At 39.3% G+C, this 72,089-nt stretch overlaps 1 pseudogene; it reads left to right on the top strand.

Moving 5' to 3' along the window:
• Window positions 1-24,525: 24,525 nt before the first annotated feature.
• LOC147631667 (uncharacterized) lies at window positions 24,526-49,454 on the top strand (annotated as a pseudogene).
• Window positions 49,455-72,089: the final 22,635 nt, after the last annotated feature.

Below are 72,089 nucleotides of genomic sequence, written 5' to 3'. Positions count from 1 at the left end.
GATGATGAAGACTTTGTAGATCCCTTTCATATTGAAGTAAGGATCCCTACTCAAAGAGCAATCTTTGCAGCGTCTGCACTTATAGATTCGGGAGCCAACTGCAATGTTTTGTCTTATGAAGCGTGGACATCATTAGGCCAACCTTTGCTCACCAATGCATCATTGAACTTCTAGAGTTTCTCTGGTGATGAAACCCCAGCCCTAGGCAAGTGCTGTATTAATATGTCCATTCAAGATCAATCTATGCACGTGACCTTTTATGTTGCTAACAAAAGCCAAGCAGTGGTGGATGTTGTTTTAGGTAGATCATGGATTAGGACCACCAGATGCGGTATGGACTGGAACTCACGACAATAAACCTTGTTGGTAAATTCTACTCACCTTACAGGATCAAGTGCTTCGGCACTCCCATCTTTTCAAAAGGTGGAGACCATCACTACTGTGATAGAGATAACCTCAAAAGATCCAATGATTTGGGTGAATAATGACAATGACAATACTCAAGGATGGCATGTGCCAACATCTCTCTTATATGCACAAGGCTACGGAAGGGGGGAAGCACTTAGAATTCAAATCTGGTTACCTAAAGTAGCTCGCAAGCCAAGATCCAATGCTGCCAAGGAACATCCAAGGAATACAAAGCTAAAGAGGAGGTTCACCAGAGCCAACAGTTTCACCTCCAACAAGACCACTCAACAACGGTGGATCCCAAAGAAGGTTCTGCAAGCACAAGGCTACTACGAGGGTGCTACTACCTTGTGGCTACCAAAGAAGAATGCAGGGACTACTACAGCAAAACATAATTATGTTCCTGAATCTACTTAAGAACAAAAGCAGTCAATACCACCTCACTTATTACAAAAACCAAATCAACACTGGAAACCACGCCTTACCAAGCTTGAAAGAGTCCAGGTGGAAACACAAGCTGATGCGCCAATCGGACATCATCAGAAGGTCTCGAATAGGAAGGGATAATCCCAATTGACATGGGAAGAAAAAGGCAAGTGGGTACCTTTACTCACTTCTATCTCAGAGGCAACACATCAGAAGGAGGATATTGCAACCGAATCAAGTTCAGAGTCTATTCCTCAAAACACAAGCAATGTCAAAGTTTGTCTTACAAAGCCGACAACTTTCAATCAGGCTCCTACATAAGTAGACTCCCTGACTATCAAGGAAAGAGCGTTCTTCCTACAACTCCAACTATTTGGAATGTCATCGGTATTCTACTCTTTCCCTAATCAAATTACATTACCAGCCATAAGTCTACAAGCATAGGTGTTAGAGTCGGGCACTCTGAATCCCCAAGTAAATTTTGAAAGCCCAATGGGATGGCAAGAACACAGCTACCATATGGTTGCCAAAGCTCAGAAGTGTTCAAACATCTCCATTCACACCTCCTCCTATTTGTCCCAATGCATTTCCTATGCCTATCGCTAAAATCTCACCACCGACTAAACTTCAATCTCTTGCATGTACTCTGAAATGGGTGCCAAAAAGAGTCCAACAAAAAGAAACCTGTGCCATACCTCAACACCCCACAAACAATTTGCATAATGTTACATCTAAAAGCAAACTCATTCTTGAAAGAGCTATCATGCTACAAAAGCTACTTTTTGGCAATTCATCTATCGAATCTATTAGCTCTATTTCCGTCATGCCTGTACATACTAGCATTCTTCGTTCAACTTGCATTAAATAAAAAATCTGAACACTTCCTTATGTGTTGTGTAGAATAACCAAATGGAGACTTGGCTGGACACATGCAGTCCATCTTTGGACTTAGATAGCACTCACCCTGACCATCAAGGGGGCTACAGCATTGCACCTTTTCAGACGCACTCTCGATATTTTTATGCCCCAGTGGGTGAGGATTGCTGTGGAAGACAATTTGTGGAGTTATACTACCAGCAACATCCTGCCGCGACTGTGCTCGTATGGTATTGGGGAATGCTTCCCATATATGTTGGCACTGTCGCACATATTTCCGTCGCTATGGCACTAGTATGATGCAGCAGATCATGGGGGTCACACCCCAACGACATAATCTCTGGGCAATTATGATGCCGCAACGTGGACCCAACCAACAAAGACTCCCGGAAGAGGAAAGAGCTCAAATATGGCGCGAGGACACCCTTCGTTTTCTAACCCCTCCCATTTTGCAGGTTCTTCTTCCCCATGAATCTACATGTTAGTTTTGGCTCAATGTGAGTGAGTCTTTAGAACGGTTTCAAAACCATAGGTGCCTCTTTAGCCTTCCTACTGTGCCCATACCATATGTTAATGAAGATGCACTTCTTCCCTTGCCATCTTCTCCATGGGTAGGATTACGTTCTGGGTTATCTTTACATCCTGAAGCTATTGATGTCCACCCACCTGAGAATGCAGACATACATCCACCCCCAGTGCAAGACTAGCACTTGTACTCTCTTAATAAGAACTAGAAGCCAGGGCACTTTTTCCCATTGGGTTTTTCCCCTCGGCCAAATCCGGTGTTTAGCACCAATGTTTCTTATTTTTTATCTTTTTAATTTTCTTTCTCTTTAGTTTGTTTTTTCGGAATAAAACAGATACAAGCACCAAACTACATCTTCCGCTTCAGTACCGCAACCTGACAGTCATACAATCAAGTGCAAACAATTCTTCACCAAGCGCTTTAACAGAAACGCTTTAACAGAAACAGGTGAACTCATGCCAATCTCTAATGTTTTCTATATTTTTCTTGTTGCTTGATTGTTTATAAATTTCACTTTACTAAGCATGGCAATATGCATCTCCTTTGGTCTAGAGTAGGGATAACATTTTAGTGTCTTTAGACTTGATAGTGTAAGTTTGACCGTAATTGTTTTTACCCGTTTAGCAATACAAAGTAATTAGTGTTTTGTGCTAAAGGTAGAGTTCCAGACCTAGGACAAAGAGACTAAATTAATCATAGGACCGTCAGTGGCTATATTGCCCTTACTAGGACATTGTTTAGGGACAATCTAATAAACCTTCCATAACAAAAATTGGCATGACAAAAATAAAAGAAAAGTGTATATGTTTGTGGCCTATTGCCTTGTTTTTCATGGTAGGCGAGGGAGGTCTATACCTTTCCTAGACCAATGCCTTGTGTAGTAAGGAATAGCCATTCTGCGGGTGCGCAAACATACTCTTGAAGAGAGCCCTGTCCAAAAAAAAAAAGGACAGAAAGGCACCAACAGAAATCCTTGTCTAATCCAGGATGGTCGCCGTTGTGCTTAAAATATTAAACCAAAACACTAAGCAATATCAAGAGTCTGCCACTACATAATTATGTTAGATTTATTAGTGTTGAACCGACATCTTTGACTTAGCATAGGCTCAGTATACTACTTGATAGTCCCTCTCGATTAACTGTTGTCTTTTGCCTTCTAGGAAAAGAACAATACATTTGGCATAAAACATTCTTTACTTTAGTTGGCTCTGCAGGTAGTAATTATTAAGGCTTGAACTAACCTATTCAATCTCTACACTACTTCAATGTTTCCTTCCTCTAGCTAATTGGACGTTTATTGCCATGTCTTATTCAGTAAAATTACTTGTTTTGTTATTGTCTGTCTCAGTACTTTTGCTTTCAAAAAAAAAAAAGAACACACAAACCACCTATCGTTTTGCTTGCAGGTACTCTTCCTTGGCATCTACGCGCTCAAGGACGTGTGCAAAATAGGAAGGGGGGAATGTTGCGTGACGAGTGGTGATCAATGCAAGGATGCAACACAAAGATGGAAGCAAGAAAACAAGAGACTTGACATTCTTATTTAGGGCTCTTGTAGAGAGTTCCAAGTTGTAGGTGAGTGTGGGAGTCGGCTTGAGAATAATCCCACATGGGCAGTTTTGGGAGTTTTAGGAGTTTAAGTATAAATAGTGGCTCATTTGAGAGCTCACATACACTTTGGGCTAAGTTCATGCAAGATCTCCTTTGAGAGAGCTACTCTCCCTCTTCTCCATAGAGGTGAAGACTCTTCTCTCACCCCATCTACATCTTTGTATGAGATAAATCTCTTCATAGAATCAATAGCAATGTCATGAGTCTTTCTCATCCTCTTCTCTAATCATTTTACTCTTATGCATGCTTTTAGTATTTCATTTTTATGTATGTGGGCTGATTTGAAGCTTTCATGGAAGCTTGATGCTTGAGTGTGTGCATGCTTGTAGGAAGATAGGAGTGGAGTGAGGTCTTTCTCTTTGCTTGTGTGCATAGTGATTGTGTTCCTCTTGCTTGTATTTGTGAATGAATGGGTGTGTAGGAATGAGGGCCAGTTGAGCTTGTGTGCGTGCTTAATCTAGTGTCATGTGATGGTAGCCATAGGCATCTCTCCTTTAGAGGATAAGCTTTCGTGCACCTAACCGGGTTGAGTCCCTAGCGCGAAAGGAGTGCTTGCATTCCATTGGAGCTAGGCATTACCTCTATTCGCCTGTATTGCATCGTAGGGAGATAAGGGTCTTTCCAATGAGAGTGAAATTGGATTTAGAAGATCTTGACACATATGATGGGGCAGTAAGGATGTCAATTGAGCAATGGATGAAGAGACTGAGGAAGCAGGAGTTGACAAGGAAGGAGAGAAAAGCCGGCAAGCTAGTAGTTCCTTTGGATGTGCATCTAGAAAGAGGAACCTATATGGATATGCCAAGGGTTGTGAATTCAAGTAAAGGGCAGAGGGGTTTACATCAAGAGGTATGGAGGTTGACTGAGCATGCTAAGGTTTTGAATGATGTTGTGTTGGAGATCCTAGAAGTTGATTAAGATTAAGAGCAACCCTCAAGTCAGTTTGATAATGTAAGTATGGCTAGAGCTATTATGGGAGTGGCAGAGTCTTCTATTGAACCAGATGAAGTAGACTTAGATCAGAGTTGGCTAGAGGCAGCAGTGGAAGATACATGCATTGGTGCACATGGAATATTTGGGGTAACTGTTGATGTTCTTTCAAATGAGGCAAATATAGGTTTGAAGGAAGTTGCGTGTGTGTTTTTAGAAAGGGAACTTAAGGAAGAGGATGCTATGGAGCAGGCTTCTAAATGTATTTTAGAAGAGGCTAAGGATTATGAGGCTAAAGTGAATGCTAAAGTGAATGCTAAGGATTATGAGGCTAAAGTGAATGCTAAATGCGAGCGAGCTGAGATGCAAGATTCTCATGTGTGTCTTGATACTTTTTTGAATGATATTAATGTGACCTATTTTGAAGTGGATGTTGGGGATATTGTTGCAGATGATGTTGGGCCTGTAGGTATAGGCTATGTGAATGACCAGCCAAGTGGTTGTGATGAGAGGGATGAGTGTGACTACATACAAGATGCAGAATGTTTGAAGAAGAGTCGAGGTTTGGGTGCAATGAAGAGTGCCGGATGATGGTATTAATGCAACTCCTATTTTATGGGAAAAATAATGTTGTAAGAAAGCTTGTGGCTTCATAGTTGGGAAAAATAATGTTGTAAGAAAGCTTGTGGCTTCATAGTTGGGAATGATCAATGTGTTTATATGAATGTTTTTATAGATGGATTGAATGGGTGGCCTTGTAGTGGCTAGAATGTGTTTGAAGAAGGAGATTGTAAGATTCCTCTCCAGCCTTCGAGGTATACAAGAGTAAGAATCTCCCTTTTTGATCTTATAATTATTCCCTCTCTAAAATAAAAGAAAGATTCTGTTTAAAAAAAGGAAGACCCTCTCCCTAGAATACTTCTCAGGAGTCACGCCTGTTTTAAGGATTCAGAACAATGAGTTCAGAAGTGAAAATCGATGTTTTAGATACCAAGGTTTTGGTTTTCATTCGAGTACGGCCCAAAAGAAGTTCTTTATCTCTTGGGGAGTATAAGAAGTTATCCCCCAGATATTGTGAGCCTTATATCTGAATTCAATGAAAGTAGGTGACTTAGCCTACAAGCTTCTTTTATCTCTTCATCTCAAAGTTCTTAAAGCCTTCTATAGAAAAATGTGCCAAACCCAAATCATGGAAAGACGGTAAAACTTCAGTGGCAAGATACCGTTGGCTTCTAGGTTACGCTAGCCTGTAGGTATAGGCTATGTGAATGACCAGCCAAGTGGTTGTGATGAGAGGGATGAGTGTGACTACATACAAGATGCAGAATGTTTGAAGAAGAGTCGAGGTTTGGGTGCAATGAAGAGTGCCGGATGATGGTATTAATGCAACTCCTATTTTATGGGAAAAATAATGTTGTAAGAAAGCTTGTGGCTTCATAGTTGGGAAAAATAATGTTGTAAGAAATCTTGTGGCTTCATATTTGGGAATGATCAATGTGTTTATATGAATGTTTTTATAGATGGATTGAATGGGTGGCCTTGTAGTGGCTAGAATGTGTTTGAAGAAGGAGATTATAAGATTCCTCTCCAGCCTTCGAGGTATACAAGAGTAAGAATCTCCCTTTTTGATCTTATAATTATTTCCTCTCTAAAATAAAAGAAAGATTCTGTTTAAAAAAAGGAAGACCCTCTCCCTAGAATACTTCTCAGGAGTCACGCCTGTTTTAAGGATTCAGAACAATGAGTTCAGAAGTGAAAATCAATGTTTTGGATACCAAGGTTTTGGTTTTCATTCGAGTACGGCCCAAAAGAAGTTCTTTATCTCTTGGGGAGTATAAGAAGTTATCCCCCACATATTGTGAGCCTTATATCTGAATTCAATGAAAGTAGGTGACTTAGCCTACAAGCTTCTTTTATCTCTTCATCTCAAAGTTCTTAAAGCCTTCTATAGAAAAATGTGCCAAACCCAAATCATGGAAAGACGGTAAAACTTCAGTGGCAAGATGGCAAGATACCGTTGGCTTTTAGGGTACGCTAGCTCCTTCCTTTACATAAGTCGTCGTAACTTTTACTTGTCGCTCACAGTAATCTTACTTCCATCGATCTCCTTTTTTTCTTAATCTCCTTCATGGCTTGGCAACAAGAATTAGTTTTATCCATGATGATCTCTCACCTTCAAGACGCAAGCGAGTCTGTGAAGAAGGATTTTATAGAACAGTATGGGCGCTCACTTTTTCCTCACCTAGGAACTTCTATAGCTCAGACCAAATGGCGGACCTATCAAGACATAACTAGGATAACACCCTGGGGTCAGTAGCACTTTCGTAACAATGTCTGCTTGGCTATGGTTATTGAAGCTTTGGGTTTGGGTCCCCGATACTACTGTGTCATGAGATCAAGACATCTTGGGTTTTCTGAGCGGGTCTTCTTACTGGCGTGTTTTCTTTCTCATCAGAAGATATGCCTTTACCCCGTTTTTGGCTTGCCTCTCAGAGGTCCTTTGTTAGATCACCTCATACCACTAAGATAGGTGCGGCAATAACCAACAGAATTATTCCCATAGATGAGTTACCTTATACGTGCGCAGCTTGTGAGTGCTGCTTTTGTGATCATATGATGGACGGACTTATGGAAGTGTAAAGAGTTCTTCTATCTTTACTGTATATGTTCCAAGAATGAATAAAGTTTAAATCTTGTTCTTGTCTTGACCCTTACTCTCTTTGAGACTTTTTTATTTGGTGGTTAATCTTAATTAAAATTTTTTCTAAGTCTCATGTTCGTGCATCTTGCGAAATTATCCCAAGTTTGCGAGATGAGGACATATCGCGTTTTTCAAGTGGGAGAGAATGTAAGATTCCTCCCCAGCCTCTCAAAATGTCCAGCATATTCCCCTGTAATCAATTCCCTCTTCAGAAATATAAGAGATCTTGTCTCTGCCTGTTTTGGCATAGAGAGAGAAAATATTCTAGAGAGAGAATATTCAGATTTTGAATATTTTTGGATAGAAAAATATCTCATCTTATTAAAATGAATTCCCCTGAAACAGAAATTCAGAAAGAATTTTCCAATGTGCAATTAGAATTAATTGGAAATGGGTATAAAGGACCTTAGCCTAAGGGTCTAGATTTTTAGAAATTTTTGGATTATGGTCCAATTAAGGTTCCTATGGGCCAATAGCATCAATCCATGTGTAGGGAGGAGATAAATCCAATTTTGTAAAAGAAGATACCCAAAAATGAGTAAATGCTCACATAAGATGAAGAGTTGACTATGTACAAGGTTTATTAGTAAGAAACTATGAGTAATATCAAAAATATGAGATATTTTGGGTATCCAAAAATGAGTAAATGCTCACATAAGATGAAGAGTTGAAAATGTACAAGGTTTATTAGTAAAAAACTATGAGAAATATTAAAATTATGAGATATTTTGGGTATCCAAAAATGAGTAAATGCTCACACAAGATGAAGAGTTGAAAATGTACAAGGTTTATTAGTAAAAAACTATGAGCAATATTAAAAATATGAGATATTTTGGGTATAATGATTCCATTTTGACACATATGTAAGAAAGGGGAGTTCTTTAAAGGAGGTGCATATTTCACATGCTTAAATGAGTTTTAAACTCAAAAATAATGTGATATTTTTATCTCTCCTCTCTCTTGAACCAAACCAAATCAAAATGGAACCAAACCGAATCAAAAAGAAACCAAACTAGGTCCAAATCTAGTCCAAATTCAACCAAACTGAATTTGGAAAATTCTAGAATTTAGTTAGCTTTGGTTAGAGCTTCCCTCTCCTATAAATAGAACATGAGTCCTTTGAAAAAAATAGAAGAATTTTACTATACTAGAGTTATGCTGAAATAATGCTAATTTCTACTATTCTCTAAAATTCTCTCCAAATTGAAGAAATTGGAGCTTCCCTCTTTCTTCAATCCCCATTGGTGGCTCCATCAACATACTTAACCAATTGATTGGTTGGGGGCCTCTACCGTGAACAAAGAATCAAGCAATTTGTAAGGTAATTAGTGAATTTTGATCATTTTCTATAATTTCTCAATGTTTATCTCTTCTCAACCCCTCTCAAGCTTGAGAAGCTTAATTGGAATGGTTTTTGAATGTTATTGAAGTTAATTGATGAATGGTAGTGAAGAGTTACATAATTTGATGAATGCTATTGAAGTTAATTGATTAATGATAGTTAAGAATTACATAAATTTTCATTGATGCTTAATTCTAATGGTTTTTATGTAATTTCTCTCTCTCACTCAAGAAATGGTCATACTCATGACCCATTCTCAATCCAAATAAAGCTTTTCATAAAGCTTTTCCTTAATCCAAGATTAATCTATGCTTGAGGTCAAATTAATGGCTTTTTTCTATGCTTTTAGTTTATGTATTTCATGAATATTAATGATTCAACCCATTATTGGGTTAATGATCCAATTAGGGATCATTCTAATCATTTCCTTAATGATAAGCTTTATCCTTCAAAATAAATTGAGATTTATCAGTCATAGTAGCGGAGCTATGGCAAAAATTTTATAAAAATTACACATAAAATAATTTTATTCAAAGCATGAAAAGAGAACTTCCTACCATATTCTAGGAATTATCATCCTAGATTAATTGAAAGAATTTTATTGTAATCATGGAGAAATTGATTTTCATGTTATGCATAATTGATGATTATTTTATTGTAAAAGTGTTACTTTTATCATATTTGCATTTCATGCATAGAGGTATGCATAAAAGAATTATTATTTTAATATAAAAAGATTTCTTTTATCATATTTAGATTTCATGCATAGAGGTATGCATAAAAGAATTATTATTTTAATATAAAAGTGTTTCTGTTATCATATTTGGATTTCATGCATAGAGGTATGCATAAAAGAATTATTATTTTAATATAAAAGTGTTTCTTTTATCATATTTGGATTTCATGCATAGAGGTATGCATAAAAGAATTATTATTTTAATATAAAAGTGTTTCTTTTATCATAATTGAATTTCATGCATAGAGATATGCATAAAAGTTGATTGTTTTATTATAAAAGTGTGACTTTTATCATATTTGGATTTCATGCATAGAGGTATGCATAAAAGTTGATTATCTTATTATAAAAGTGTGACTTTTATCATATTTGGATTTCATGCATAGAGGTATGCATAAAAGTTGATTATTTTATTATAAAAGTGTTACTTTTATCATATTTGGATTTCATGCATAGAGGTATGCATAAAATTTGATTATTTTATTATAAAAGTGTGACTTTTATCATATTTGGATTTCATGCATAGAGGTATGCATAAAAGTTGACTATTTTATTATAAAAGTGTGACTTTTATCATATTTGGATTTCATGCATAGAGGTATGCATAAAAATTGATTATTTTATTATAAAAGTGTGACTTTTATCATATTTGGATTTCATGCATAGAGGTATGCATAAAAGTTGACTATTTTATTATAAAAGTGTGACTTTTATCATATTTGGATTTCATGCATAGAGGTATGCATAAAAGTTGATTATTTTATTATAAAAGTGTTGCTTTTATCATATTTGAATTTCATGCATAGAGGTATGCATAAAAGAATTATTATTTTAATATAAAAGTGTTTCTTTTATCATATTTGGATTTCATGCATAGAGGTATGCATAAAAGAATTATTATTTTAATATAAAAGTGTTTCTTTTCTCATATTTGGATTTCATGCATAGAGGTATGCATAAAAGAATTATTATTTTAATATAAAAGTGTTTCTTTTATCATAATTAGATTTCATGCATAGAGGTATGCATAAAAGTTGATTATTTTATTATAAAAGTGTGACTTTTATCATATTTGGATTTCATGCATAGAGGTATGCATAAAAGTTGATTATCTTATTATAAAAGTGTGACTTTTATCATATTTGGATTTCATACATAGAGGTATGCATAAAAGTTGATTATCTTATTATAAAAGTGTTACTTTTATCATATTTGGATTTCATGCATAGAGGTATGCATAAAAATTGATTATTTTATTATAAAAGTGTGACTTTTATCATATTTGAATTTCATGCATAGAGGTATGCATAAAAATTGACTATTTTATTATAAAAGTGTGACTTTTATCATATTTGGATTTCATGCATAGAGGTATGCATAAAAGTTGACTATTTTATTATAAAAGTGTGACTTTTATTATATTTGGATTTCATGCATAGAGGTATGCATAAAAGTTGATTATTTTATTATAAAAGTGTTGCTTTTATCATATTTGGATTTCATGCATAGAGGTATGCATAAAAGTTGATTATTTTATTATAAAAGTGTTGCTTTTATCATATTTGGATTTCATGCATAGAGGTATGCATAAAAGTTGATTATTTTATTATAAAAGAGTTACTTTTATCATATTTGGATTTCATGCATAGAGGTATGCATAAAAGTTGATTATTTTATTGTAAAAGTGTTACTTTTATCATATTGAATTTCATGCATAGAGGTATGCATAAAAGATATTCTTTTTATATTAAAAGTGTGATTTTCATCATAAATGGATTTTATGCATAACTTAGATGCATAAGAGAAATTCTTTTATTCTAAAAGTGTAATTCCTACCAAATTGAATTTATGCATAGAAAGATGCATAAAAGAATGGAATTTCAATTCAAAAGTGTTATTCTCATCCAAATTGAATTTATGCATAGGAAGATGCATAAAAGATTGAATTTTAATTCAAAAGTGTCATTTTCATTTAAAATGAATTTATGCATAGGAAGATGCATAAAAGATTGATTTTTATTTCGAAAGTGTTAGTCTCCTTAAATGGAATTTATGCATAAATAAATGTGTAGAGAAATCTTATATAAGAATTCTCCTGTATTCTATATATAGATATGGGAAGTGATAAGATGTGATAAGAGGTGTATGAGATGTGATAAGATGTGATAAGATGTGTATGAAAAGTGATAGGATGTGATAAGAGGTGTATGAGATGTGATAGGATGTGATAAGATGTGTATGAGATGTGATAGGATGTGATAAGAGGTGTATGAGATGTGATAAGATGTGATAAGATGTGTATGGAAGTGATAGGATGTGATAAGAGGTGTATGAGATGTGATAGGATGTGATAAGATGTGTATGAGATGTGATAGGATGTGATAAGAGGTGTATGGGATGTGATAAGATGTGATAAGATGCATATGAGATGAGTTAGGAAGTGATAAGATGAGTCAAGATGTGATAAGATGTGTATGGGATGAGGTAAGAAGTGTATGTGATGGGATAAGATGTATATGGGTTGTGATAGGGCAAGAATGGATGTAGATACGGATGTGGATGTATGTAAGAATGAGGATGTGAAAATGGAATGCATGTAGATATGGATGTATGCATGTGAAAGTGGAAGTGGATGTGGATGTATGGGTGTAGATACGGATATGGATATATGTATGTGAAAATGGAATGCATGTAGATGTGGATGTATGCATGTGAAAGTGGAAGTGGATGTGGATGTATGGGTGTAGATACGGATATGGATATATGTATGTGGATGTGGACGTATGAATGAGGATGTGAAAAATGATATATGCATGTAGATGTGGATGTATGGATGTGAATGTGGATGTGGATGTGGATGTATGGATATGGATATGGATGTGTATGTATGAATGTGGATATGGGATGTGGATGTATAAATGAGGATGTGAAAATGGAGGTAAGCATGTAGATGTGGATGTATGTATGTGAATGTGGATGTGGATGTGGATGTGGATATGGATGTGTATGTATGAATGTGGATATGGGATATGGATGTAAAAATGAGGATGTAAAAATGGATGTATGCATGTAGATGTGGATGTATGGATGTGAATGTGAATGTGTATGTGAATTAATGTGTCGTCGATATAAAGAAATGGATGAGAATGAGTACACATTGAATGGAATGTGGAATAAGTAATGTGGACTAAGGAGGGATAATGTGGAAAGACGAGAGTTCGATTTAGAAACTGTATTTTGTGACTGTTTGTAAATGACTGTTTTATGTCAAGAATACTAGGGAAGCATTTTGACCGTCTTGTGGATTAAGGTCATGAAGACCTAACTATTAATAGTGACGGAGAGTCAATGGAGGACGTCTCACGTAGCAAGGTCGACCGAGGTCTTGACCAGCCTCGGTTCGATTTAAATGGTGAGCTTCCGGTACGGTGGATGAGGGACCAAGGAAGTGGCCTATGAGTGAAGCGCTAGGTCACCTGCGATCCTAGAGGGTGTTGACTATGATGCTCGGGCTCTGGGTCGCCGAAGATACCCACACGTGCGTCGTGGAAGATATTGGAACAAGGAATAAGAGTTGTTTTCTGAAATCGGGCATGGATCTGGTTGATTGACCTTGCTGGTCCTCAACGGATGAGTCCATGGCTCTTTTATATGGATCTGTGGGTTGATCTTGCTGATCTTCCACGGAGATTCCATTCTGTTATATGAATATATTGCCGGTTACTATGAGCTAGGAACTATGGAAAAGGCCCCTGAGTGAACAGGTGGTGAGCGTTCTGGTTGCTAATGATGCCATAAGTATACCGATGAATGAATGACTGGAAATAAGGATTCAACCAGAGACTATGAGGATTGTCATCAGTGACATAATGGTTTCATTAAAGGATTGTTTTAAAGTTAGCTGATGCTAAGAAAAAGGCAATTTCATATTGGGTGTGTAAGTGGTGTGACTAGTTTTATGTTTGCATGAACTTCCGGCTAGGGGGCCTTGGAACTCTTTTCCTTGGTACCCGGGACAAAACCTAACCAAATTCTTAATTGGATCCCATCACTACAGTGGTTGGGCGGTTGGCTAACCCATGGGACTGGATGGGGTTAGGCTGGACTAATGGATCCGTAAATCGAGACTCAATTTCTATTATTACGATAGATGAAGTAAGTCCCGGAGAGTAATTGTTCTATGGATAGGAATCAATGGCTGTGCCTCTTGATGGGGAAAAAAGCGTTGATCCCAATGATCCAAGTGCAAGTTTCTTCCCTGATCTGACCGAGTATCTTTATAGGTGCAGTCGGATCAGTTTGATCACTAATGGTCTTGACTACGTTAGAGTAAAAAGTTATCCTGGAGGAATTGCCCGTGCTTTCCGGATAAGGGAAGTTTTTTCAGGTTCGGTTTTGGAAAAACCGACGGATTAGTCTTTTGTCCGGATATCCGTGGACGAGGCCCCGAGTGTGGGACCCTGACTCGCGCTAGAAGTGCTACTTCCGCTGCTAGTACCCCGAATCCGTTGCGCGGTGGGAATGGGGATCTCACAGAGATAAATTGAAGAATAAAAGAAAATCCCCTAAAAATGAGTAAATGCTCACATAAGATGAAAAGTTGACCAAGCACAAGGTTTATTAGTTAAAAAAGAAGAGATATTTAGAAGAAATGATGCATTTTTGACACCTCAGTGTGGGGATCTCCCCTCATGAAGGAGGTGCCTATTTCACATGTGTGGAGGAGTTTTAAACTCAAAAATAATGAGATATTTTCATCTCTCCTCTCTCCTGTTTCAACTAGATCCAAAAAGTAAGCTAAACTGACCTTAAAATGGTCAAAAATTGACCAAACTGATCTGGAAATTCTAGAATCAATTTGCTTGGTTAGAGGCTCACTTTTTCCTTTAAATAGAAGCCTCCCCCTTTGTAAAAGGTTAATAGTGTTTATGCACTGTTACTCTACTCCTACCCAGAGCCAATTACATTGAATTTTCTTGATAATTCAATTGTTTTTGGCTTAATCCTCTCCAAAATAATTGGTGGCCACTCTTGATCCAAACAAGAGTAGAACCCTCAATCCCTCAAGCCAAAGGAAAGCTTACAAACTCCATGTAAGCTAAATTCTTCTTACTTTTAATTTTAAATCTATGGTTTTCTTGATTTTCTTGTTTGTTTTAGTTGATTAAAGTAAATTCTGATGCTATGCCTTGATGAAAAGGCCACCCCCTTCTCTTCCTTACAATTCAGCCCTTCTTTATCCTATAATGTTTAACAAAAAGATTAATTAAACTTTTCTTATTGTTTACTCTCTTGGGAATGGAAAATTGTGTAGATTAGAGTCCTTTACATCTAATTGGGGTTAATTTAAATAGAAAATAGAATGTTAAAAATGAGAAATGGTCAACCATTATGGCAAAATTTTCTAGAATTTTGTGGAAAAGAAAGTTCATTTTTATTATTTCAAAAGGGTAATTGCCATCGTTTGTGCATTCTAAAAGAAATATTCTAATTTACTCCATGTACATATTCACCTATGAATATGCATGGACATCACTGATATTAATTATATTAAAATTAATTTCTATGCACAGAAAGATGCATAATGGAAATTTTTATTATAAAAGTGTTGTTTTCATTGAATTTAATTTCTATGCATAGAAAGATGCATAATGGAAATTTTTATTATAAAAGTGTTGTTTTCATTGAATTTAATTTCTATGCATAGAAAGATGCATAATGGAAATTTTTATTATAAAAGTGTTGTTTTCATTGAATTTAATTTCTATGCATAGAAAGATGCATTATAGAAATTTTTATTATAAAAGTGTTGTTTTCATTGAATTTTATTTTATACATACAAAGATGCATAAAGGATTTATTTTTATTTCAAAAGTGTTATTCTCATTGGAAATGATTTTATGCAGATGCATAAAGGATTTATTTTTATTTCAAAAGTGTTATTCTCATTGAAATTGATTTTATGCATAGAAAGATGCATAAAGGATTTATTTTTATTTCAAAAGTGTTATTCTCATTGAAATTGATTTTATGCATAGAAAGATGCATAAAGGATTTATTTTTATTTCAAAAGTGTTATTCTCATTAAAATTGATTTTATGCATAGAAAGATGCATAAAAGGATTTTTATAAAAGTGTTATTCCCTGAAGTTGATTTTTATGCATAAATAGGTGCGTAAAGAATCTTTATATCAAAAATTAAAATTTTCTTAAATTCTATGTTTAAATTCTATGAGTAGATGTGATGTAAATCAGATAGATGTGAATGAATGGATGGGTTGATGTGATGTGAATAGAGGTGATGAGATGTGAGGTGAATAGATGTGATGAGATGTGAGGTGAATAGATGTGATGAGATGTGAATGGAAGTGATATGAATAGAGGTAATGAGATGTGAGGTGAATAGATGTGATGAGATGTGATATGAATAGAGGTAATGAGATGTGAGGTGAATAGATGTGATGAGATGTGATGAGAATCAGATAGATGTGATGAGATGTGATGAGAATCAGATAGATGCGAATGAATGGATGGGTGGATGTGATGTGAATAGGAGATGTGAGGTGAATAGATATGATGAGATGTGATGTGAATCAGATAGATGTGAATGAATGGATGGATGGATGTGATGTGAATAGAGGTGATGAGATGTGAGGTAAATAGATGTGATAAGATGTGATGAGAATCAGATAGATGTGAATGAATGGATGGATGGATGTGATGTGAATAGAGGTAATGAGATGTGAGGTGAATAGATGTGATGTGATGTGATGTGAATCAGATAGATGTGAATGAATGGATGGGATGTGATGTCATGTGAATTAGGATGTAAATGAATGATATGGGATATGAGTGGATGATATGTGATGAAAATGGATGTGAATGTATAAGTGAAGAATGGATGTGAATGTACAAGTGAAGAATGGATGTGGTTGTATGTGAAAGAATGGATGTGGATATGTATGTGAAAGAATGGATATAGATGTGTATGTGAAAGAATGTGATGTGATGTAAAGAGATGTGATGTGTCATGAATATATGTATGTGGTTGTATGTGAAAGAATGGATGTGGATATGTATGTGAAAGAATGGATATAGATGTGTATGTGAAAGAATGTGATGTGATGTAAAGAGATGCAATGTGTCATGAATATATGTGGATGTGAAGTGATAGATATGAATGTATGGATAAATGTGAGAAGTCGTACCTGTGAACGATTGGATGGATGTGGATGAATGAGATGAGATGTGTATGAATGAGATATGATGTGGAGAGAAGTGATGTGATATAATGTGGAGAGAATGTATGTGATGGGATGGTTATGAGAATGTATGTGGTACATATGAGAACGAATGAATGTGATGGTTATGAATGAATGTGATATGATGTAAATGGAGATAGATGTGATGTGTGATGTGAACGAATATAATGTGATGAGATGTGGATATGGGTAGATGCGAGTGGATGAGATCTGATGCGGATAAATGAGAAAAGATGTGATGAAATGGAAAATGATGTGATGAGAAATGGAATACATATAAAACAAATGAGAATTGATGTGGAACAACCTAGAAAGACGAGAGTTCGTTATAGAAACTGTATTTATGTCCTGTTTTTAAAATGACTGTTTTATGTCAAGAATGTTGGGGAAGCATTTTGACCGTCTTGTGAATGAGGTTGTGTGGAGACCTAATCTGTTAAGTTACAATAGCTAACAAAGAGTCAATGAAGGATATCTCGCACGTAGCAAGGTTGGCCGAGGTCTTGACCAGCCTCAGTTCGATTAAAATGGTGAGCTTCCGGTACAGTGGATGAGGGACCAAGGAAGTGGCCTATGAGTGAAGCGCTAGGTGACTTGCGAAGGATCCTAAAGGGTGCTGACCATACGATGCTCGGGCTCTGGGTCACCGAAGATACCCACACGTGCATCATGGAAGATATTGGAACAAGCCTAGTAAGAGTTGTTTTCTCAATTCGGGCATGGATCTGGTTGATTGACCTTGCTGGTGGTCCTCAACGGATGAGTCTATGGCTCTTTTATATGGATCTGTTGGTTGATCTTGTTGATCTTCAACGGAGATTCCATTTTGATATGTGAATATATTGCCAAGTACTATGAGCTAGGAACCATCGAAAAGGCCCCTGAGTGGACAGGTGGTGAGCGTTCTAGTTGCCAATGATGCCATAGGTACACCGATGAAGGAATCATTGGAAATAAGGATTAAATCCAAGATTTTGAGGATTATGATCAGTGACACTATGGTTTCATTAAATGATTGTTTAAAGACAGCTTATTCTATGAAAAAGGCAATTTCATATTGGGGTGTGTAAGTGGTGTGACTAGTTTTAAGTTTGCATGAATATCCGGCTAGGGGGCCTTTGAACTCTTTTCCCTGGTACCTGGGACAAAACCTAACCAAATTCTTAAATGGATCCCATCACTACAGTGGTTGGGCGGTTGGCTAACCCACAGGACTGGATGGGGTTATGCTGGATTGATGGATCCCTAAATTGAGACTCAATTCTATTATGGTACGATAGATGAAGTAAATCCCGGATAAAAATTGTTCTATGGAAAAGAATCAACGACTGTGCCTCTCAATGAGGAAAAAGGCGTTGGTCTCTATGATCCAAGTGCAATCTTTTCCTTGATATGACTATGGGACTTATGGGTTTGGTCAGATCAGTTCAGTTAGTTTAGGCTTTTGACTATGTTAGAGCAAAATTATCCTGGAGGAATCGCCCATGCTTTTTGGGCAAGGGAAGTTTTTCCGGGTTCGGTTTTGGAAGAACCGATGGATTAGTCTCTTGTCTGGATATCCGTGGTGGGCGAGGCCCCGAGTGAGGGACCTTGCCCCGTGCAAGAAGTGCTACTTCCGCTGCTAGCACCCGTGAATTCGTTGCGCGGTGGGGACAGGGATCTTTCAGGATGAATGCCTAATGGAGGCACAAAGGTTGGAAAGAGGATATGGGCTGTGTAATGGTACCAAGATGTCTGTGACTGGAGGAACCAAAGGAAGAGCTAACAAGAGGACTGCCTAGTTTGAGCCGTTTGGTATGGGCAAACTGTTGAGGAGTTTTGTAAACTTCCTCTACGAGTTCTTGATCTCGGTGGCTGTATAAAGTTATTGAATGGGTTTGGCGAAAGATGTTACATCCCTTTGATCTAGTGGGCCATTGAAATGCTAGATCATGGTTTTGTTGTGATGAATAGAGTCTTTTTGAGTGGTTTTTGGGTGAGAACAATTTGAGCAGAAAGAACACACTGAAACACATGAATGTGTTTCAACTAGGGGATGGGCTATATGTGAAGGGAACCCCGAGATCACCCTAAACATGGGATATAGGGAGAAAAAATGCACATGCGACAATGTGTGGTGAATCTATGGTGGTAGAATGAGACATGTGGTAGCCAGATGAAAAACACAGGTATGCAAATGGAAACAGCAAGTGTATGGTGACCACGAGGAGATGGGCCATGCAAGTTCGGGAAGAAAATCAGGACGGTAATGGCAGTATGAAGGCGAGGGGAGTTGGTTTTCAAAGGGAGAAAAAAGGGTGGCGGGCTTGAGAGATGACCAGAGAGGCAACAGCATAGAAATATGTCTTCTATAGTTTCTTTTTCATTGTTGAGGGTAGTAGGCTAGAGAACCTATTTGTTATGAAGATTACAGAGAAGTGGTGCAGCGCAGTGTAAGAGAAGTTGTTTGTGGATAAGAGCACAAGGTGCTGAAGAACAGAGAATTGGCCAAGGAGTGTTCTTGGGTTCTCTGTGTAACCCTTTTGTTAGAGACTTGATCCCATCTAATCATCTTTGACTGTATTTGCTGTAATGGGAAGCTCCGGAGCGCAGCCGTCAGGATCTACCTAAGGGGAATTCTTGAGTGTACTGTGATTTTTATTCTTTTCTTGGAGCCCAGGTGCTAGGATTATTGGGACATTGCTATTTAGTAAATATGAAAAAATCTAAGTTGGGGTGTTATCAAAGCTATTCGAACAGCTTCCTGCATGCTTCCTACATGACTGTGTCTAGATACAAAGTTTCTTTGCTTTGATGTTCTATTTGATGGTAGTGTGATGTCTGATTGAGGTGTAAATATGAAGAAATGTGAGTTGGGGTGGTATCAACTATATCTGGATACAAGTTGTCTTTGCTTTAATGTTCTATCTAATGGTAGTGTCATGTTTGATTGAGTCCTTAGTGATTGAGTCCTTAGTGAAAGATCACATGTGTGATTGAGTCCTTAGTGAAAGATCACATGTGTGATTGAGTCCTTAGTGAAAGATCACATGTGTGAGTCTGTTTGAAGACAAGGGAACTGATTTTGAGTCAGAATCAGCTGAGTAGGTACAGAAGCATCTTCCAGTCAAGTGAGATTCAGTATGGTCAGGTGACAGAAATGAGACCTTTACCTAGCTTTTCTGAGCTTGAGACAAGAGTATGTGAGTCCCAGCTAACAGTTAGAGAGGTCAACTCATAGTCCAAAAGCTTTCTAGTTTGGCAGCTTCTACAGTTAGATTTGAGTCAGTTGCGTGTCCACATGGTTAGGCCTTGGCTTGGATTGAGTGTCTCATGTGTATAGACCAAAAGGAGAGAAAGCCTGCATCAACTAGGTCAATTGAGCAAGCTTGAAAGAGGACTATCATTCAAAGGCAGTTGTGGGTCAGCTACAGTCATAGTGGAGGACCTATGGTGTGACATCCTTGCAAGTTTAGAAATACCTGAGGCCTGGAGGATGCCAACGAAGAAGTATGAGGAAGTTTCTTCTCTAGTTGAGTCTTCTGGGTCAGTTTACTCTATATTTTGACAGTTAGGTCTGTCTCAAATTGTACAGTCAAAAGGGAGATAGAGAAGCATCAGGAGCTAAGCAGTAGACTAGTGCACATCAGAGGGATCCTAAACCAAGAGTAGGAGGTGGGCTGACAGTGGAGGACATTTTGTGAGGCCTGGAGGATAGTTTTTAGCTTGGGAACTAGAGAAGGCTGTTTGGAGGGTGTTTTGCATCAACTCAAGATGGGTTTGGTTGGTTAGGAGAGGCTCTAAGGTTTAAGGTCAAGAGGGTCTTGAATTGTCAAGTAGATCAGCAGAGGGGTCCTCAACCAAGAGTAGGAGGTGTGGGCTGACAGTAAAGGACACTTTGTGAAGCCTGGAGAATAGTTTTTAGCTTGGTAACTAGAGAAGGCTTTTTGGAGGTAGAAACAGGGTGTGTTCTGCATCATCAGCTCGAGACGGGTTTGGTCAGCTGTGGTTAGGAGAAGCTCTAAGGTTTATGATGAGTGGTGTTGGAGGTGAGAGCTGACCTAGGAGGACAGTTGGAGCTGCTGACTAGATCAAATAGGGAGGTTGGGAGGGTCTTGAATTTTTTAGTAGGTCAACAGGAGCTAAGGTGGTAGGAGAAGGTTTGAAAGGTGCCCTTGGAGATAGGATTCTAGTGTCCCCCAGTTCTGATCCCACTTGTCATGTGGTTCAAAGCACCTGAATTAGCGTACCATACATCATCTTTATGTGCTACTTCAACATTTTCAGACATGGCATTAACGACATGTTGCATAACAAACAACCTTTCATTATTCTCATTGTTTTTGCTCGAGGATGCATAGTTGTTTTGCTGCAATTTCCCATTTTGCATGTCAACTTGCTTCTTATAACAATCTGCCTGCACATGTCCAGGCTTACCATAATAAAAGTATCCACGTGTATCATTATACTGCCTTTGCCAATTTCCATGACCTCTTTGACTCCCCCTGCCTTTGAACTGGCCTCTTCCACCTGTGTGTTGTTGTTGTTGTTGTTGTTGTGAATTTTGGGGCTATTGTTGTTGTTCGGCCACATCCTTGGCCGCGTCCACGGCCTCTTCTACGTTGTCCTTTTCGTGAACTTGTGTAGAAGGCCTATTGCTCTAAACTATTTTTGTTTTGTGAAGACTGTTGGTCTTCACCCAAGATCTTCTCTTCTATAATCAACATAGACACCAAATCTGTAAAATTGGGAATGTTTTCCCTAGTCTCTGAATAGACGTCTTGAAGGCCTTGTATTGTGGCCCGAGACCACGTAGGCAGACTTCCACCTTATCATCATCATCTACTGAAATGCCAATAGATGTAAGGGATTCCACAATACCCTTGATCTTCAATGCATAGTCATTCATAGACATACTCTTTTTCTCCATAGTATAAAGTTCATTCTTCAACTGTATCTTTCGTGCCTTGGTATTTGTTTCATAGAGTTTTACCAAAGGTGTCCCACGCCTCCTTGGAGGACTTGGTATCCAGTATGTGCCCAATCATGCTGTCCTATATATACTGATAGAGAGCCAATACATAACTTTTCTGGCTCCTTGGTTCCAATCCTTGAACTCTTTCACATCTGCAGCAATAGTTGGATTGATCTCCGGTATCTCCGGTGCCTCTTCATGCTGCTCACCTTCTATATAGTCCCAGTAACCCTTTCCCATCAAGAAATTTGTCAGCCTCAACCTCCAAGCATGGAAGTTGTTCTTATCAAGCTTCTCAGGAACAATCTAGTTTATGCCATCATTTGACATCTTGCCAGACACACAAATTTACCAGAAATAGCACTCTGGTTTGTCCTGCACAAACTGCTGTATTTTCTACAGCAGTACTGTACTACACTCAAATGTCACAACCAGTGACCTCAATGTGCATGCATACACCCAATGGCAACTGTTGACCTCCTTGTTGCAGCACACACAATGTCTGCACAACCAATCTGTCTTCCTGTAGTTCTCAAAACAGAGTTCTACAGAGAATCAATGACTTACCTGCCGCCGCCGCAGTGCTCGAAATCGCCTGCTTTCTTGAAAACAGAGGTCGTAACGTGCCTGAAATGCGTTTTTGACTTGAAAAATTTTGTCCAATAGGACACTATAGTTTCCCTATAGCTCTGCTAGATCCCTCAATGATACATTGGACTGTCTATTAAATAAACATGTGTGTGCGTGTAAACCATCTTAGGCACCAAGTCCATTTTGAGCCGACTTGCTCACACGCGGAACCATTGAATCCAATTTGAACATAGAAGTTCGGGTGGGAACCAACCCATGTGCATGCACCTCACATGTGCATCTCTCATGCACACATCACAAAAACCATTTTGAGCTTCTCGGTGAGCTCGGGTAGGAAAAACCTCATACCAATGTGGGTGATTACAAAAATTTCTCGTTTTTGAGCATGCATGCTTGGGTATGGTTACTTTTCTCATACATGGGTGAAACAAAAAAATACAACACATTTTGGTCGAATCCGGGTAGGGAACCCAAGTGTGTGATCACAATTTTAAATTTTGCAAGCCCATGAAACCCTTTAAAAATCATCTCAATATCATATCTATTCAAAAGATATGTGTGAATGGGGGCTTTCTTAGGAGTGTGTGTGAACCACAAAATAACTATTCTTATCTTCACACAATGGATATGAACGACACCTTTAATATGTTACAGGTCATTGTCTTCTTTGCGCAGCTACTTCCTCTGAAGCATCACCATCACTGGAGCTTCCTTTTGAGCTACTTCACCCACTAGCATTTTCTTTGAGCTTCTTCTTGCAGTTTGTGACTTCTTCTCACCATTCGCTTTAAGCTACCATTGTCGTGCCATTATTGATGCCTAACCCTACCTTCACATTAATATGATTCACATCTGGCACCATGCCTCTCGAGGAAATAATCTCAACTCTCTACTGTGATTGGGATAAAACAACCTCCTCAACAAGTGCAATTTTCTACATGTACGACATGAGCGGGTCACACAAGATGTCAATCTCATCAGTGTACGCCTCAACAAAATTCTCCAAAGCTTTTTGTTTGCAAATCTTATCTCTCTAGCAGGTGTTACCGGCTATATGATATTGTCCCATGTACCTTCCTATGAGGATGTTGATTCTGTTTCAAGGTCACAACAAGTTGTGTTCATGCTCTTTGATCCCATTTGCTGAACATTTATCCATCTGCGAGACAAGGGGGCATCCTTGTGTGCTGGGCTTCCCTGTTGCAGTCTGTTAGAATTGTGCAGTGTTTTGGGGCTTTACTATTTATCGGGGATTTTCTCCTAATTATTTGTCCAAGGCCAGTCGGCCAGTCCTAGAGGCAATTGACCAGGTCTCTACTCCACTAAGTTCCCCATTATTCACTCCTTCATCCACTTTCCTTGCACATAGTTCAATACTCAGCTGACCATTGCCATTGTAAAGCTTTACTAGGGATTTTCTACAAATAGAGAACACTGAAATAAAAAAACTAAATAGTTTGTATGCACAGAAGCTTATGGCAAACAAAGAAACAATTCAATACTTGGAGAAAAAGATTAATGCTTTAAGGAGAAAGGACACATCACTAGGGCCACCTAAAAGAAGAAGGCAACTTTGCAACATAGAGAAAATGAAAGTTGGAAGTGGAGGGATGAAGAAGCGAGTACAGGCTGTAAGGTAATGTTAACTCTTGTTTCATATATATTTCTCTTTTTAGATTAGGTTCTTTGTTTGAAACTAGACATAAGTAATCAGATTTGATATTATTCTATTTTTAGATCTTTACTTCATCCAGAGTCCAAGGTACATTCCGAAGCTGGAGTGCATTATAGTCATTTGGTACCAAAAGGAATAGTGGAAGAGATGTTGTATCAAAAGAAGTTTCAAAAAATCAATGAGAAGCATGTGTCTTCTTTTATGAACAAGAACCAGCTTGATGCAACTCAAGTGCAAGACTCAGAGGTGTTTGAGAAGCTTGGTTCACCAGTACACATATTGAAGCAACATTCGTTGCTAAAGACAAAGAGGTACTCTTTAATCAACACAACAATATTTTCTTTGATCTTAAAGCTTTGCTTAAGTACGGAGTTCAGTTCTTTGAAATTAGTCAAGAAGAATGTGAAGGAGTTCTAAAATTTGTTTGAAACTAGATAAGTGTGAGATTTTAAAGAACAGAAAAATGGAGAGGGTTACTATCACTCTAATGAATAGGGCCTTACATACATCTATTACAAAAGATGATGCAAGATATTTCAGTGTTCAATCAGAGAATAACATTGCCGCTTAGATCTTGTGAGGTATCTTCTTTATCATTGAATATGACTGTGTATTACGTCGAAATAATTTAAACAGAAAACTTGTATTAAACATGAGCTTCTTCCTAATGACACAGGTGGATAAAGAAGACTTTGAAATTTTGCATTGGGTGTTTCATCAAACTACAATTCCATCACTGATTAGTGAGCAAAGAAATGGAAGGGCCCTTCATGTGCCTGGGTTCGGTGACTATAAAGTGGAATGGCACATGGCATGTGATTTGAAGACTCTAAAATGCATGTATAACATAAGCAAAGCTGCAAATGCAAAGAGTCCATGTCTATATTGCATGTCAAGTGCCAAGACTTTAGATCATGTACTATGGAACAAAGCTCCTGATAGGCATTTAAAAGATAAAGATTTCAAAGCAGTGCTTGATATTCCTCTATCTAGAGTGCACATATGCACATTGCATGCACTATGTAGAATTATAGAGAAGCTGGTGTATTTGTACATATGCCTTGCATGGACGTTACAGCCTAAAAAAGAATCTCTAAAAGCAATCAAAGCAATAGAAAAAGTGCTATCAGACATTGGCTTGCATGGGGGGGCATGTTAAAATTGAGGAGGATGACAAGCGGTCACAAATGGGCAGCAAAGTACCACGAAAACCATCAATAGGTCATGTGAAAGCTAAAAGATTTTTGTCATACTACCTCAAAGAGTATCGAGATTAAAACAAGTAAAAGATGTTTAATCGATGGAAAGATCTACATAATGTAGTCAAGGACATTGGAAATGAAGGTTCAATCCAAAATCGGAAGGCAGATGTGTGGATTTCACTTGACAAGATCTTTGCATTCATGGAGAAAAAGAGCTGGAGCAATAGTGAGATAAAATTATTTGAAAACATATTAGAGACTTGGAGGAAGGCATTCATTGCAGGATGGAGTGATCATGTAACTCATTACTTGGTAAGAACTTTTAAAACTACTGTGGGCAATCTCAGTACTATGAGACCAACTAATACATACATCTGATTTTTTCTTGTTGTCATTGATTGCAGCATATACTATATAATCATACACCATATTTTGCAAAGACATACGGTTCATTGTCAATATGGTCAACTCAAGGCATGGATAAGTACATTACATGGCAAGAACAGGTTACTTTAACCACACTAGACATGATGGAGACAAGAATCGAGCTAATAGTCTTTTAGAGTTACATCAATGGACTTACAAGAAATTGATTCACAAAGCAAAACAAAAAGACACATTCAAGTCCTCATCATTGACACGTGCAATACAATTGATTAATAAAGAAAAGTGACAATGCACTTGGAATCAGTCAACTGCTGCGAGAGAGCGCCATCAGTTGTTGTTTGTGACGTCGTTCAAGAGTCAAGGTTGGGAGAAGGTGGTCTAGATGAGGTGGCCTTGATCTTCTTCAGTGGTCTTTCTTCTTCATCTTCCTTTTCCTCTTCTTCCTCTTCTTCCTCTTCATCTGTCGGTCTTCATCTGTCGCGGGAGATCTATTTTTGGCATCTGCACTGTTGGAGGCAACAGTTCCGATCGGCTTTTTCTTGTCCTTATTAGATATCTTTTTCCATATGGATGCAATGTGTCTAGGTCTGTAATTCTCGCTACAATAGCATGCGCTGTATATGACAGGTAGTAGGGGCATCTTAGTGCTTGGCAACCATACCCCTTACCAAACACCTGTTACCAACCATACCCCTTACCAAACACCCGTAGTGCAAACTGTTTCTCGACAAGCACCACCTTCTCAGCATTTAAAGGCACTTCGTGTCCACCACAAAACCTGGATAGTACTTTGAATGCGAATAAAGAGAATTTTGCATTTCATTTTGAGAACTCCTTGTGAAATATAATGATCTGCGTATTAAAATTGTAATCATCATGACTCATGCCACTGTTTGTTGTTGTCAATTTTAAGCAAGTGTCATATATTGCACGTACCTTTTGATTATTCAAATGTCATATATTGAGCGAGAGCAACATCCTTTCGATGACCTGTTGACTTTGAAGTGGAAGCTCCGGATGATCTTCTTGAGCCTCCTGCTCTCTTCAGGAAATCATCATCATATACAAAAACCTGATACCAATGTTATATGTTTAATTCACACAATCGACAAAGTCCACGTAAATCAAATTCTTATAGTTTGAAAAATCTTTAACTCTATTACCTGTTGAGTTTCATCAGCCTCAAGCATGGATCTTGTCCACAAAGGGATCGTGGACTTACTATCTTCATGCACGCTTGGTGCCAAAAATTTACCCATATCTGCCAAATCAAGATGGTCGGCAATTACTGTAGCCTCCTCCTCAGAAGGCAATTGGGTTTCATATGTCCTAGCTTCATCGAACATCTTCTTTAATATCTCCTTGCCAGGCAGGTACTCGAAGTCCTAGACTGCAGAATCAGCTAGTAGATAATTGTCAACTCCTTCCTCTATCTAGCCCATGTCTCCTTCAATAAAATTTACTAAGGCAGCCAAGCAATAGTCTTCACAAATATTGAAATGTTGCATAATGTATGTTAATAATATATAATCAGCTTGGGCTACCATACTAAAGCTAGGCAAGGAAGGTAGTGACAACTCCCCCTGTTCATTCTCATCACAGAAGGTGATACATCAAAGGGGATAAGGGATGCATTAGCCTCAAAGGTTTTCTTTTCGGCCTCTGCCCTCTCCTCCTGTTGGTCTATAGCCACCTCTTCCTCAACCCCATCATCCTCGATTGGCACTTAAGTGCTTGCCAAAGTCAATGTCTCGGGATCTGAGTCCTCAATAAGAAGATGCAAAAAACAAAGAAAACCATAACTAAATTGCAGCAGGCGACACTTCTTTTAGTGTATTGGGAATTTCTTGTAAGATTCCTCCCTCTAGCTTTTGAGGTGTGCACGTGTAAGAACCTCCCTTTCTGATCTTATAATTATTCCCCTCTCTGAAATAAAAGAAATATCTTGTTTTACCCTGTTTTGGCCTAGAGAGAGAAAATGTCTAGAGAGAGGTAATTCAAAATTGAGATATTTTTGGATATAAAAATCCTCCTAGTGTCTAAAATGGTTTCCTCTAAAATAGAAATTCAAAAAGAACTTTCCAATGTGCAATTGGAGTTATTTGAAAAAAGGTAGAAACCTTAAAAAGTGGTCTACGCATGCATACAACACTGCCAAAAAACGATAATATTTTGGACACTTGACATGTTTCTTACAAAAATTAACATGAAAAAAAAGACTTCGTTTTGCTTACTTTTTGAGATTATAATTAAAAATCTAACAATAAGTTTTTAAAAAACATGCCAAAATAGAGACAATGTTTATTATTTCCATTTTCAATCCATTAAAAAAATGATACAACTGTAAAAGAAGCATTTTCTAAACATATATTTGTATAATTATATTACAAAAGCGTTATCTTGATATAATTATTAAAACCCTATTTTGGCTCTCAATGAGAGTAGTATTAAAATCCATTTTGAAGCTCTTGAGTATCACAATTTCTTAATTGATAATATTATATACCTTTTTTTAAAGAGTTCGTTACGTACATATGAATTTTAAAACATCATGAATAAGCTATTTAAAAGTTGTCTGATTTTGAAAAATAATTCCACACTCATTTTTAAAGAAGATGTGTCCTTGATGTGACAAAAAGGGTTAAATGGTAATTTTAGTTATTATTAAATGAGTTTAGAAAGTATGAAAAATGTCTCTTTAAGAAACAAAACTTTATACTTTCCAAAATACTTTTTTGTAAAATATCAGGTAGGGACTTAGGTTCGAATCCTACTGGTTACTACACATAGTAAGGATGTTTTAGCTATAACATTTGCGGCCAACTTAATGCTGAGTAAGAACTTCTCAGCTAACATTTGATGTTTTCCATCAACTTGATACAAAACATAAACTTTTATGAAAATTTGATATTTTGCATCAAGTTGATGTAAAACATTAACTTTATATTCAAAACATTAACTTTCTATGCAAAAGATCAACTTTTTCATTCTCATAATACTTGATGCTTTGTATCAACATTATACAAAACATCAACTTCCCACAAAACTTGATGTTTTACATCAACTTTGATGCAAAACATCAAGTTTTATGGAAAAGTTGATGGTTTGCATAAAATCGTGTAAAACATCAACTTTTTCATAAAACTTGATGTTTTGCATCAACTCGATGCAAAACATCAACTTTTCCACACAACTCAATGTTTTGCATTGATGCAAAACATCAACTTTTTCACACAACTTGATGTTTTTGCATCAAAGTTGATGCAAAACATCAACTCTACCATAAAACTTGATGTTTTGCATCAAGTTTCATATGCTTCGGAGAAGAAAGTTGGAGGATCGGAGATCGATTTTCACAAACGGCTTGTTTTAGCGATTCCGTTCTCAAAATGGCATGCTCAGACAACCTATTCCAAAAAATTTGAGTACCAACACGACTATGTTTCGATGCGATTTGCAGACGTCACAAAGCAACTTGCTGATGCATAAAGTTGCTTTGTGACGTCTGCAAATCGCATCGAAACAGTCATGTGCATCAGCAAGTCGCTTTGTGACGTCTGCAAATCGCATCAAAACATAGTCATGTTGGTACTCAAAATTTATGGAATAGGTCATTTGAATATGCTAACATGGACAGAATCGCTAAAAAAGTCCGTTTGTGAAAATCAACCTCCGATCCTCCAACTTTTTTCTCCGAAGCATCTGAAACTTAATGCAAAACATCAAGTTTTTGGTAGAGTTGATGTTCTGCATCAACTTTGATGCAAAACATTGAGTTGTGTGGAAAATTTGATGTTTTGCATCAACTTTGATGCAAAACATTGAGTTGTGTTAAAAAGTTGATGTTTTGCATCAACTTGATGCACAACATCGAGCTGTGTGGTGGAAAATTTGATGTTTTGCATCAACTTTGATGCAAAACATTGAGTTGTGTGTGGAAAAGTTGATGTTTTGCATCAACTTGATGCACAACATCGAGTTGTGTGGAAAATTTGATGTTTTGCATCAACTTGATGCAAAATATCAACTTTCAATCTAAAAGTTGATGTTTTGCATCGAGTTGATGCAAAACATTAAGTTTTATGAAAAAGTTGATGTTTTACATCGATTTTATGCAAAACATCAACTTTTCCACCATAAAACTTGATGTTTTGCATAGAAGTAAAGAAAAAATATACCTAGGATAAGGTGATATAGGTAGAACATAGGTTTACGGCTAAGGACATGAAAAACACATATGGTCGCAACCTTTGACTACAAATTTGAGAGGAGATCATTAAAAAAAATGCTTATCTATGTAACCATGTAACCTTTGTATCATAAATAATATCGCTACATAGTAGATGCCAAAAAATCATGATAACAGAAGAGCTAGATAAGATAATCCATGATGACCTGTAATCCATTGGTTTTAATCCAAATGTGCAAGGCTCCATTGATTTGGAATACCACAAGTCGATTGATTCGCCAATCCTAATTTTTGTTCTACAATTCAATTTTAAAGCTGAAGAACTATAAGCAAATACATGTGGTGCAACCATCTATGTCAAGGAGGGGGGTCCACGTGATCCTGGACTCTGCCATGTTTATGTGCAGTAGTATGCTCTCCAGCATAGGGGACCTTGAATCTACCGTCATCGTGAAAGCTCTAAGCTCTTCTCTACCAAAAGCCCTAAGCTCCTCTCTTCTCTCTTTGTACACAAAGACAATGTCATGAGAGCGAAGATTGCATCTCTCAGCATCCTTTGCATATCCTCTAAATAATTATAACCAAAGTTCATTCTACACTACCCATAGACATACCATCTTTCAACATCCTTCACATGCACTATAAATAATTATAACTAGAGCTCATTCCTACACTACTCTTAGATATACCATCACCTATGTTCATGATAACGGCTATCTAGATCAAACATCAACATATGCATACTATGAATTTTTGCCACCACCACATATGTACATGATATAGGCTACAATTTCTTCCCACCACCCTTATCCATATTGCATAACAAAAATTTCCTTCATGAAAACAAATGCCTATGTGGGTCGAAATTTACACCCATAGGCTATATGATGTCTGCATCTAAGATTGTCCTCCTGCTGAAAAAATATCTCTTTTAACATGCTTAGGTTTACCCAGAGCCTCCATAGTTACCATCTTCTACATATATATATGAATAAAAGTCTACCTTTGCACACCTATAATTTGACCTCTTTAAACTCTTAGCATTGGTTGTATATCATGCCCACTATATGCTTATAAATAATAGAGCAAATAATTATATCATGCAAACTGTCAAGGTAAGTATATACTAAAGGCTTTACTATTTGGGTCTAGAAATAGACGCAAAGATGTTTGTAGATTTTTTCATAAATTATGGATCTTATATTATTATGTATTCTAATATTTTTTGAGTGCTTATCAAATAATGTGCATATTTATGCATAGTGGTAGAATTTGTCCCAAAAAGTCCATTAAAAAAAGTGTCTTATACTCATGAAATTTATAAAATAATTTTTTATTTGAAAAAGATTGATATTTCTTTAAGTTATGTAGACTCCTATGTAATTTTGTAAGTCAAGTTTATTTTTATGTCACAAACAACAACAGTTTATAAATCTACGAAGGTCACACGTGTTTTCAATCTTTAAAAAAATAGCAAAGTTCATGTATTTTTTAAATTTATACATGGAATTCTAGATATGTTTTTAAAAAACTATGTTTTAAAGCCATTTTTGAGATTTCACACATTTTGGGTTTAGGTAACCCTCGTCAGTTACCTATTTGGCTCGCAATAGTGTTGTGTTCATTGTTTGCAATGAGTCGCATGTCCAGTGCAACCTAACATTTCCGTACAACATGTGGTGCCCATCAATCCGATAAATGCTGGCGCACCACCATATCATCCTCCCTATGGGCATGGGAGATCCAGAGGTACACCGGAGGTAACTTTCACTGTTTTTATCACCACAACTTTGAATGTCCGGTCTAGAACCGCCATCAAGGGGAATTACAACAAAATTACACGGAGGGGTCTACTTCTCAGGCTCAACAATTAATATGGTCCATATTGATCCTATTTTGGTGGAAGACAGTCCACCAATGGCTATACTGGGCAGTGACGCATTCATAGAAGCTAGCGAGCATGATTTTCCAAGGAAAAAGGACAAACCCACGGATTGGGTGGAGCAAAAGCATGTCCAGGACTAGATTGCCAAGTTAGTGCAAGAATCACAAAGGGCAGTCTGGAATGATTCACGAGTGTACTTGCCATTGAGCATTGTTCAATGGCAAGTACAACTTTGCAGTCTGGCAAGTAAGCAAGTACACTTGTCATTCTTGCTTCTGGAGGAAAGCCCAATGAAGGCCAATGTAAGAAGTAGTCGTGGATAGTGCTACGAGAAGAATCCTGTTGAAAAATAGGTAGAGGGAGAGGAGACACACACACAGGAGCAAACCCTAATGTATATTGCAAACCCTAACCATAGAGGGAAGCCATCTCCCATCTCACACAATGCATAAAGCCCAAATCCATAATACACACAACACACTATGAGTTGTGTCCACACACATCTAACCCTAGCTAATGTCCACGCACTATGACCAGCTGGACGAGGTCATTTATGTCTCACACATGTTCCTACCTAACATGCCAGCACATAGCATAGCTGGCTCACACTGACATCGAGCTTGAATCTCAACAGTCCCTCTCAAGCTCGTGATGTACTGCCATAGATGAAGATGTAGATGAGCTTGGGATATCAAGGCTCTCAACACTCCCCCTCAAGGCTCTCAACACTCCCCCTCAAGCTCATCCCATGTACTCCCAACATAGTACGGAAGTACTCAAACTTCTCCCTGCTAAGTGGCTTTGTAAAGATGTCTGCCACCTGCTCATCAGTCTTCACATACTGTAGATCAACCGTACCATCCAGCACTTTCTCTCTGACAAAGTGATAATGGACCTCTATGTGTTTGGTCCTCGCATGAAATACTGGATTCTTTGCCAACTGTATACTGCTCATGTTGTCACAATGAATGACAACTTTGCCATCAATAGGCTCAAGTACCATAATTGTATGGAATTCCTGACTTGCTTGAGGCCTAGACATGATGATATTTACCTTAAAATTCCAAGGACAGTGACTACTCGTATATACCGAGGGTATAACTGTAGCTCTTTACTGGCAGTATATCCGAGTAAATCTAAGACCTTGAAATTATAAGCAAAAATGCTATCCTAAGATGATGAATTCGAATGTGGTTGATATGATTTTAAAATTCTGGTTGAGAACTGATGAGTTGATTTGGATTCTGATTGAAAAATGATGATTCCTCAATTTTGGTTGAACCCAAATCTGCCAAGAGATTCTTTAACCATACTGCCTCACAAGTAGCAATGGCTGCACCCCTGTATTCAGCCTCTGTACTAGATAAAGCAACTATAGGTTGCTTCTTGCTACTCCAAGTCACCACGGCACTTCCAAGTGTAAAAGCATAACCACTAGTAGACCTCCTATCATATGAGCTACCTGCCCAATCAGCATCTGTGTAGCCATATATTCCAAGCTTTTACCACTCTCATAAAGTAGACCATAATGTGCAGTGGTCTTTACATATCTCATAATGCGTCTCACTGCATCCAAATGAGGTTTTCTGGGGCTCTGCATAAACTGGCTTACTAGCCCCATAGCATAACTCAAATCCGGGCGTGTGATAGTCATATAAATGAGACTACCAACCATCTTTCTGTACATAGATGGATCATCCAACTCCTCACCAAAATCAGCCCGCAACTTCATATTTTGCTCCAAAGGTATACTCATAGGCTTACACCCTGTCATGCCATATTTTGCCAACATATCCAATGCATATTGGCATTGTACTAACCATGTACCTGCATGGTCTTGGATCACTTCAATTCCAAGAAAGTATCTCAACTCACCCAAGTCTTTCATGTCAAATTGCCCACTCAATGCGACATGCATTACATCTGTACTATGATCACCTGTGATAATCAAGTCATCCACATAGATGACAAGTAAAACAATCCCATGATCTGTTTTCTTCACATAGAGTGAAGAATCTGCTATAGAAATCTGAAATCCAAGGGAGATAAGATATCTGCTCATCTTATCACTCCAAGCATGAGGTGCTTGCTTCAAACCATATAATGCCTTTTTCAATTTGCATACATGAGTGGGATATCTTGGGTGTACATAACCTTCTGGCTGTGCCATATACAGTTCCTCTTGTAGATCACCATTTAGAAATGCATTTTTGACATCCATTTGATGCATTTCCCAACCATTAGCTGCAGCCATAGCAATGACTGCTCTTATTGTTCCCATCTTTGCCACTGGACTGAATGTTTCATCATAGTCCAGACCTTGGGTTTGTGCATAACCCTTAGCTACCAATCTTGCTTTATGTCTTTCAATGGAACCATCATCAGACTTGCACTTCACTTTGTAAACCCATTTACAACCAATGACATTTTTGTCCTATGGTAATGCAACCAAGTCCCATGTGTCATTATGAACCAATGCGTCCATCTCAACATCCATTGCTTTCTCCCATACATGCTTTCCAATAGCTTCTGTATAGCATGTAGGTTCCACATGCTTCACCATAGATGTCATATATGCATAATGCATAGCAAAATCTCAATATGTCAATCTGTCAACTGGATATCTGACCCTTTGGGATCGCCGCAATGCATGCGGATCACTCTGAACACCTGTCACTCTAGCATGTGGTGGCACATATCTATCCTGCCTAGCACCAGGTGTGCGTAAAACAGGTATGCCAAGCTCCTCATCCAAACTCTCTAAACTCGATGACTCATAACCTGTAATTCCAATGCCTTCAACCTTCTTCTTTCCTTTATCCACAGCGCTACTCCCAGTGCTCACACTCTCATGCCTCAAACATCCTGACCATGGACGTACAGTACTACTCTCAGTTTCTGCTAGCCCAGACATAGTAGTAGAACTAGAACTTACTTGTGGCAAGTTCACATGCACATCAGCTTCAAGTGACTCAATGACACCCTCATCCTTTGCTTTGTACCAACTAGCAAGCTCATCAAACACCACATCTCGTGAGATAACCACTTGTCTAGTTTGTGGATTGTAACATTTGTATGCCTTTCGATCCTGTGCATATCCAACAAATACACACTTCTCTGCCTTAGGATCCAACTTCCTCCTTCTTTCATCAGGCACATGTACATAAGCTATGCATCCAAATACTTTGAGGTGTCCAATGTCTGGCCTATAACCTGTAAGTCGCATCTCTGGCGTACTTCCATGAATGGCTGCTGTAGGTGTTTTATTGAGTATATACACTGCAATAGCACAAGCTTCTGCCCAATAATAATCTGGCATGCTCTTTTCATTGAGCATTGCCCTGGCCACTTCACATATGACTCTATTCTTTCTCTCAGCCACACCATTTTGCTGAGGTGTATACCTGCAAGTCAATTGTCTTCTTATTCCATGCTTTCTCAAGAAATGCTCAAAAGCCTTTGACGTGTATTCACCACCTCCATTTGTCCTCAAACATTTAATCCAACAGCCATATTGCTTCTCTGCAAAAGCTTTGAAATCCATAAACTTTTCCAACACTTCACTTTTCTCTCTGAGAAAGTATATCCATGTCATCCTGCTAAAGTCATCAATGAATGTCACATAATATAAACTGCCTTTTGATAGATGGGTTTTGTGCAGGACCCCATACATCACTATGTACTATCTCAAGTGGCTTGCTACTCATATTTCCTTCTCTAGGAAACCGCAACCTTGCCTGCTTTCCAAACTGACAGGCTTCACAAACATGCATATTCCCATCATACTTGAATCTAGGCAATCCACTGACAATGCCTCTTGTCTGCATGTTCTTTAACCTTTGTATATTGATATGTCCAATCCTCTTATGCCACATATCAATGTCATGTACCACATTTCTGCTTTTAGAGAACATGGCTGATTTTAACTCAGGAATCCCAGCATCCAGCTTAAACAATCTGCCTTCCTTCTTTCCTTTAGCAATGACTCTACATCCATGTTTGAAGTCCTCAAACGAAGCAACCATGCTCGTTGAAATGAACCTGTAATCCCTGTTCCACCATTTGACCAACTGAGGCCAAGCTTTTTGTAATCGAAGGCACATACAATACATCTAACATAGATTTTGTTTGACCATTGTGCATAACCAATGGTACCCTTCCAACATGTGTAATGGCATGCTGAGTATCATCTCTTGTTTCCACATAGCCTTTCACATCCATTTCTGTTGTGAACTGTCCTGCCATCCACGACCATTACCACCACGACCACGTGATGTAAATCTCCCCCTGCCTCTAAATCCTCTCTGCGAATAGAAAGCCTGATTTCTGCCATTATCATCATGGCTAGTAGATGCATTCTGAAATGAATCACTGAGTTTGATTTCCTCAACAAGCAAGAGTGAAACCAACTCATCAAAGTCTGGTAAACCTGTACTCCGAACCGAGATAGATGTATCAAAAGATTTATATTCCTTGCCAAGACCACGCAAGGTAATATCCACCAAATCATCATCAGGCCTGGGGGCATTTATTGTTGCTAATGCATCTGCAAACTTCTTTATTTCTTGCACATAATCATAGATGCTCCTTCTATTCCGCTTCACATTATGTATCTGTTGTCGCACAACTGAGACTAACGAGCACTCGTGTCTGTATCAAACAACTTCACCAATGTATCCCATGCATCCTTGGGATTCTCAGCATCGTGTATGTGTATGAGCATAGCATCCGAAATACATATAGACAGATAATGCAACACTTTGAATGCTGACCATTGCTTATGAGCAATAACCTGCTTCTGCTGTGTAGGTTGTCTCGGGGTAGCTCCGGCTCTGGCTTAGCACCTATAATGAGATTCCAAAAACCTTTTCCCTTCAAAAAACTTTTGATCCTGTACTTCCATGCTTGGAAGTTCTTCCTATCGAGCTTTTCACCAACAATCTGTACTGGATTATCCGACATGTTTGCTCAATGCAAATACACCTTCCGCACAATTTCAAATTTGTAAATGAGCCTTCCTCAGCTCAACCACACTCCAATGAGTGTTCCAGATACTCCAAAGTAGCCAACAATCTTCAAATTTTATGTAGAAAATCAACCTGTATGCATCCAAAATGACCTGACTCACGCAGTCCGAGATACCCTGATTTGATGCGCCTTCCAAGGCTCCAAATTGCAATGTAGTGGTGTAATCAAGTATGGGTAACCTAAATTGACACCTAAACAACCTCAATGTTGAATATCAACACCATCCGACATGTGTACATATCAATTTTATCAAACCCCTTTCTCTGTTTTGGGAAAAACCAGTAAAACCAGTAGTAATTTTGCTCTAATTTCTTCAATCTTTGTCCAAATTGAGCAACCAGGCATTCATTAGCTTAGCAATGATATCCACTAACTCCAATTGTTTAAGACCAATGAGTAATTGTTCGATTAAACTCACTCTGTTTCTCTACAAACAACCAGTGGACATGCTTTTTAATCAGCTCATTCCCATCTCAATTAGGCATAATTGATCAATCCAATCATGTAGCCTCCTTCTCTAGTGTGTGTAGCAACCAATTGCTAAGTCAATTTTGAAATATGGCAAGCACCTGAGTTGAATTTGATCCTCCACTCAATCAAAATGTCAAAATATACTCTGTTTCTGCTGTCCAGAATGTGCCGCCTGCTGAGGGCTTTGGGAGTGTTCGAGTTGCTAATTGATGAGGTATACAAGTGCCCAACACACTTAGGTATGTGTGCAACCAATCAATGCTTTGATTTTTGCCAAAAACATGCTCTAAATTCATCAAATTTTGACCTCCTTTTCTCTGTTTTGTGAGAGCTCAAAAACCAAAATTTTTCACTCATTCAAATGCATGTAAATTGCTCCAAAATCAGTTTAAGGCTTGCATAGGAGTTGTCAATACATTCCTCCTTGTCAGATACATGTGTCTTTGTTGCCAGATTTACATGTATTTCCACCATACATCAGTGCTTCTAAGCTTTAATGGAAAGCTTCCAAAAAACCAGAATTTTTCTTTGCTTTGAGTTGCTCTAATTTGCTTTGTTTTTGCCTGAATCACCTGCAATCTGCTCAAGGATGTTTAGAAGACCTTACCCGATAGGCCAAGCTCTCAGATCTGATAGTCATCGGTGTGCTCCAAGGAGGCTCCAAGCTTCACAGCTTCTTCTCCCTCTTCTCTCACTCACTCATAAACCCTAATAGACAGCACAAGGCTCTGATACCATGTTGAAAAATAGGTAGAGGGAGAGGAGACACACACACAGGAGCAAACCCTAATGTATATTGCAAACCCTAACCATAGAGGGAAGCCATCTCCCATCTCACACAATGCATAAAGCCCAAATCCATAATACACACAACACACTATGAGTTGTGTCCACACACATCTAACCCTAGCTAATGTCCACACACTATGACTAGCTGGACGCGGTCATTTATGTCTCACACATGTTCCTACTACCTAACATGCCAGCACATAGCATAGCTGGCTCACACTGACATCGAGCTTGAATCTCAACAAATCCGACATCTGAGAGGAACTCACAAATGATGAAGAAGGCCGAAAAGTGCCAGTTTGCATAAGTTACGTGAAAGAAGTCCCCAATGGGACGATACTCTACCGAAGAGGCGAGAAGTTTTACACAAGCCACAAGAAGCGAGAAGCTTTAGTCAAATGAGGGAGCAGACCCCAATGACAATAAGTCCATCAAAGCATAAAGATATTGTTGAAAGATGGCAGCTTTTGAGTATGATCTTTGGGAAGATTTGAAGAAGCTCGATATGACACTCGATTAGCTCCTATGTCTGCTACCCAATTACCGTACACAGTTAATCCAAAAGCCTGTGGTGGGTGAAGACTACCTTTGCAAAGGTTCCAACCGTAATAGTGAGTGCCCAAGAAGACAAAGAGGACTAATCAACCTTTAAAGTCCATCCAACTACAGATTGGGATGAGGCATTTCCAAAAGTAATATTTCAGATACAGGGGAAGACCATCGAAGATGTGGTTCTTAATGGCAGATGTGGAGTAAATATTATCACAGATGAAACTTGTCACGAATTAGGCATCCTGGAGTGAGAATTGGAACCATCTCCCTTTCTCATCGGAATGGCACATCAACAAAGAGTGAAGCAACTTAGGTTAATCTAAAACTCTGAAATCCAAATAGCGGGATGTGAGTTCCAAGTAGCTTTTATTGTGTTCAAAATGGAAGGAGTTGTTGGATCTTACCCCCTACTGTTGGGCAGGCCATTGCTGAGACAAGCAAAGATTAAATATAACTGGGAAACCAATCATATTACAATCCAAAATTGGAAGAATAAAGTCCAAGTACAAGTGGCATCCCATGATATTTTACAACAATCTTTCCGCCCAGTTTGTGCGAAAGGATTAAACTAGCTTGAGAGAGTTGATGTGGATGAGGAGGAAGAAATCCTTAACCAAAATCTGAAGTTAGTATCACTCTTTGAAGTGTACATGGATAAAATTATTTCCCATTACAATCAAACTCTAGATATGGTCAATTCCCCAAACGTCCCAAAGCAATGTCCTTGGATGATGCAGGGGTACCACAAGAAGTTCAAGCTCTCATCACGGTAGAAGAAAATCATGAGAGAGACATGAAGCACATCCGTCGTGTCACACAGCAGATGAGCTGGAAGACATGAATCTGGGAGATGTGAAGGATCCAAAGATGGTGCGGGGGTCAGCAGTAAACTTGATGCAGAGTTTAAATAGAATCTCCAGCAATTATTAAAATCATATGTGGATGTATTTACTTGAAGTTATAAAGATATGAAGAGAGTTGATCCTCAATTTAATCAACATCTAATCAATCTTAATAAGGAGGATGTCATTCCAATCAAGCAACAATGGTACAGAATGAACCCTAATTATGCAAAGTAACTTAAGGAGGAAATTAATAAGCTTTTAAAAGTAGGGTTCATTCATCAAGTTGATAAAGTGACCTAGTTGTCACCAATAGTGATTGTACCAAAAAAGAATGGAAAGCTCCACATTTGTGTGGATTATCGGAAGCTCAATGTCGTAACTCAGACAAAACATTTTTCGCTTCCATTCATAGATTCAGTATTGGATGCTATATTAGGGCATGAAATGTATTCTTTCTTGGATGGCTTCAATGGATATAATCAAGTCCTGATGGCTCTGGATGATTGGGAGAAGTTAGATTTTGTCACAGAATGGGAAGCATTTGCTTCCAATGTGATGACATTTGGTCTTAAGAATGCTCCAATCACATTTCCATTAGGAACTCAATGGAGTCTTCTTGGGCCCTTTTATTTGGCAGTTTAAGGGAGTCAAACCTTTTCTCTTAAGAAGAAACGTTTTCTAATTAGAAGCTTCAAAACGGCTACTTTATTCGAATTTGAATTTTGGAGGGAAAATGGAATTTAAAATCTAGCGGATAAAACCATATCATGTAACATATCTATGGAAAGCTCTTGATGCGTAGATCACAGATCTATAATCTCCGCTCAAATCGGAGCTTGTATGTAGAAGTTATGGAGGTCCGAAAATTGTAAAATTGCCCCCTCCCCTTTTTGGGGGAAAAAGTGCACCCTTTGACTACTCTTACACCTCTCTTACAAACCATTGGTTTTTGCTTACATGGCGGGCTCCTATTTGTCAAAAAGTTAAACGTTTCCATAACCTCATGGCAAATTAAAGGGCCCAAAAAGACTCCATTGAGTTCCTAATGAATGAATGGTTCATGATATTTTCTATGATTGCTTAGTCATACTCACAAAAGTATTCTTAGATAATGTCAGTGTCTTCAACAAAATGGTGGAACATCTTCTGTTTTTGGCACTCTATCTGGAGAGGTGCCATGCAGATAGTTTAATGCTCAATCCGCCTTTATAGTAACCAACCGAATCCTGTTAGGGCACGTTAGTGTTAGTAGAGCAGAATTGTGGTGGATTCCAAGAACGTGGAAGTAATCAAAGCTTTAATGGGACCTAGCAATATCAAGGAATTTGGAAGATTTTTGGTCAGATTAAAAGGCATAATAGATGCTTGCGATATCTGGCAGATGTGGCTTATCCGATGTATCTTCTCACAAAGAATGATATTCCGTATGAATGGTCGGATGCTTGTCAGTAAGCTTTTTGATATTTGCAATTGATGTTGATAGTTGCTCCAATTTTTCAACCACTAGATTGGTCTAGACAAGTTCCATCTTTTTGTTGATGCATCATATGTGGTGATTGGAAGTGTGTGTGTATGCAAGAATCTGATTAATGGATGGTTCCAACTGGTTTATTATGCCAACCAGATGTTGTCTTGAGCAGAGAAGAATTACTCTAATATGGAGCAGGAAGCACTTGGAATGATCCATCACATGAGTAACAATATGTTTTACTCTGGAGTCTCATCAAGGTGTAAGTGATAGCCATTTTTCTAGAGAAGTAACAGGCAAGAAAATGTTTCAAAATAGATTATGGTGGCCTACAATGACAAAAGATACACGGAAATTTACTCGAGAGTGTGATGTTTGTAAGCAACTTGGCCAGTTAAGTGCAGTGGATCGGATGCCACACAATCCAGTGCTACCAATGGAACCTTTTCAGAAATGGGGTCTAGATTTTGTTGGACCATTTAAGTCTCTAGCTCAGCAAATAGGCAATAAATATATTCTAGTGGCTACAAATTATTGTACCAAATGGGTGAAAGCTAAAGCATTAAGAGTTAATAAAGCCAGTTCAGGTACTAAAATTTCTTTATGAAATGATCATGAATAGATTTAGGTGTCCAATTGAAGATAGTGATCAGGGTGGACATTTTCTTAATGAAAATTTAAGAAAGTAATTCAACAGCATTTGATCATTCATAAGAAATCTACACTATATTATCCACAGGCCAATGCTCAGGACAAAATCCTCCAATAAAATTTTATAGAGAACTTTAAAAAAAGTGGTCAGTGAGAACCAATGGATTGGGATCAAAAGTTTTCTTCTTCATTATGGGTGTTTTGGACGGCTTACAAGTCAGCACAACAATGGAGCCTCTAGAGGAGAAACCGTTGCAGAGCATCTGGACATCTTATGTCATCCACAGTGCTGGAGGAAACTAGTGATTGATCGAAACATAAAATTATGATTTTTTGATGTATCCGCTTTTATTATTTAATTCCAGAATGGGTCCACATCTAGACGGGACCATATTGAATATTTTCTAAACTCGACACCGGCACATTCAAATTAGTGACACTTGATGGTGTGAAACTACCAAAACCCATAAATTGTTTCCAATTAAAGCCTTATTTGGGACGGTTACCAGAAATGCCGACATTTGTTCCAATGTACATTGTTTCTATCATGCACATACATATCCACCATGTGTTCCGCTCCATGTTGCAATCATGCATTGATTTGTGCATTTCCAAATTGGGCTATTATTACCATAAAATGGGACAGCCTTTCTTTGACTTCGTTTCACTCATGTCGCTGCCCAGTTCTTTCAGATTTTGTGCATCTTCATTATTTTCATCATCCCATGAAATCGTGTGCAAATCTTTTGTCCATTCGGAATATCATTGCCATATTTTAACATTCTCCTTACTTGATTTTCATCTTTCGTTTACACTCTTCTATCATAGTTTATTTCGTTGTTCGCGCTTTCACTCCTTTCGTCGCCTTCTTCACTTTTATTGTATTCCATCACCTTCAGAATTCATTAGTAACAGCCTTGGTTGAGTTTGTGAAACTCGCTGCCATTCTTGATTTTAATTTGAATCTCAACCAAGTCTAGCTGCTGGAGAAGATGGGTCTTTTCCATTTTGTTTCGCTACCATACATGGAATCTACTTGGCCCAGCCGTTTTGGAGCAAATGCGGGAAGTGCAAAAAAATAGTATTATCAAAACAGCACAGAGCAGCATACCATTCATGTAGAATATGTTTCGCATATATTTAGGTTGACGTTGGAAGGGCCAGTGACATCCCACCAGCAAACTGAAGAAGATATGGAATTCTATTTTTTCGGCTCCAAGGGTGCACGAAAAGAACACAAACTTAACAATCACAAAGAGGTGCAGAAAAAATTACATTTCAGGTTCATTATTGAAATGATAATTTTAACCCACAAAGTCACATATTTATATGTCAAGAAGGACCATGGGCCTATATTTATATACGTCTATAAGAAAACTAGTTACTTGGGCAAGAATTTTATACCAGCAAATTGAACACAGAACTTAAGAGTATTGCATCCAATTGAAAGACCAAGATTGGTCTATATATACAACTTATGCATCAAGAAATTTTGCAAGGCATGCAGAGTTCCCATACAGCTGGCATGTGCCTTTAGATTCATACATAAAGACAAGAGGAATAAAAAGAATCAGGTACAAGAAGAAATTATTGCCTGCTTGCAAAAGGAGCTCAAGAGGACTAACAAAGAAAAGAATTTGGTGAAGGAACTATCCTTCTAGATCCAGTTGCAACACATAGGAGCACTAGCTCAAGAGCTCAAGAGGACTAACAAAGAAAAGAATTTGGTGAAGGAACTATCCTTCTAGATCCAGTTGCAACACATAGGAGCACTAGCCCAATTTTCTTTCTGGATACTATTGAATAAATTAATCCAAAAATGATGCAAGCTGCTTGCAAATACATCTCACATTATGTAGAAAAGACAATAGATCTTCAGCATGGAGTGGAATTAACAAAGGCAAAGCTACATCAAGCAAAAGAAGATCTGCAAAACATGTCTATGGGTCAACAAAGAGTTGAAACTCTGAAGGCAGAGCAAGCACATTTTAGAAATATAACTAAGCTCTAGGCTGAGAAATTATCATAGGAAAAGCAAGATAAAATGCAAATGTAATAGCAAATCCGAGACTTACAACAAAAACATATAAATGCTGAGCTACAAAGCCAACATCGGTTAAGCCATCATATTTTTGTGATGCAACAACATGAGGCCCAAGAAAAAGTAGATCAGGCAACTTTGCAAGTGCTCCAAAGTAGTGTCACCGCTCTCAAGAAGGTAGATGATGCAGAGATATATAAATTGTCGAAGTGAAGTGGACACTTATGAAGCTTGAATCCAGGAGCTTATGGTGGATAGCCTATATGCCAAATACATGAAGAATTTAAAAATATTATTCATGAATAGTGTACCCGAATGACCTTCGATAATGACCAAATGACAAATGAATCCGACGCATGCGGTTCTAGAGGAGTGGACTATTTGGACCTATTGGTTCTATTCAACAGCAGCTAGCCAAATAGAATACACAAAAATACTAGGGCCAATCTTCAAGTAATCCTAAAGGTAAGGGCGAGCAGGCATGTCCATCTAAATATCCAGCTTTTAGTCACAACTGTGCGAATGCAGTATATTTTGATTTAGGAGCAAGCTCGAGCATTTCACCACAATGTAGAGCAATTTAAAATGAGGTTGAAGCTTTGAAACTGGCAAATCAGTAGTAGTTGGAAGAGTGTAATCCTTAGTTAGAAGATGAAAAGGCACATGATTTAGCCAGAATAAATAAACAACGGGAAAAAGTTGCTTCTACAGAGCTTAAAGATACAATGAAGAAGCTAGAAGCATATCAAGACCTTCAAAGACTTTAGAATGATCATTAAGAATATGTCAAAGAAAGTGAAGACAAGACAGGTGAGCTTGAAAATGCAGTGCAAGTTCTAGAGAGGGAGATGGAGCGATGGGTAGTATGTATAATGGAAGCAGTGGAGACATTGCGCTCACACAATTTCCCCTCCCCTCCAATTGGCACATAGTGCCGAATATCATGACACACTTCAGCAAGGGTGTGCCGCCACTGAACTAGCAACCTCCATAGGATCATCAACAAGCTACACCGAATTGACAATAAAGTGAGCACCCAAGAAGATACAAAGAACTGGAACATAACGGTCAATCTTCTAGAGGTTTGAGTCGAGCACAAAGACGAGGTGCCATTACCTGGACCATCAAGCCTTATTATACTTGGTGAACAAGCCTTGCACCATGGGAAGAATGACATGCTGGTTATTACTACTATTGTAATTCGACTTCACGGTCACGGCGGGTAAGAAAGGGAACATAGCATGTGTGGCCGGTCATATGTCAAGAATTCCAAATGGGGAACCGGAAACTGGTGTTGATGATGACCTACCAGATGCTTGTTTGTTCAAACTAGACATGGTGCCCGAATGGAGCGAAGAAATATTAGATTATCTAGCTTATGGTTTTCTGCAAGAATGACCCTTGAACAAAGATAAAATGTGTCAGCTTGTTAAGCCGGCTACACCTTATCAATTAATTACTGGAGAACTATACAAGCTAGGTAAGGACAATGTCTTAAGGAGATGTGTGCGGGAAGACGAATTTGTCATAATATTAGATGAAGCACACTCAGGGATAGCTCGAGGACATTTTGTTGGGAAAATTGCAACTCGCAAGGTGCTTCAATAGGACTATGGTGGCCTACATTATTCGGGGATGCCATGGAGTTTGTTAAAAGGTGCGAAGAGTGTCAGCGATTTGCTATTCCACAACAAAGGGATAGGATGCCACTTACCCCCGTTATTGTAAGACAACCTTTTGAGAAATGGGGAATTAATTTTTTTGGACCTATTAGTCTTTCTATGCATCCACATCACAAGCCCGATATGTGATTGTGGCAACCCACAGACTATTTCACGAAATGGGCAGAGGCCAGAGTCTCTAAGCGAGCTGATGCACGAACAACAACTAAGTTCTTGTATGAACAAATCATTTTGAGATTCAGCTGCCCATTAGAATTAGTCAGTGATCGTGGTTCACACTTCATTAATGAGGTGATTGATAACTTACTTGCTGGATTCCTTGTAGTCCCACCGAAAGTCGTCCCCTTATTATCCATAGGCTAATGGTCAAGCGAAGAGTACAAACAAGATTTTGTGTACTATCTTGACAAAAACATTAGAAGCAAGTCGAACGGATTGGAAACATAAGCTAACTGCAGCTCTATGGGCATATCAAACACCATATAAGGTAGCAAGACGGGATATACTCCCTTCCATTTAGCTTATGGTGTTGAGGCGGTAATGCCTATGGAGTACCTAGTTCCAAGACTGCGAATTGTGGTGCAAGAATGATTGATTATTGAGAATGCATTAGCCAAAAGGTTGGTTGATTTTAGAGAAACTTGATGAAACCCGACTAATTGCATCACATGGTCTTGTGGTCGAAAAATTATGAAGAAAGCGTTGTTTTGATAATAACTTGAAACAAAACGAACTAGAAACAGGGGACCTCATCCTCATGTATGGTGTGGAAAGCACCAGAAAAAAGAAACTCAAGTACAGAGAATTAGGACCTTTCTAAGTGCCTGAAATCACACCTCAAGGGTCAATTAAAATTGAAACAATTGAGGGCATACAAATGGAGGGTTACATCAATGGAAGCAAGCTTTAAAAATATTATGGACCACTGACCCAAGAAATGCTCATGCAAGAGCATATTTTAAAACAACGGAAGGAGCCAGTAAAAGAAAAAATTATACAAGCTTAGGGAGAAGCTAAGGCAAGAGAGGCCAAAGCCAAATAGATACTCCAAAAGAGAGTATTGCATGTGAACATGGCTTCACTAACCCTCCTTGATGAGGATGAACTAGACATTGAGCCAGCACAACTTAGGGTGAAAGTCTCTACGACTAAAAGTCATGCGACGAGCATTGCATAATAGATACGGGATCAAGTCATAATATGATCTCTTATAAGACATGGGTAGCTCTAGACAAACCACACCTTAAGGCCACCAATGCACAAGTACGGAGTGTGCACTTATCAACTACAAAAGCTGAGGGATGTCTAAGTGTTAATGTTTCCATCAGAAATAATCCCTTAGTTGGAAAGGTGTTTGTTATGTCTGCAGGATCTATGGAGGAAGAAATGATCCTGGGGACGATCTTGGATTTGCACCAGTAATTGTAATATTCAATGCGAAAAGAGGACGGCACAACTGGACGAGGGCAACAATGTCATTACTGTGCCCTTATGGAGCCCAATAAACAGGGAGAAGCAGGCTATGATTGATGGTATGGAAACACCAAGGGCGATAACAGCAGCTCACGTACCAGAGAAGACATCAACCCCACAATCCATACACACAAAAAACAGCCAAAGTCACTAGGTACTCAGCAGTAAGGAATCATGGAAAAAAGTTCAAATTACAGACAAGGGACAGAGATGGCCTTCAAATGTTAGCCCCGCCGACAGTGTTCCAAACAAAGCCGTAATCCACAAGGCACTCATAAGCAATGGATTCGAAGGGATTTGCTAAAGGGCTTGATACAACAATATGGGTGCCAAAATTCCACCCAAAATCCATTGTTACCTTCAAAAACAAAGAAAGGGTCAGTAAGAGCAACCAAAGCCAATTCCCTGCTAAAACGAATTCTAGGAAAGCACAAACATTGGTGTGGAGAAAGAAGCCAATTCAACAGGATGAACTAAAGATAGCAATACCGCCAATTGCACCTACCAAAATAGAGGAGCTAGGCAATATTATTGAGAAGAAAAATTGCAACAAATGGAGACAAAGACAAATCCCAATCAACAAGTTCAGTAGAGACACTCTTTAGTTGGATAGAAGGAAAGATCAAGCACTCTCACACTCACAGAGTTAAAATGATTGCAACAAAAATGCCCAGAAGTGCCAAAGTACCACCTTGTTTTCCATGGCAATAAACAAAAAGGAAGTACACAAAGGTATCCATTACTCAAAAGTGGATATAAGGTAAAAACAGTTTAAAATGAAACATGATCATTCACTTCATTCAACCAACTTTTGATTGCATAATCGAGTGTTTGAGCATGAAAGGAATATAGGGTATCAACCTTAAATGCACTCTATACAAAACAGTTCACGCCATGAAACAGTCCAAACAATTCGTAAACCGCCTTCCTACTTCACGGCATGAAACGGTCACCTTTCCTTTGGCCAATAATGGAATGCCATGTGGCATACTTCATTAAGGTAGCCGCCTAGTCCGACGGTCGCGCCATGAAATCAAATTCTTTTCTTTTTTGTGCATCTGCGTTTGTGATTTTTCATCATCGTGTGACATCCCCAAGCATTGCATCTCCCCGCACTCGATTTCCAACTGATCGTCTACCTGCGTAATCGACATCTTCGAGTTGAGGTGGGAGCTTGTGCTATGCCTTTGTGTCTTTTTTGATTTTTCATTTCTTTCCTTCTTTTACATAATCAAATTGCATGTAGGATTGAATAATTCAAGAACCTGAGTGTGATTGACTACATGCGCATGTTACTTCCCTTGTCTGCACAAACCTACACTCTCATGGTTTCACGAAACCTTGCAATCACAATGTAACTCGTCAGAAATAAAATAGAACTGGGTGCGTGCACATGCTATCTCACAAGTTTTCGCACCCTACATTCGCACGGTTCTAACCGTTTCACAAATTGTGTGATTACTGCATGCGGCGCATGTTTGATCCTTTGTTCCACACACAAGACATAAACCTACACTCACCAAGTAACTCTTAAAAAATTGTCCAAAAAAAAAATACAAAAAATCTGGGTATCCTACACTTTCACGGTTTCAAACTCTCATGGGTTTCGTACCCTGCACTTTCATGGTTTAAAACTGTCTCGGAGGTTTTGTACCCTGCACTTTCACACATCCAACCCATCTCACGGTTTTAGCCCGTTTCTCGATTTTACCCATTTCAAGGCTTCAACCTATCTCACGGTTTTAACCAACCAAGAAATCAACCCATCACATGGTTTTAACCAACCAGGAATTCAACCCATCACACAGTTTTAACCCTGCACTTTCACGACTTTAACCTATCTCACAGAATAACTGTTTCACGGCTTTAACCTATCTCATGGAATAACTGTTTCACGGGTTTAACTGTTTCACAATTTTAACCCATCTCACGGGTTTCATACCCTGCCATCTCATGGTGCATAAAGCTACACTCTCGCGGTGTGCACCTTCTCGCCTACAAACTCATACCTTCTTATTTGCTCACATCACTAACACACTTCTCATCAAATATAACCCTTACACACAGGTCCACAAAAAAGAAGAAGAAGAAGAAGACAAAGAGGCACAAACACATGCTCTCACTAGTCGTAGGACTGACCTTCTGCTCATTCTTACAGATGTCGACCTCAGCTACTTCTGAACCAAAAGCCGAGGAGACTCTAGCAGTAACACAAGCCAGTGCAACTGGGTCACCAATTAGCAGGAAGAAAAGACCCACAAGAGGCCCAAAATTAAGCTATTTGGGTCAGTATGCATAGGCATTCCATGGATTGATCATAAAGCAAGGAAGTCCAAACTACCTATGGGAAGATAACTCTGCAGTACCACAGCCCAGAGTGTTTGCAGATCTTGGAGGAATCAGAAGTCAAAGACAAACTAGAGAAAGTCAACCTAGGACGAATGGCAGAATGTCTCCCCCGGACCATCAATACAGAATTGTGTGCGGAGTACCTCAAGTCTTATGACAAGGCCACTAAGAGAGGAAATGTGACCAAAGCAGATGGAAACTGCGAGAAGATGCCCCTGAACGCCATGCTAAAGAAAAGCTCTTACAACTCCAATGGGGCTGAATATGATAATATCAGAGATGAGGTGACAAAGAAAGCTTGTAGAGCCATGTCCCTCATAATGCAAGTGAAACCAGTGGATAGGTACAACAGGGTTCCCCTTAACAGAATCGCCAAACTACATGAAGAAAAAGAAGATTATTAGGCATGGTACATTCATAGGGAAATGGAAAACTATCTAAAGGCACACCATTCAAAGTTCTGCAATCCGTACTTAATGACAAAGGTGTTGAATCATGTAGCACTATTGCGTCTTCTAGGTCTAGAACAAGAAGAACAGATGCAGCAAGCAGCACAACTAGAACCACCATTGCTTATCTCTGGAGAGCTGTTAGAAGGACAAGCATTATTGAAGAACACCAAGGAAATCATGAAGGAACTCAAGAAAAGTAGGAGGAAGAAAACCGACAGGAAGATGCGAGGAATAATGCATGGTGTCATGGAGGAATAATGCATGGTGTCATGGAGGAATCACAGCAACTAGAAGCAGAGCTAACCCAGGAGATAGCATCTTATCAGGAATTACTGGAGCAACGGGAAGCAAAAAGCTTAAGTTTATCGGAAACTCTGATTAGCACAACAACATAAACACATCAACAAACCCCACCTCTCCTAGCCCAACACAGATTATTTTCGAAACCTTTCCCCTCTTCGGAATTCCACCATATCAGATACACTTGCATCCGTTGAGTTGGGTACAAAGAGAGCACAAAATAAGAAAAGTTGCAAGAAGAAGGGCACAAAAGCCAAGAAGAGGCAACCTCATTACAGGTAGAAATCCCCGAAGTATGACTGGATATAGGGAAGAGAAAGAGAAGTGAGGAGGCAACCAGCCCCCCCAGCAAACCGCAATGACTGGTGGATGATGTAGAGAGAATTCCATAAAAGTCTTTTCTACATAACCTGGATTATGAGAAGTTCCTCAACGAGATTGTAGAGGGCCTAGATAGTCTCTTACTATTACCACACTCCAAATTGGAAGGAACGGCTAGAGCTTCTATTTGGCAACAAGAGCAGATGGTGTGGCGATGCCATCTTTTAACCACACATGCTTCAAACAAAAATACAACACTATGGAAACAAGTCCAGGATGCCACCAACCAAGTTCAGATGCTCCAGGAGCATTTAATAGTAGCAGAAGCAACCCACCGAGATGTGATCTTAAAAAGCTTAAAGGCTACCAAGGAGCAAGAAGTAAGGTATCAAACATTAGAAAGTAATACTCTTGTTCTCAGCCAGACATTGGTACAAAGAATTGAGGAAAATACAGACTTAAAGGCACAACTGGAGCAAGCCAAAGAAGAGATTCAAAGAGAAGTGGCACAGAATAAGAAACAAGCCAACATCGAGGCTCAACAGGTTCAAGAGGTCCAAAATACATTTCAGGCTAAGCAAGAGGAGTTACAAAACAAATTGACATCAATATCCGCAACTCTTAAAGATGCTGATCACAAAGTGCTCCAGCTTCAAACAGAAAGGGAACAAATCAACAAAGCTAATGCAAAAAAAGTGTGGGCACTGAATGAGGCCATCAATGACAAATCCTTGGAGATGCAGAAGCTGATGGACACCCACAAACAGGAAATGTTGCAGATTACCCCAGCAACTCCAAGCTAGTCAAGGCTTCAAAAGATTGCAGAGGCTCAAGAAATGGAAACAGTGGCTAGACGAACACAAGATGCTGTGAAGAATTAGATGCAACAAGAATGGTACGAGAAACAGCCATCTTAGATCTTCTAACAACCAAGGATTCTTGAATATAGGAATTGGAGTGGCAACTAGCAATCCAGGAATGCAACAAAAGACAAGAGCCTACCGAGACGAGTTGTGTCTACTTCTTGAGCGAGCCTCGGAGATAGGTTTGTTTGCTAGTAACTCCTCGGGTCCCTCCTCAAACTTTGACTCTCTTTTTGTCTACACTAACACTCTCTTTACTACAATATGAAATCAATCTGTCTGATGACTAGATTTAACACTAATTAAACAAAATACTGAGCGTGATGCTGACCCTACTATTATCATGGGGATTTTTCGAGGGGTTAGTACTAACTGATCCAAAGGATGTTTTCTTCTATCCATTACACCCTATTGTGCTTAACCTTTGTAGTTGGTGTTGGGTGTTACAAAACTCAGACATCCTGGACAATAGTGTCGAAAAATTAGACTTATTTGTACCAGATGATATTCCTGATACACTAGCCAATTACAAGGTTGTAGCTCATAGTTACCAATGGATCATCAGTCATGGGTGGTTAGAAGTGTATAATACCCATCAACATTTAAATCTCTTTGAGTCTACACTCTATCATCCTTTTGGCATTCTTAAACTTTATCGCAATATACATAAACATCTAGAAGCTACGATGACTACAGTACTATAATTTTGATAAAATACACATTGAATATCCTACAATATCTCCTACTTATCTGGTGTTTTCACCCATTAGCAACAAGTAAATTCCTAAATCCATACCCTGAAATTCCTCCTATTGATAAATCTTAGGCAGATTGTATTTTCTCACGTCTTCCTTCTCTTCCATTAGAATTTCCCACTAGCACTCTCGCCCCTGAGGAGTTGCCAGCACCCAACCTGTCTCCACCATAGCCAACTCAAGAGGTTCCTCACACTCTACCCCAAGATACTCTTGAGCCGTTTACTGATGATACTATTCTTGAGTCATTGTCTACTGTAAAGTATGAAGGCTTCATCAGAGTGGGGAATCTTCTCCTAAAGCCAAAGTTAATGTTCAAAGTGTTAATGCAAATAACACCTTTTGAACCTACCTGACGGATCCTTCCAAAGGCATATTCTAATGTTGCTTCCACAAAGTAGCCTTATATACCATATCCTCTCCGAGCACCAAAGCTGGAATTAGAAGAATTATTGCCCTTGGCTAGAGAGAGCACCTTATGGTCAAATGTGGTGCAACATACAAAGTTGGCTAACCCGCACTTAGCATATTTACTTGACACTAGAATTGTTACATTCATGATCAGCTGCTACTTCCCACAAGTGGAGAAAGGCAAATCCAGTCCATACACGAGGGGGATATACAACCATTGTCACAAATGATTCCAACCCCAAACTTGAAGATTTTGGTATACAGCCAGCATGGCGGCAGGAGTACCTGACTATTCTAGAATACAGTCATCAGTATATTTATACCCCGCCCACACAAACGATGCCAACCCCAAACTTGAAGATTTTGGTATATAGCCAGCATGGCGGCAGGAGTACCTGACTATTCTAGAATACAGTCATCAATATATTTGTACCCCGCCCACACAAAGAGTGGACCCTTTGTATATGCCAATGAAAAGAAGATGGACACCATTGGAATTCCATGAGGCCAAGCAAAGAGATTCACATGTCTACTACAACTTTCCTTTATTCTTGCCAGCAACATTTTCAGATATAGGATGGCAAAGGAAGCAATTACTAACTTGGATACATGCATGGCGTCGAATCCCAGACCCTGCTATTGTAGGCCAGTGTCAGATTTATGAAGTTGATTGTGGCATTGATTGATCAACCTAAAGAGAGATATGAGGATTTGATGCTGATCAACTACACTTCGAAAAGAATCAAGGCTCTACTGATAGAGGAATGATGTTATATTATCATCGCCTAAGGTGTTTACCAACCTATATGCATGTCACATTTGAAGATATGGTAGACACCAGGTTCTGGAGATCACACTCTACATTCAGAAGAACCTTGAAAAGCTTCAATCACCCGTAACTTCTATCGTCATGAGTTTGGTGACCAAGTCTTTAGGCCTCGGTGACAAGTTCTTAGGACATAACCTACATCAGCAGGTAGGGGGGGATGTTAATCCTAGTTGGGTGAAAGCATGATAAGGTGGTACACTTTCTACCAGTTGCATTGGTTGTGCTACCAGTTGCATTGGTTGTGCTACCACACTTGAAGATAACCAGTATTAGTGGATTTAATATCATCATAAGTTGTCTTTAGCAATTTATCTAGTGCCTTTTAGATATAATAAATGTGAAACAAGATTAAACAACCATGTTTTAATTCTCTAACTCTGCACAAAAGTGTTTCACAACTAGTTGCCCAGGACACAACCTAGAGTTGCCCAAGACACAAATTTTTAGCCCACCTTATCATGCTTTCACCCAGTTAGGATTAACAATTATGCTTCTCCATTTGAGGATATTAATAAGTGTCGTGTAAAGGCACTATAAAAGTTGTAACATTATGAGAGATTAGACACCCAAGGCCTTAGTTAATAAGTTTTGGGCACCCAAGTGTGAATAAGGGCCACTTGTATATAAGGTATTTTCTCATAATAATGAAGAGACACAATCCCCCTTTATGCTATGAGAGTTCTTGCTTTGTCTTTGAGAGAGAGAGAGTGTTAATCCCATTTTGGATTAACAAGTATGCTCCTCCAATTGAGGACATTAATAAGTGTCATGCAAAGGCACTATAAAAGTTATACATTATGAGATATTGGCCACCCAAGGCCTTAGTTAAGTAAGTTTTAGGCAGCTAAGTGTGAATAAGGGCCAAATGTATATAAGGCATTTTCTCATAATGAATAGAGACAATCCCCCTTTGTGCTATTGAGATCTCTTCTTTGTGTCTTGAGAGAGATTGAGAGAGAGCATTCTAGCACTTGTATGTTGCATGCTTGTGTTGGAGAGTGAGAGAGAGTGATTGCCTTATGCGATGGTGCGAGCGACTCTATGGTGACAGCACGGAGGTGAGCTTGGAGGATTGGAACTTAACAAGTGAGCTTGGAGGCCTCAAGGGACTCAAGTTCGAAGCATTGGTAAGTGCCCTACGACAGTTGTGTTCTATTGCTCTTCCCTTAGGTGAATGCATTAAGTTCCCTCTTGGAGGTGTGGTATCCCATAACAGAGAGACTGTGAGAGAGTACTCTAGCACATATGCCTTCTCTATACTTGTATGCTTGCATGCTTGTGTGGTGAAGTGAGAGAGAGAGATTGCCTTGTGTGGTGGTGTTAGCGACTCTACAGTGGCAGCGTGGAGGTGAAGCTTGGAGAATTGTAGCTTCTCCAAGTGAGCTTGGAGACCTCAAGGGACACAAGCTCAGAGCATTGGTAAGTTCCCTACTATGACAGTTGTGTTCTATTGCTTCTTCCAAAGGTGAATGCATAGAGTTCCTTCTTGGAGGTGTGGTAGCCCCCATAACACCAATACCCCTCACCAACGGAGTCACCTGGCAGAAGAAGGAAGGGCACATGCCATATAAGAACCGACAAGAAAACCACCATATGGGTGAAAGTGGAGTCAAGGTGGAAGAAGGAAATCAAGAGAGCCTGAGTAGACGGTGTTAGAAAACGGAGCTATCATCCCAGAGCAAACTGAGTCGCATCCCTTTGTAGTAGGGATGGCCATTAAAGTGATGAAAAGAGCCAAGAAGAAGTACCCCTATGCCGAGCCCATTGATATACAGTTTCGCACAACGGGCGAATGAAAGGATGGGGGTCGAGCATGCAAATGTGAGCAGGAAGAGGGTGTACAAGCCCAAGTATGCCCAAGACAAGCCAATAAAGTTCGTCTCTAGGGGTTTTGCCATGGAGGAAGGACCAGATTACGAGGACTAGAACAAGGATGGGGGTCGAGCATGCAAAGGTGAGCAGGAAGAGGGTGTACAAGCCCAAGTATGCCCAAGACAAGCCAATAAAGTTCGTCTCTGGGGGTTTTGCCATGGAGGAAGGACCAGATTACGAGGACTAGAACAAGCCTTAGGTTCAGACCCGGATTTCGGAGATGGAATTTTTCAATTTTCTAGAGCTGAAGCAGTCTAGATTGCAACAACAAGGAATCATGTGGCCTTTGCTGGGGCACAGCATCCACCATGATCGCCAAGTGTTGGGGGTCATCCAACCGTCGGCTGGCACCCAGCCTTGTCGCCGGTTTTGTCACCTAGTATATCCGTTGGGCAACAACTTTCTAGTAACAACCTTGTAACTAAATCTTGCCAATCGGTAGTACCAGGGCAGATGTAAAAGGGAAAAGGGGAACTATCAAGGAGAGGGGATAGAGATGAGGGTAGAGAGTGTCAATTGTGTACGCCATTACATTGTACTTTGGGCTAAGCCTTCACTCTAATGATATAGTTATTGTTGGTGTAATTCTCCATTGTCTGTACTATGCAAGTCTAATTGGTTCCCAATTGTGTTAGTGCTTTCTGTCTATAGATATGTCTTCTCCCTGGAATATGGGTTCAACGTCATTCCTGTACAGACATGACTCCTATCTAGAAACAGAATTAGGAGCCACGTCAAGAATCTCATCAAATGTAGGAACTAACCTCTGCACTTCGCGACTAACTCCCTTAGCATAGGCAGATCGGCGGTGCAATGCGCTAGCGTTGGCTTATCATGTTGGGCACAGTGGCATTAGTTGTGTCTCCTCCGAAGCCAACTAGGTGGTTTGGAACCACTTAAGTGTCGAGTCTGGACCGAACACTGACATGCATTCTATGCTACTTGAGATGTATGGTGGATGATTATGTGGCATGACACTCAGATGCATTCTATGCTACTTGAGATAATGTATGGTGGATGATTATGTGGCATGACACTCAGATGCACCTATGACACACCTTTGTCTTGGCCTACATGATGATTCTTTTGTGTCGGGACCATTCCACATTCCGACCATGAGTGATGGTGATTACATTCAGCATGTTAGATTTGCATTATGGTCATGAGGATGGACTTATGAGTAATTCCTTCAATCGAGGAGCTACTTCATCAACATCCAAGGCCCATGATGTGCACCATACCTATCCGTTTGACCCAAGAGGATTGACCAGTCATGTCACTGAGTGACATTGGCTCTCTACATTTTCTATTCGATCTTGGTGGTCTAGGGCCACCATCGCTTTGGAGTATACATGGCTTGGATTTCTCTTTTATCCAGGTAGATGCAGTTGTATGGATTACCTCATCTTTGGCATGACACTCATATCTTTTCCATTTGATCTTGGAGAGCACTCCGATAGCTTCTCTATTGACCGTGATTCCCTATCTTTTCCATTCAAACTTGGAGGATACATGGTTAGCTTCATAATCGAGGATGGTTCCTCATCCTCTCCATTCCATCCAGATCATTATGGATCCATTTTCCTGGAGTTCATATGCCTTGGATTTCTGTTTGATTTAGGTGGATACTTCATTAAACTCATCATCAAAGTGAGTCCCTCCTCCTTTCCCTTTGACCCTGGAGGTCATACCACTATGTTATGGTATTTGGGTCTTCCATGATAGTGACTTATGTCATGATTTTTGACTTTTGTATATAGCCTTTGTATATGTGTGTATGACCACCCTTCAATTTTGAGGATGAAATCATTGTAGGAGGGGATGGTTTGTGAAGGGATCTTAGTGATCACATACATATGGGGATGGAAAGGGAAACATGGCACTTGAGTGGGCCTATACCCTTGTTGTCTACTCCAAGTATTGAGTGGCCCTATATCCTTGTTGTCTACTCCAAATATTGAGTGGGCCACTATCTTGCACTAGATATCACCATCTTTGGGGAATGAAATATGTAAATGCCATAGTATCTTAAATGACCTTATAGGAGTTTCTAAAATTTTATTAAGGTTACTATCTTAGGTTATACTATAACAACAAATTAAATTAATATATAGACCTAGAAGGCATAGTTGCACCCAAACCTATTTCCTTCCTTTTGGTCAAACCCTAAACAAAAATTTATGGGTTAAGAAAAAAATATTAGTGGTAGGTTTGAGTAAATTAAATGTGTGAAAGTAATTGTGCACCAATTTTATGTGCAATCATGTGCACTAAACTTTCATGGAAAACCCTTGTTATTTTTGGAAGGAATGATGAATGAGTTCTAGAATTTTTTGATGCGTTGCCCATAAAATGAATAGGAAACTATGATGAATAAATTCTAGACTTTTCACCCTAAAGGGGTTTCTTTTTTTAGAGAGAGACGATCTAACTTCTATGGCCTAAAATTTATGGGATAAAGCCTAATAGGAGAAATTTAGGAGAAATAGATAGATTTTAGGAAACATAGGGTAAAAAGGAAAGCATGGTTTAAAACCCTAGTGAGAATTCTAGAGAGAGAAAGTGCTACTTTTCTAAATCACTCCATAGGAATAGGTAAAAGTGAAAGAAGTGGGCATGATGGTTTATCCCATTTTGTGGTGCATGGTTGCTTGATCATGTTTGATATATTATTTGAGTGGTGACTCTTATCATCAAGATGGTTGTCCAAGATCTTAACCCATCTTAGTAGACATGGGTGTGTTCTTATAGGTTGGTGTGATAGATGAGAGGTAGATCTCCAATTGTATTAGGCAATGAGTGCATGGGGGCTTAGACTGAGTGTCACATTAACAAAGCTCCTGTGCATTGATTGGCTGGAGTGTTATGGCTTAGAAGTAGCTCCCTGTGGTTTTGCACAGATGCAGATCTTGGTGTGAGACTTCTGGGCTCCTCGTCACACTGGTGGTGGATGGCATAGTGGTCGTCTTGAAGGCTCAATAGTGCAGGATCTTGGTGTGAGACTTGTGGGCTCCTCATCACTCATGGTGGATGGCATAGTGGTCCTGAAGGCTTAATAGTGCATACCTTTCTAGTCTAAGGATCACAATCATGGTGCTAGGAGATATACGTACATATGTGATATTGTTTTATCTAATAGTTGAATGGTATTCCAAAGTTCTAGCATGTATGTTATTTAGTACATTTTAATATAGCAAAAGAAAAATATGTCGTGGAGTGTGTGCATGAACTATTTTTACTACTTTAAGAAAAATATATCGTGGAGTGTGTGCATGAACTATTTTTACTACTTTACTTAGGTGCATGAGTAATGAATAAGGAATATTAATCATGGGTGTCTAAGTTCACATCGGCTCCATAGTCCCATCAGTAGGGTGGTATGGATGGGGTCTAGGCTAAGCCTACTATAGATCTGGTAGAAGTATAAAATGGATACAATATTGGAAAGCAAGTGGCAGGGTGGACCCAAATCAGTGGGTGCTTTGCTCTCCAATGGTTGTAAATGATCAAAAGCTGTGTATGCACGCATGTGCACCCATCCTGTTGTCTTTAAGTGAATGTGCAGGCATTCCTATGATATTTGATTTTATTGTTGAGTTTTGTTCTGCAGCCAAACACGACCAAAATTATTTAAAAACATAGAGAAAATGGGTAAACAGAATTAGACTTAGGATACAATAAAGTTAATGCCTTTGTATAGAGGATGTTACCTTTATAATCGAGGAGTTAAGCCCAGAGGAGCCACCAATCGCCTCCTACTTGTGGGAATTATGAGGGAGGCACACCTCAGGAGGAGTCATATACTTTTCCTTGTGTATGAAGTTTTTTGTACAACATGTGTGTTGTTAGATAGCCAGACGCCAGACCACTATATATGAAGGCCCTAGGTGAGACTCTCTACCTCAAATGTGTAAACATCTTTACCATATTTTGGGAGATGTATTTTTCTGTATATAGGGGGTGGGGTCCTCACAATATTACGTCAAGCTTTTCCCGATGGACTTTCAAACTCCACATTAGTTTCTTCCCCTCCTATAAGATAGAGAATCTAATAATTGATAATCTAATAAATAGTTGTCAATCCACAATTGTGGCTTAGAAATATCTTATTCATTGTCTAATTTTTACTTATCCATTTGTTTATTGTGGAAAATACAGCCAAGATCCATGCCAATAGTCTAAGGTTATTTGGGGCACTTACCATCCTAGCTTTAATCATGTAAAAGAGCCTCATATTTACCTAGAATCAAGTGCCTACCTCCACGCATTAATAAGGCAACCTATGTTGACTTTTGATGGGAGATTCTAGGGGAACCACTAGAGGGAATGTAGGAGTTGAATAAGGCGCTAGCTGACATCATACATGACACATTTGATAGTTTGTACTCAACCTATTTAAGATGCCTTCTCTCATGAATGAAACCTGCTTTACTCTCTCTCTCTCTCTCTCTCTCTCTCTCTCTCTCTCTCTCTCTCTCTCTCTCTCTCTCTCTCTCTATGATGATGTGATTGTGTGAAATTTTGCTAAGCTTCTTGCTATCATGTGATTAACCTAATCATCTAGATTTAGCACTACTACCATTTTTCATTATGAATAATCATGAGTTTCCTTGTCACCTATGAGCCTCCATGATTTCCAATATATGGTATTAGAGCCTGGTTACTCTTATCATCAATACCATTATCAAGAAAACCTCTTGATTAATCTCTAATCAAGTATTATGCTCTTTTATGCTTCTCAAACAAACATCTGTTCACGAGAGTGTGGAAATCACTCCCTACAAAACCCTATTGAGTGAGCCACTCTCACCATCTTGAAGCTAGTGTAATGCGCCCTGGGAGTACAAAAAAAACCCTCTCCAACAAGATCGTCGCATGGCCCGAATTTATGCCCATAGGGCCGGTGCCTTTTTTATGGAAAAACCCAGATCTTTCCTTTATTGTTGCATCTCCAGCTAATTCCTCTAAGATACAAAGGTTTTCAAACCTTCCCGACACGTTGGTGCTATCAAATTTCACAAAGGAGGCCTTCTACCATCAGATTCAGGCTTGGACACCTCTTAGAAACGTAGTCTAGTAAAAACAGAGTTAATCACTTAATACTATGCTTAGTTTTGGGTTTATTGGCTTCAAACTTATCTAGAATCTTAAAATCTATGGTAGCCTCGAAGAATTTTGGCAATGAGAAAGCATAACTTTATCGTAATCATCCTCTACTGATGCTCTATTTTTGCACAGTAAAGAGTGAGATATCTCCACTAATCAATGATTAATTAGGCTTAATCTCAATATTTCTTTACAATTGGGGGTTCATTCATGCCATTAGGGTTCTTTACAAGGTTTTATCACTTCAAATTTTATTTGCCTCTTGATTTGGTGCTTCATCCATTCACTCCAAATCACACTACATTATGTTCAGTATGTTTTGGGGAGTGTTTATTGATCAATTTAGCACTAATCACTTTGTAAAGGGATTAGACACTGCTTACTCTATAAAATCAGAGACGTAAGGCCTTCCCTCACTCATGAAAAATCCCAATGAATGTGAAAAACAATCAAAAGAAACCAAGATTAAACCTAAAAGGAAGATTAACAAACCATACTACTATGGGTATGCCAAAGCATTAGGATTCTCAGAATTTTTAAGTACTCACATGTACTTGTCTAATGCTAAAACAGGAAACTCTATATGATGAGCAAGATAAGCTTAGTATCATTAGAATCATAGTGAATGATGCTAGCAATGCAAAGGTTCTTTGAAAAATTGTAATAGGATGTAGTAGCATAAAAAATTGTAAACATCTCTAAGGGGGTTTATCTTTTCTTTAGTGTTGCAAATTAGCACCTAATATTTACCTGTTGTGATAGGTTCAAGAGAATGGTGAAGACATTGAAGCAAGGTGGGTGAGCACAAGGATTAGAGTCAAATATACTAGAGTTGAAGAAGCAAAGCACCTGTGAGTTCTTTCACGATAGCCATTTTCTAGGACAAACAATTTTTAACATGTCATCAACTGGGCCTACTTCTAAAGTGGATTTGATCAACCAAATGCCTCGAATTGGAAATGGAGATTTGAAGAGGGCATGGGTTTACTTTGATAATGTGTGGAGAGTTCAAGAGCAGACCACTATGATTTTAAAATGAAAAAAAAACACCTCCCACATCCTAAGTGGTGAAGGTGAGGTGTTTTTTAAATAATTTTTTTTCGTTAAGAGAGAGAGGAGGTATTTTCAACAAAATTAAAACAAAATTCAACTTTTAAAAAAACCCACCTCCCTCATTCCAAGTTGTGAGCTTGCACTTAGAATATGGGTTTTTAATTTAAAAAATCTTCTTTTGTTTTTTTCAAGGGGTGTGTAGAGAGAGAGAGAGAGAGAGAGAGAGAGAGAGAGAGAGAGAGGAAAAGGGATGCCGTGAGAGCAAAAAAACATAGGGAGTGGGCTAGGATAGAGAAAGCGGGATGGAGGCCGTGAGGGCAACATAGATAGGCAGAGTGTAGACACATCTCTCTCTCTCTCTCTCTCTCTCTCTCTCTCTCTCTCTCTCTCTCTCTCTCTCTCTCTCCTTAAAAAAGGGAAAAAAGGAAAAAAAAAACCCCACCTCCCCCATCCCAAGTGGCAACCTCACCACTTGGGATGGAGGAGATGGGCATTCTATTTAGAAGTAAATTTTTTTCAACTTTTCTCTTCAAGTATTTTTTTAGAATCGCCTTCTCTCCTCTCTCTCTCTCTCTCTCTCTCTCTCTCTCTCTCTCTCTCTCTCTCTCAAATTAATCTGATAAAAAATAAAAAAAACCCCATCTCCCACATCTAAAGTGGCGAGCTTGCCACTTATAGGGGGTGGGGGAAATTTTCACATTATAATATTTTTTTCTCTAAATTTTTTTATACTCACCTCTCTCTCTCTCTCTCTCTCTCTCTCTCTCTCTCTCTCTCTCTCTCTCTCTCTCTCTCTCTCTCGTAATTTGAAAAAAGAAGAAGGAAGAAAACCCCCAACTCCCCCATCCCAAGTGGCTAACTTTATTTTTCTCAAATTTTTTATTACTCACCTCTCTCTTTCCCTCCCTCCCTCCCCTCTCTTAAAGTAATTTGAAAAAAGAAAAAAGAAAAAAACCCCCCACCTCCACCATCCCAAGTGGCAAGCTCTCCACTTGGGATCAAGGACTTTTTTCCCTTTAAATTTATGTTTTTTTTTATTTTTTAAAACCTCACCTCTCTCTCTCTCTCTCTCTCTCTCTCTCTCCTCTCTCTCTCTCTCCTCTCTCTCTCTCTCTCTCTCTCCAACCCTCTCTCTCTCTCTCTCTCTCTCTCTCTCTCTCTCTCTCTCTCTCTCTCTCTCTCTCTCTCTCTTTTGCTTGCATGTCCTCCCCTCCCACTTTCTCTTTCTCTCCCACCCTATCTCTTTTTCCCTCACGTCCTCCCTCTGGCTTTCTCTCTTTTGGCCCTCTTTGTTGCATGGCCTCCCTTCTGCCTTTTCTCTCGGCCCTTTCTTTCACCTTCTCTCCCATGTTCTCTCTCTCTTCCCTCTCTATCTCTCTTACCCTCACAGTCTCCTTCCTACCTTCTCTCCCAGCCCTCTCTTTCGCCTTCTCTTCCGCTTTCTCGCTCTCAGCCCTCTCTTGCCCTCACAGCCTCCCTCTTGCCTTCTCTCCCGCCCTCTCTTTCACCTTATCTCCCGCTTTTTCTCTCTCCTAGCCCTCTCTTTTGCCTTCTATCTCACTTTATGTCTTTGGCCCTCTACCTATCTCTATTGCTCTCACGGCCTCCCTCTTACTTTCTTTCTCCTGACCCTCTCTTTTGCACTCACGAGCTCCTTCTTCCCACCTTCTCTTCCAGACCTCCCTTTCACCCTCCCTCCCTATCTTTAATGCCCTCATGGCCTCCCTCCCTCTTTCTCTCGCTTGGCCCTCTTCCTAACTGTGTTGCCTCCATGGCCTCCCTCCCTCTTTCTCTCGCTTGGCCCTCTTCCTAACTGTGTTGCCCTCATGGCCTCCCTCCCTCTTTCTCTCGCTTGGCCCTCTTCCTAACTGTGTTGCCTCCATGGCCTCCCTCCCTCTTTCAGTCTCCTGGCCCTCTCCCTATATCTATTGCCCTCATGGCCTCCCTCCCTCTTTCTCTCTCCTAGCCCTCTTCCTATATCTTTTGCCCTCATAGCCTCCCCCGGCTTTGTCTCTCTTGGCCCTCTCTCTCTCTCTCTCTCTCTCTCTCTCCCATACTAAAAGTGGCAAGCTTACCATTTGGGATGGGTGAGGTGTGTAGTTCTTTTTTAAGCTCTTTTGCAAAAAAAAAACTCAAAAAAGAATATTTAAAACTCGCCTCCTCTCTCTCTCTCTCTCTCTCTCTCTCTCTCTCTCTCACAACACACACACACACACACACACAATTTCTCTCATGGCCCTCTCTTTTACCCTAACTCTCGCCTTCTCTTCCCGCCCTCTCTTTCCCCTTCCCTCCTACTTTCTCTTTCTCAGCACTCTCCCTATCTATGTTGCCCTCATGACCTCCCTCTTTCTTTCTCTCTCCTACCCCTCTCCCTTCTTATGTTGCCCTCACAACCTCCCTCATGTTTTCTCTCTCCTGGCTCTCCCTTCTTATGTTGCCCTCACAACCTCCCTCATGTTTTCTCTCTCTCTCTCTCTCTCTCTCTCTCTCTCTCTCTCTCTCTCTCTCTCTCTCTCTCTCTCTCTCTCTCTCTAAGAAATTAAAAAATAAATAAAAAGGGAAAAAATTTTGGAAAAAAAATCCCCACCTCCCCATCCCAAGTAGGATGGTGGAGGTGGGTTTTTATTTATTTATTTTAAAATTTAGTTTTTTTTTCAATTTTTTAGAAACTCGCCTCTCTCTCTCTCTCTCTCTCTCTCTCTCTCTCATAGCCTCCCTCTTCTCGCCTTCTCTTTCGTCTTCTCTCCCACTTCCTCTCTCTTAGCCTCTCCCTATCCCTATCATGTTTATAGCCTCCCTCTTGCCTTCTTTCCTTCGGTCCTCTTTATTGCCCTCATGCCTTCTCTCTCGACCCTCTCTTTTGCATTTTCTTTATCTCTTTCTTTCTCTTGGCCCTCTCTCTACTTCTATTGGCCTCACACTACCTACTTTTTTGCAACCTTCTCTCATGACCCTCTCTTCCACCTTCTCTCCTCCTTTCTCTTTCCTCAACCTCTCATTCTCCTTCTAGTTTTTATTTTTAAAAAAAGTTTTATTTCAATGTTTTATTTTAGAACTCATCCCTCTCTCTCTCTCTCTCTACATGTATCATGGAAAGGGAAGGAAAAGGTAGATCAACCTTTTGTGCATGATCTATTAGCAGGTCACTCATATGTGGATTGTGACTCTAGTGACTCTGAGCAGAGCCTTGATGAGGAGCTTGGCATTCCATTTGTGGTTACTCATGGTGTAAGGAGAACCAGAGCGTATTTGAGGACACCTGGCAGTGATCCAGGTATATGCAGGTCTACGACGGTTAGATACCCTGTTGTGACAGGTTAAGATATGATGGATATACAACCCATCATTATGCTTACATGGTAAAAGCAATACAGGAGGTTGAGCCCACTTGCTTTAAGTAGGCAATTGGAAATAAGACATGGGAAGATGCCATGGATGAGGAGATGGCAGCATTGGATGCAAATGCAACATGGGAGTTAGAACCTTTGCCTAAGGAAAAGAAGGCAATTGGATATAAGTGGGTGTATCAAGCACAATGCAGAGCAGGTACAAGGCAAGATTGGTTGCCAAGGGCTATGCACAGACTTATGGCATAAACTATGAGGAGACATTCAGCCCGGTTGCAAGAATGGCAACCGTGAGAGGTGTCATTGCTATGGCTGCAGGCGAAGGGTTGGTCTTTACATCAAATGGATGTAAAGAATGCCTTCTTACATGGTGATTTGCAAGAAGAAGTGTACATGATGCAGCCACCGGGTTATGAGAGTGATGCACATCCAAATTTTGTGTGCAGGTTACGCAAAGCCTTTTATGGGAAGCAGGCACTCAGAGTATGGTCAAACAAGATCGGAGAGTATCTTGTTACCATTGGATTTTAGATATCCAATGCAGATTTTTCACTATATGTGAAAAAGGCAGATAGAGGGATCATGCTATTAGTCATCTATGTGGATGACTTGATTATCAGTGGTGATAGTGATGTAGACATACATGATGTTAGGATGCTTTTGAAGCAAAAGTGTGAGATGAAGGCTTTGGGTGAGCTACAGTATTTCTTGGGCATAGAGGTGGTGAGATCACCTCATGGCATTTTGCTATTGCAGAGGCAGTATGGCTTGGACATGTTGTCCAAGTATGGTATGACAGGCTGTAAATCTATTTCAGTGCCATTGGAGCAGAACACAAAGCTTTCCGCATATACAGGTGAGCTTTTGGAGGACCCCACTACATACAGGCGCATAGTGGGTAGTTTGATCTACATGACCATTACAAGGCCAGACTTGAGCTATGCTGTTGGGCTTGTGAGTCAGTTTATTCAGGCCCCTAGGAACCCACACTTGGATGCGGCTAGACGGATCCTTAGGTACATAAAGTCCACAGTTGATTATGGACTTTTCTATGAGGCTCTGGTACAGAGATACAGTTGCATGGGTAAACAGATGCTGATTGGGTTGTTAGTATTGCAGACAAGAGATCTACCAGTGGTTTTATGTTCTCATTTGTGACTACTACTGTGAGTTGGAGCAGTTAGAAGCAGCCAACACTTGCCTTGTCGAGTACAAAGGCAGAGTACAGGGGTGTTGCTATGGCAGCTTGGGAGGTAGCTTGGTTTCAGAAGCTACTTGGTGACATGGGAGAGTCTTGTGGGATAGGGCAGTTGTCATATATTATGACAATATGAGCAGCACATACAGTTGGCCAGTAACCCAGTATATCATGCTAGAGTGAAGCACATTGAGGTGCATTATCACTTTGTGACGGAGAAGGTTCTAGCAGGAGATGTAGATCTGGTATATGTTAGCACCACAGAGGATCAGGTGGCTGACGTCTTTACAAAGGCATTAGGCACAGAGAACCACGGGTTTAGGAGCTTACTTGGAGTGCAGTGTGTGAGTTGAGCTCAAGGGGGAGTGTTGAGATATCGAGCTCAACTAGTGCTACGGTGGATATTGATGACCCGCCTGAGTGATAGCTTCCGCATCTACACCACTGACATGGTTGGTGAGATTATGGGTGATATGTGGTCAGTGGGATGACAGGCTGTGTGACAGCCATTTTGGATTACTAGAGATTGGCATAGTTATAGCGCCAGCGCATTTAGTCGGGTTCACATTATGGACCGACCCTTGTATGTTGTAGTAGTTGAGTACTAACCCATATAGTGTGTACTCTTATCTTTATGTTATGTTGGTTGAGTAGAGAAGAAGAAGATAGAAGAAAATTCAACTATCCATCTCTGTCTTATGTCTTGCTCTCTCTTGTGTTTGCTTGCTAGGGTTTGAACCTCTCCCTCTCCCCCACATTCTCTTTACTTGTAACCTCCTTGTTGTAAACTCTCCACTTGAGACTTTAATTAGTAGCTTCAAACTTTCATGGGGGCATTCTATGTTGTAAATCTTATAATAGGCAGCTCCATACTCTCTCTAATGCAATCTTAATGATAATAGAATGTTCTTAAATTTTCTCATGAGAACATGCTAAAAATATAACATATGCTTAATCAACAAACGACAATCTAATGATATTAAACCATAATCAAGAACCCATCCTATACCATGTTTAAAAACCTAAATATGGGATTAATCATGGTGTTGTGCAACATAGATTAAGCATAAACTATGGTGGGTTGAACCACACTAAGAAAGCCATTGCTATAAAGAGAGAGAGAGAGAGAGAGAGAGAGAGAGAGAGAGAGAGAGTAGCACACTCAACAATACTCTATTGTATATGCGTTCACCATACAAAGAAAGAGCCATTGACCGAATCTCCTTTACACATCATCATGCCATGTGGCAATCTCTATCCCACATCTTCTTATGTGGTTCTCATAAATCACACCCCACATAATATCCCATACAAACATAAACTCAAACATCAAAACCCATTGCAATTTTACATTGCACATTTCAACAGCAACAGTCCACCAAAATGCACTAGAAAGCATCTCTGAAAGGGCACAAAAGCCGGGGAAGAAGATGATATGTCAAAATCACTTGTCGGGCTGCACTATATACACACACACCAAGAAACTCTCGATGAAGGAAAACACAGCCAACAATAGAACGCAACCCACCAATCACCAACCAATGCACTGGAATTCGCGAGGAAACATAGGGCAGGAGCACTGTTGAGATATCGAGGTTAATTAGTGCTATGGTGGCGGACATTGATGACCTGCCTGGGTGATAGCTTCCACACTTCTACCATTTGCATGGTTGGTAATATTATGGTTGATATGCCGCCAGTGGATGACAAGCTATGTGACAGCCACTTTGGAGTACTAGAGTTATTCCATAGTTATAGCACCAACTCATATAGTCAAGTTCACACTATGGACCGACCATTGTACGTTATTGTAGGAGAGTACTTTCCCTTGTTGTTTGTACTCTTATCCTTTAGTTATATGGTTGTAGAGAAGAGAAGAAGATAGAAGAAAATTCAGCCATCCATCTCTCTCTTGTGTCTTGCACTCTCTTGTGTGTGTGTGTGTGCTTGTAAGGAACTCAAGCTCTCCCTCTCCCCGAAATTCTCTTTATGGTATTTGTGTGAGAGATAAGGAGGCAAGGAAGAGGCAAGAACAAGCAAGCAAGGAAGTAGTACACGGGTAAGAGCATCATCATCTCTTCCCCTTTTTGGTTTAGATACAACAACTCCTCGGTAGCTCCGGGTGCTACACATCTCCGATTGAGGAGCTATCTTCATAGGCTTAGAAGTGCATGTGTGGTATGGACTAATTTATACTGAACCTTTATGTCTAGAATCACGTTTTGGGTGTAATTCGATCTCCGTTTGGTCACTGCAAAAGGTGTTTTTGGCAATTTTGGGAAGTTCTCGTAAAGAACTGTCTCTGGCCAAAATCTAGTTATTGCAGTGCAACATTGCATTTTGGGAGTGCAGACAGTGTATGCGCATGTATTGTTGATATTGGGTGTATGTACATATACTCTGGTCAAATCTAGTGATATAGAGGTTATGCTAGGTACTGCTGTAGTAGTCACACAGAAGATACTATTATGTTACAGGTTGCATACATAAATTATCTATTTGTAGCTTTCTGATTATTGCAGGCAAACATGTCTGACGGACTCAAATAGATTGTTAGTGAGAAGCTGGACAAGAACAACTTCCATGACTAGAAGTTTAGAATAACCAATTTCCTAATGGATAAATGATTTTGGGACTATGTCGAAGAAGACACCGAGGATCCTCCAGAGTTGTCTCAAGAGAATGCCACTCGAGTAGATATAAAGGCATACAATGACTGGAATCACGGTGCTAGGAAAGTTGTGTATTGGCTTTCTATCACTGTCTCATAGACACAATGATAGGACACATACAGGATGCCAACACTCCAGCAGTTACATAGCATAACTTGGTGTAGATGTTCCAAACTAATACAGAGGCAAGGAAACTGCAGTTAAAACAAGAGCTGCATATAGTGGAAAAGAAAAGCATGTCTATCTCAATGAGTATGCTTTGAAGATCAAGGGCATTGTTGAATCCCTTGGGACTATCAATGTATCGGTGAAAGATAATAAGTGTCTGTTTGAATGGGCTTGGCAAAGAGTACAAGCCATTCAAGACCTCCATTGTAGTCAACGATAATATTCCCAACTTTCGGGACTTGGTGTCTATGATGATAATAGAAGAAAGTCTCTAAGTGAGGACTCTTCTTCATAAAGCAAGAACACATCAGAACAAACCTTCTATTCTAATTCAGTTAGCGGTAGAGGTAGAGGTCATGGTCGATGCCAAAGTGGTGGCCGACAAGGAAACCTGAATTCTGGACAACAACAGCCCAATGATTCACAGCAGTAGTAATCATACATAAGTGGAAGAGGCTAGTCTAGAGGCAGGGGGGAGCCAAAGAGGCCGAGGTGGTTGGCAAAGAAATCAGAGTGCAAATAGCATAGAGTGCTATTATTGTGGCAAACTAGGGCACAAGGCAAAGGACTGCTATAAAAAGTAGAATGACATTAAAAGTGGAAAGTTGCAAAATAAGGCAACTATGCATCATCTAGTAAACATGGTGGTGAGGAGGATTGAGCTTGTATTGGAATGTGACAGTGGTGGGTGAGTGGAGCTCTTGGGTGCTCTTGCAGTGTGAAGACAGCAGCTACCATGAGAATCCCAGTAACAACAAGTATTTTGTTCATTAGTCCATAGTAAATTGGCTTCTTGATTGAGTTGTTTGTGCTCTCGAGTACAATTGAGAGAAGCTCCATGAAATTTGGTTGTTCTTTGTGCCTTTTATGTGGCATAAGCCACTTCTTTTCTGTTTTGGTGTTATCATATTCATTATGCCTTTGGCTCTTTTTCTTGCATACTAATGGTTGAATATTTGTCTCTTCTTGTTGCAAGGGATGTTTTCAAGGTTTTCCAATTAGGATTTTTAATGGTTGGGCACACATATGAGGACATAGATGCAATGTTTAGTAAGTTTTTTGAGAAATTGAGAGTTGGCCAGACCTTCACTTTACCACATTTTATGGATACCTTAAGGACTATATCAACTTCCTCTCCAGCATCCTTCTTGCTTACAAAATTCCCGGACATCAAGAGATATTGTGATGGCTACCTTTGTGATGGGAAAGAGGCCACTCGAAACAACTTCAATTTCAGTTCCTCATGAAGGGGGACACACTAGTAATGCAATATAAAGTGTATCTAGCAATAGTTGATTGGAGACCTAATGAGGGAGTTATCCCACTATGGAAGAAAGACAGTGAAGGCAAACCGATGCTACCACCAGGAATCCACCTCTATTGCCAATGGCATAATGTAAAGGGGCATGAAGATGTGATATCAGGAATAAAATCTTACATAACATTTTGGCAGAATCTTAGAAATGGCTCATGTGTGCCAAGATATTATAGGCGTGTGATAGATTATTGGAATAATGTAATCCAAGAGCTTGAGAAACCAATAGCATCGGAGGCTAGATTATACATGAATGTTTGTCCAAAATCTTCCCAATAATTGGATGATGTGGATGCTTAAATGGATGTTGAAAGATTCTTAAGTTATGAAGAGCACAATGATCATTATTGTGGGCCTCAATGGGAAAACTCAAGGGAAGAATTCAACCCAATTCATGATGTTAAGCAAGGGTACTTTATATTATTGCACCTAGATAATACAGACATCTATCCCATTTAGCTTGCTATGGTTGAATCAGAGATTGATATGGATAGGACATAACCAAACTACAAGAAGCTTTTGATACAATATTGGGAACCTTGTGCAAGGAATAATGGTATGACAGATATAGAGGCTTACACTGATTGTTGGAAGGGGTTCCGGATGGATAACAAGGCAGATCCACGAGTGTGGGAAACAACTAATGTAGTTGTTTGGTCATGGAGACCCAAAAAATAGGGCCATATACAAGAATCAAGATACCAGTTAAGGAAGACAAAAAAGCACAAGATGGCTTCTGCCTCACTAGCGTGCATGAACCAGATGGGGATGAACTTAATGGTGCCCCCATTGAGCAGTAGTAGAATCTTGACTCAATTTTATGGTGTTTTAGTTATGCTTTTTGTATCTTTTTCTGCACTTAATAATGAACCATCTTATGTTCTTTTGTCTTGACAATGCTGATATTTATTAGATTATTTCATAAAATTTTTGCCATTGACTATAAAGTTTCTTTTGAAATTTTTAACTTTTACTTTTTTTTCAATGTTCAATCTGATTGAATGCAGATTTATGCAAGAGACAAATACCACTTCCTTTTTACGGTGTTTTTCAACACCACCTTCCTACATGATCTATCACAATCACCTTGCAAATATGGATCTCTATACCTATGTAAGTTTTCCACATTAAGTGAAAAAATTACAAAATTGTATGAAACCTCTCAATTTCCAAATTTCTAAAATGTGAGAATTTTCCCATATTATCTAATATGGTGTTATAAGGTTTAATATTCAAGGGTGTTTTGTGGAAGACTTCAAAAATCAATGCCGCTTGTTTGCAACGGGTAATAGAAATGGTAGGATGTTTACTTTTTGTGGGTGCATGTTAACATGCATGAGACGAAAGTAGTCATGTTTGTGTATGGGACAAGTATTCTTGCAAATATTGACATATGGCACAAGCATATTGGTCATGTAAATATATAGCATATTGGTCATGTAAATATATAGCATAACCGACGTCTATGCAGGCCCAAAATATTATTGCACGTTTGCCAAAGTTTAGGGTTATTAGTATGCATAAATTATTCGAAGTAGGCCAAATATGCTTTCCCACATGAAAATCAAGTGCAAGGCCATTGGATGTTATGCATTCGGAGGTATGGGGAGTAAAGAGAATGTGGGGGAGAGAGAGAGATTGAGTTCCTTGTTTTGCAAGAAAACACACACACACACACACACACACACACACACACACACACACACACACACACACACAAGAGAGTGCAAAGACACAAGAGAGATGGATGGCTCATTGTTTTTCTATGCCCATTGTCTTTTGGGTAGTAGACCGTCTCCCTTTGATTTCTTGATTTGATAAAAGATTGATAAAAAGAGAGCACACACACAAGAGAGCAAACCCTAATCCTCCATTCGTGTAACCCTAACCAAAGAGGGAAGCCATATCCACTCTCACACAATGCATAATAGAAAAGGATTAAACACCACACACTACATATGTTATGTTCACACACCAAATAACCCTATCTAATGTCCACACATTATGGCCACCCGCTCGATGCGGCCATTTATTATCACACACATGCCAGTACATATCGTGCCTAGCTCTAGCTTTCATCGAGCTGGTAATCTCAAAAACTCCTCTCAAGCTCATGATGTACAACCATAGATGAAGAAGATGAGCTTGGGCTATCAACACTCCCCCTCAAGCTCATCGCATGTACTCCCAACATGGTACGGAAGTAGTCAAACTTATCTATTCCAAGTGGTTGTTGAGATATCAAGCTCAACTAGTGCTATGGTGGACATTGATGACCAGCCTGGGTAATAGCTTCCGCATCTACACCACTGGCATGGCTGGTGAGATTATGGGTGATATGCGGCCAGTGGGATAACAGGCTGTGTGACAGCCA

This window comes from Cibotium barometz, chromosome 14, assembly GCF_041138505.1.
Source record: "Cibotium barometz isolate CiBa-2024 chromosome 14, ASM4113850v1, whole genome shotgun sequence".
NCBI classification, from domain to species: Eukaryota; Viridiplantae; Streptophyta; class Polypodiopsida; order Cyatheales; family Cibotiaceae; genus Cibotium; species Cibotium barometz.
This window is presented reverse-complemented; position numbering and strand designations above follow the sequence as displayed.